Here is a 72,089-nt window from a genome sequence, read left to right as displayed (position 1 = left end):
TGGTCGCGGCGAGCACGTGAGTGGCACCGTACTCCGGATAAGGCAATGGTCCGAGGAGCCCAGAGGGGCGCCAACGGATAGCTGATAGCCATCCGGATGGGAAGTCAGCAGAAGGTCTAACAGTGAAGGTTCTTGGCTCTCTACATCTGGGATTCGCGTGGGCGTAGTAACCAGTTGTGTCAAGCCATATGCGAAGGCGAAGTCGTGAACAGATCTCCCTGCATGATCGGTTTTGCTCGATCCGAGCCATTCGGTGTGATGGGCGTTAAAATCGCCAAGTATCACGATCTCTGCAGAGGGGATCTGCTGCTGCACTGATTCTGCAGCCATTTGGACGTGCTCAATGAGTCGGTCAGTTTCGGCATCACCGCTATGGGACCTATAGAGGCAGGCGTAGACGCGGGGGTGGTCATCGCTGTCTACGCGGAGCCATAAGGTGGAGAGGTCCCTGCTTTCGAGGTGGCTGAGGCGTCGAGAACTGATATTGCCCCCTACGTACACGCACACCCCGGCCCTAGGCACAAAGGCATGTTCCAGTTTATACCCAGAGTAGGAGAGATAAGATGTGTCCGCAGGAGACGATATCTGAGTCTCGGTTAAGAAAAGCAAGGCCGGCTTTGCTGTCTCAAGGTGGTGGTGAACAGCATTGAGGTTAGAGTGTAAGCCCCTGATATTGCAAAAGTCCACGGCCAGCGTGGCAGGGGGTGCCATGGTAAATTTGCTCTTGCCCCAGGTGTTGAGCGCGGTTTTGCCCTCCCCAGAGTACGAGGGGCGGCCTGGGCATCCACGCTCAGGTGTGTTGTGTCCTGAGCATGGATGTCCAGGGAGGGATTCTCCAACGCTAACGCAGCTGGTACCCTCCTGGGGTAAAATAGTTTTTAACTGCGCTATCATTAGGAGGTGGGGAGGGGGGGGGGGGGGGGGGGGGGTTGGGCCTCAATGATGCCCAACTGGGTCTGGGTGGGGGTTGGGCCTCTGATGCAACCCAGTCTAAACATCTTGAAGGCAATGCATTGGCAGTCTGCGTCACACTATAAATTTGAGTCATACATGTATGTTATTTTACGCCTACAGAGCCTTTAGCGTTCTCCACAAAAATCTGCTCAGTTAAATACTTTTTATCTAATAAATAAAACCAAAAATATTAGTAGACATATATAAAACTTTAATACTATTATTGTTCCATTTTAAAATAACATTCGACAACTTAAATGCACAAACTTGTGAAGATAAGACGAGACACGTGTGACCGTATAAATAACAGAAAGTTAAATAAACTAAACCTTAATACATGGAAATAAGAAGTTCCGCGGAACAAACCATCACGGTATAAGGCAACGTTAGCACTTTAAAGTTATTCAAAGCTTAATCGAGCCGAGAAAATCGGAAACTTAAGACATTTGAAGCCAATTTAATCCTTCAAGGCCCGCGAATCTAGACACAATAGATAATCAATTGTTATGACATTAATGAATGCCGTCTGGGACTCAAGCGGTTAATACATTGAAAAAATAAATCTTTAATTTGTGAGCCCTTTAGCAACATCCACGTCAATTTACTTGGATATTGCTAAACAACGTCAGAACTAGAATAATTTATTATTCAGTCATGTCTTCAGCGCAAATATCTAACGATTTTCATAGAAGGCTCTGTAATACAAACAAAATCACGGGCAAAATTCTCATTTCTATCGTTAATACAGTGATGTTTCACAATTGACACTAATATCGAAATTATAACGGTATAAATTTCATCACACCAAACATGTGATCAAAAAACTTTATACGGTGTCTTTGGTTAGTATTTTTTACGATGATTTTACGTTAACAATGAGCAACAAACTTCCCTAATTATATTCATAACATACCACATAAGTTGCATTAAATTTAAAATTTATACAATCATAGTAAGAAAGTTTAAAAATATTTCGTACCGAAACGTACGTAATATGAATTGCGTCGCGTTACTTACGCGCAGACGCTTTTGTCGCGTCTTTAGTGTCAATAATAAGTATAGCTGGGCACCGTTAGTCAAACTCTGTTAATCGACAAATTATTACAGTTAAAAACTTAACTTTAACCGTCTTGAAACTGCATTTAATAAGCTATGGAAGTTAAAGCAGGACTTGAAATGTTAATAAGTAAACTATAAAGTGGGTCACAGACAGAAATAGGTCAAACAGAGTGCTTAGTGCAAGTTTACACGAAACATCATCGCTAAGATTGTACAGCGCCCCTTGCGGATACTTTCAAGAACTAAAATCTTCATAGATTTTTTAACGCACTCACTAGCGAAAACGTTCAATGCAAACTGAAACTTTATGCAATCCTTTTGCATACTGCAAAGATACAGTATTTCCAATATCTGCGTACTTTCTATCTTCCAATATAAGAAAGTTGAATCTTTTTGCCAAACTTTTAAGCCTGGTTATGAAGTCCGTAATGAAGTCTTCAATAATATCAGCATGTGTCTTCACTGAGCACACATGTCATGTCGTCGCTTGCCTCTTTAACTGACGTAACTGACATTTTTCAAAATTTTCAGGCGATTAGACAGATCGATTCGTCTTCTAAAACTGATTAAGATGGTTTAGATAACTCAGTTTCGAAAAAAATTTCAGATACCTCAGTTAGAGAGGCAAGCGACGATGTTACTCAAAATACCCACTTTACCGATTAACAGATAAACTTGTGCCCAGTAAGTGTGAGTATCAGCCCGTGATAAGCTAGCGTGAGTTATCGAGAACACTATGTATGTATGTAAGCGCCTATTCCTGCATCATTGCTTGCTGCGCAGGCGCGGCGGGCTCGTTGCCGCCTCTCTTCTTGGAGCCCGAGACGATGTCGTCGATTCGGAGGAGCAGGATGGCTGTCTCCACTGCTGTCTTGTACACCTGGAATGGGAGTAGATGGTGTTAGAGCGAGACAGCGATACAGCGGGTGATGGGGGAAGAGTGAGAGATAACTTATCCATCATCATAAATCTAGTCGCCTAACGCGCAGGAACCCGTGGCTGTGGCCTCGTGGGTGTATTTCACGGTGTGTCGAGGTATGTCTTACGTTAGAACTAATCTACAGTTCGATAGCTAGCAATACCCGGATACCAGTCTTGGACTTGATCGCAGTTGCCGTCAATCTAACACGTAGGTGCAGCCTGGCGAGTGTACGCCATACATCCATGCCATAAGTCAGAGAATGTCACGCTATGTCAGGGATGTCACGCTATGTCAGGGATGTCACGCTATACGCTATGACAGGGTATATCACACTATGTCACTCTAACGCGCGACCCATGACAGTTCACGCGACCTATGACAGTTGACGCGACCTGTCATTGGCCTTTGATCGCGCCGTGATCGCGCCGGCGATGGCGATTTGCACGCGTTGGTGTGGTTGAAGCGTAAGTCAAAGAGTGTCACGCTATGTCAGGATATTTCACGCTATGTCCCTCTACGGCTGAGTTGCACCACCTAAGTAACGGTAACTATAACGATAACCGGTGCTTTCTGTATGGAGTTTGACAGATTTTTGACGTTTGTCAAAGTTAAAATAAGATGGTGCAACTCAGCCTAAGTCAGAGAATGTCAGGGTATGTCACGCGTCCGAGTGTGTCTATGTCACGCTATGTTGTAATAGATTCCGTGGAGGGTAGTTGAACGGGAAGCATGGTCGATCTGTTTTAATGGTTTCAATTTATTATTTAATGGACTTTAGTGTACAAAGGACAATGACCAAAAATGTATGGAGTGTGGTCCAAATGTCCACCACTAACGAGACCTATGTAGTAAAATAGCCTATTAAATACTGATTCATTATAACCAAACCGCAATCAAAAATATGCTGTCAGTAAAAAGTTATTACTGAATGAAAAGTCCGCTTTTCACCTTTTCATCCGAAAAATGTTCTTGATATCATTCTATCCATTGCACATTTTGGACTAATCTACGCATGTTATGTCAAGTCGCATGTGGCGCGGGGTTATAGATGAATTTTATTAAATATTATACTAGCTGTGCCTACGACTTTGTACGCGTGAAAATAGTTTGAATAATATTTCCCATTTTTGCAACATTTGTCTTTACTGCTCCACCCCTACCTATTGGTTGTAGGGTGATGTTATTTATCCTAAAACCATCCTTGATGGGCTATCCATAACAAAAATAATTTTTCAAATCAAACCAGTAGTTCCTGAGATTAGCACGGAAACTACTATAATTTTTCAAACAATCATAACTTTTTACTGACAGCTTATTTTTTTTCGTCCCATACTGAAAGTTAATCACTATTTAATATACTATAAGCCAATATAGGTCTCATTAGTGGTGGACATTTGGACCACTTTTGGTCATTGTCCTTTGGTGTTATTTTGTGTTCTAAAGTGCAGTGAAGTGATAAATTATAAAAAACATTGAAATACTTCGAATTTGAGCGCGCATCGAGTGTCGAGTGGGTTGTCGTATGAACAACCCGCTTTGGACCCCAGTGGCGTCTCGAAACCTGCTTACTTAACTCCACGGAATCCATGAAAAATCAATAGAACTGAAACACCCACGTTCTATTGATAACTATGTCAATTATTATTTTTCACTCGACATTGGCAGAAATAAACCTCCCAGAGAGGTTTATTTGCCACTAAAAAAAAATATTTAATAGATGTTTCTTTCTTTTTTATGTCCTGTTATGTTATAATAATAATTTATGTTATGATAAATACTGTTAGTTGTGAAAAATCTAAACGTTAAAATATCGGTATCTTTAAAATCAATGAGCTGCTGCCAGGGTGACATTGACGTAAGTAATGTAAATGTCATCCTAGAAACGTCAGATGCGAGAAACGCGCGCGTATCCTTCCGCCCGCTTTTATGCTAAGTGATTAATTGTATTTAAAATGAGGCAATATAATGTGCAAGTTATGTATCCAGTGTTTTGTTTATTAAAAAAATACACTGATCATCATAAAAATCGACCCTCCCGCGACAAGCACTTTCAAACGTATGCATCCCCACTTCTCACCAATATTACTATACTATATTACCATTTAAAAGCCTAGTTCTAAACTTCATTTCATTAAAGGAAAGGTTTTTACCCCAAAAATGTGTCTGTAGAAGAATCCAGAGTCACTTCTTCAAAAAATAGGTAGTTACGCTTGAGCCAACTTTTATGGCTATAAAATTGTTAAGTTGGGATTAATCGTTATCCATCTGTTAAAGAGGACACGTGAGATCATTATTTGGTTTTATAACCATAAAAATTGGTCTAATTGATCCCAGAGGTGAGCCCAAAGTGAGGTCTTTTTTCAAGTTTTTCAAGTCACATTTATTTAAAAAAAAAAATGTGTTTTTCTTTAAGGATATTTATTGGGCTTTCAAATAACACCAATATTGTTGGGGCACCATGATTGTCAGTAGAAACGAGTTTTCCTGTAAAACGTAGGTGGGCCGATTTTTGTGATGACCAGTGTAGATCTACCGGCTACTTAGTACAGACCTGCAGCTTGACGGCGAGCGGCTCCCAGATGCCGATTTTGGCCATGTCGACGATCTGCCCGGAGTCGCCGTCGATGCCGAAGGAGCAGGCGCCGCCGGCCGCGTGCTTGGCGCGGAGCGCTGTGAGCGTGCGGATCGTGTTGGCGCCGCAGTTTTGAGCCAGTGTGCGGGGGATTATCTCTGTAATGACATTATTATTATTCTCTTTATTAACTTTGATTCTTAATTTTAAATATTTTTTTACAATGTAAATTATCAAAAAAAAATAAAAATACATTATAAAAAAAGACTTAAAAATAGTTATTCCGCTGGCAGCGGAGCAGGGCCCAAGCTACCGGTGGTCAGGGTCACAGGCTGAGGAACCTCCGGACAATGCGTGCCGTGCTGAGGATCACCGCCTTTTGCATCTGACCCTTGAGCCAACCATCCAGCGAGAGCTTCTTTAGATGTGTTTATTATTATTATTATACGGGAGACTTCTATAGTGATGTATAATACTGTGTCAAATTGCGCACGTAAATAATTACAACGTTCTATCGGTCTCAATAAACGATCGATATGAATCTGCTTTTCTCTACGAGCTATGTGCCCCGCCCACTGCCACTTGATTTTAGCAATTCTGCGAGCTATGTCGGTCACTTTGGTTCTCCTGCGGATCTCCTCATTTCTGATTCGATCACGCAGGGAAACTCCAAGCATAGCCCGCCCCGAGACGATGGCCGTTGGGGCAGAAAAGTTCTCGAGTGGCGACCACGGGCTGGAAGACGTAGCGTGGGCAGGCCTCCCACTACGTGGACCGACGATCTTGTGATGGTCGCGGGAAGAGCCTGGATGAGGGCAGCGCAGGACCGTTCATTGTGGAAAACCTTGGAGGAGGCCTTTGTCCAGCAGTGGACGTCATTCGGCTGAAACGAACGATGAATTTGCTTTTAAAATAATTACACGGTTTACATTTGCAGCCATATCTACTTCACTCGCTGGCTCTTCCGACATCATCAAATTTAGTTTCCACTGCAGTAAGATAAACAGATTATTTACCAGAGGCAAGAGAGGAGTTCACCTGCACTCTCCGAGTTAGTAAGGTACCTGATGTTCGCATTTTTATCCTCAATCGCCTCTCACGACATCCATCCATGGGAAGAGTGGATGTTTTCCTACTCAACTCTGCCGACGCCACACATTATTTTGAGTCTTATCAACAACTAACTTTTCTGCCCCAACGGCCATCGTCTCTACGAGCTATGTGCCCCGCCCACTGCCACTTGGTTGTAGCAATTCTGCGAGCTATGTCGGTCACTTTGGTTCTCCTGCGGATCTCCTCATTTCTGATTCGATCACGCAGGGAAACTCCAAGCATGGCCCGCTCCATCGCCCTTTGGGTGACCTTGAGCCTTCTTATGAGGCCCATAGTAAGCGACCACGTTTCAGATCCATAAATCAACACTGGCAGCTGGCACTGGCAACTTCTCGAGTGGCGACCACGGGCTGGAAGACGTAGCGTGGGCAGGCCTCCTACTAGGTGGACCGACGATCTCGTAAAGGTCGCGGGAAGAGCCTGGATGCGGGCAGCGCAGGACCGTGCATTGTGGAAAACCTTGGAGGAGGCCTTTGTCCAGCAGTGGACGTCATTCGGCTGAAACGAACGATGAATCTGCTTTTAAAATAATTACACGGTTTACACTTGCAGCCATATCTACTTCACTCGCTGGCTCTTCCGACATCATCAAATTTAGTTTCCACTGCAGTAAGATAAACAGATTATTTACAAGGCAAGAGAAGATTTCACCTGCACTCTCCGAGTTAGTAAGGTACCTGATGTTCGCATTTTTATCTTCGATTGCCTCTCACGACATCCATCCATGGGAAGAGTGGATGTTTTCCTACTCAACTCTGCCGATACCACACACTATTTTGAGTCTTATCAACAACTAAATAAGCAATATTATCTAAAGCCCGGTCCGTGAGCACGGAGAATCCCGTCCAATGACCCCAAGCTGCCCATCCTTGTCGCTCGCAGGTAATTATGTTGCTGTCGCGCTCGCACACTCACTGCGGGCCGCGCGTCGCGGCAGCAATATAATTACGCGCGAGCGATAAGGATGGGTAGCTTGGGGTCATTGGACGGGATTCTACGTGCTCACGGACCAGGCTTTATACGTTAACTTACCTAGCGCCTGCGCAACAGCGCGGTAGGGCGTGTTGTGCGCGCTGTTAGCCGTGAGCGCCTGCGACACCGCCATCTCCACCGCTCCGCCGCCCGACACCAGGCGCGGACTCAGCACCTGAAGAGGATACACATAGATATAATGGTGGCACAACGACTAGACGAATGAGCATACTCAAGGGTAAAGGAAAAAATCGAAGTGAATAAACCGCGCAGACACGGTGCAATGAGGGCTATCGTTTTAGCGCTCACCAGTTAGCGCCACTGTAGAGTAAGGTCCTATCACTTGCTAGTAGCGAAGACAGTGGCACCAACTGGTTAGCGCTAAAGTGGTAGGAGGACTATCGCATTTGCACTCATCAAGATGGCGCCACTGAGAGTAAGGTCCTGTCAATCGCCAGGGGTGCCAACTGTTAAGTATAAAAACGATAGCGATCATTGGGACGCAATGACTAGGCGCATGGGCATACTTAGGGAGATAGGGAGAGAAGTTGCCTCCCCTTGCCAGTCCTGACATTTTAATATTGATTCGATACCATAAAATATTTGTATGCCAGTGATGGTAAATGTGTTTGTGCTTTATCCATATTCTCTGTCATCATTTTTACCCACATTTATACAAATAAAGTGATTTGATTTGAATCCTCAAGGAATATAAATATAACTGTCTCTGTAAACTACTGGCAAAACCACGTGTTTAAACTGGGTTCGTCTGGAGGTCTCAGGTTCGATTCTCAATGATGGCAACATTTTCTACTCGATTTACGACTAAAACGAGCTTGTTTTAAGTCCATCTTGCTAGCTACCACCATCTCTCATCAGACACTGATAAAACTTTTGACTGCAGTAAAAATACTTCATTCTTCGACTGCTTCCACAATAGTAAAATTATTAATACGAAGTAATTTAAACTCACCAGATTTTTCGCGACGTGTAGAGCATCTTGGAGATTCCTTTCGATCTCATTGAGAACATCCTTTGAAGCACCACGGAGCAAAATTGTGCAGGCCTGAAACAAACATGACATAATATAATTGGATATTAATTAATCCATTAGGCTGGTAGGGCCCAAAAGATAAGGAGACATGTGAAGTGCCCCATAAGGGCTACCTTTTCTTTTTTTCTTTTTTGACGTTCATAAGTGCCACTTGTGGTCTAAACTGAATAAATGATTTTGATTAAAAAGGCACAGCCTTCATTCCAGTTGCGATGGCGTGGCATGGGATGGCGGATAATTTGTGGAAGGGTGGTGTTAAATGGCCAACCTAACATTCGGATTAAGATTAAATATAATAAGATGGAGAATGAATTAAAAAAGATGTTATGGAAAATGGAAGCATTTCACAAGGAGGAATGATTTAAATAGAGCTTACTTGCCAACTCATTTTTATTCGTACATTGTTGAAGAGGCACAATGCCACAATGAGGCATTATCGCATTCAAGAAGTGCCAAATAAACGTACAGAAGACTACAATGCACATCAAGCTTCAGCTTTAGTTCGTTTAGTATCTGATTTATTGCACTATGGTATCTAAAGTAGTTAAAATAACCCAGTATTGATAGTAACGCCCTCCTGTCCAAGTCATAACTGGGAAGTTTCAGAATCATTCAACTACATTTTGAATAGTTTGATATGCCGTGTTTTGTACCAAATGACAGTTGCAATGACCGCTAATAAAACTGACCGCATCTATACCGATTTTATTTTACCTTGGGGTTCTTGCACTCGGTGACGAAGGTGAAGTACTCGTCGCCGATCTTCTTGACCTCGAAGCGGCCGGCGAGCGTGCCCACATCGGATTCCTTCAGCTCCTCAGTACGGTTCACAACCGTGGCACCGCAAGCACGGGCCAAGCGGTTGTTGTCGGTCTTACGCAGTCTGTGAAGAACACAAGATTTAAAATGTTATTGCTAACTAGCTGTGCCCGCGACTTCGTACGCGTGAAAACCCGTTTTCGCAACATTTTTCATTATTGCTCTGCTCCTATTGATCGTAGCGTGATGTTGTATAGCCTATAGCCTTCCTCGATAAATGGGCTATCTAACACTGAAATAATTTTTCAAATCGGACCAGTAGTTCCGGAGATTAGCGCGTTAAAGTAAACAAACAAACAAACTCTTTAGCTTTATAATATTATAAGTATAGATTAAAAAATCGAGCAGTCTGTATAGGAAACGAGCAGTAAATAATACTATTAACATATTGAAAATTCGACTGCCTTAAATGGGATTTAGAATCAAGGCGATCCATTGACCAGTCTCTATGTGTGGTGAAGCTGTCGGACTGGCCGATTGGTCGATCCGCTCGACTATTGTGGTGAACGCACTCGTAATCCCAGCACTTTTAGCGAGTTTATCATGAGAGGTTCATCATCATCATTTCAGCCATAGGACGTCTACTGCTGAACATAGGCCTCCCCCAATGTTTTCCATGTTGATAGATTGCTAGCGGCCTGCGTCCAGCGCTTTCCTGCTACCTTTATGATGTCATCGGTCCACCTTGTGGGTGGACGTCCCACGCTGCGTTTTCCGGTACGCGACCTCCATTTCAGAACTTTGCTGCCCCATCGGCCGTCAGTTCTGCGCACTATGTGCCCTGGCCCATTGCCACTTCAGCTTGCTAATCCGTCGGGCTATGTCAGCGACTTAATTTCGTTTACGGATTTCCTCATTTCTGATTCGATCTCGCAAAGAAACACCAAGCATAGCCCTCTCCATAGCACGCTGTGCAACTTTAAACTAATACTGACTGCGCGACCTATAAATAAGTAAAGCTTCAACGCTCGCGACCAACGCGCCTATGATCGCGCCGGCGATGGCGATCTGCAAGCGTCGGTGTAGTTAATTAAAGTTTAAATTACTAATATTCTCTTTTTAAAAAAACCACTGACCTGCGGATGGCAGTGATGCCGGCCTTGACGAGGTAGTGCTGCGCGAGGTCGGACACGCCCTTCTCCGTGAACACGATGTCGGGCTTCAGCGCGATGATGTCCTCGCACTGTCTCCGTGCTCCTCCTCCAGCTAACAATGATGTCTGACCTGCGGATGGCAGTGATGCCGGCCTTGACGAGGTAGTGCTGCGCGAGGTCGGACACGCCTTTCTCTGTGAATACGATGTCGGGCTTCAGCGCGATGATGTCCTCGCATTGTCTCTGCACGTGCTCCTCCTCCAGCTGCAGCAGCTTGGTGAAGTCCTGGGAAGAAGACGATGTGAGAAATGAAATGTCTTAATTCAATTTTGACCACGATTTGGCAATAACCGCCAAAAAAATCTAGAAAATGAATCGCAAAATGTGTTGGTAAGCGCATAACTCAACAACGCATGGACCAATTTTACTAATTATTTTTTATTTGTTGAAGTCCAAGGATGGTTTTTACGGCGAGATTTGCAAAATTTAACCCCGTTAGGGGTCCACGCGTACAAAGTCGGGAGCGGCCGCTAGTTATTTATATAAAAGGGCGCAAAAGTCCATATGGCATTATCTTTCATTCAGTCTTTAGCCAAGCAAAAATAAGAGCAGGAAGTGCTTAATGGTTAATCTTTTCTCATGTTCATCTCCTAGATAGGAGATGGGTTTTAGGTAAATCCACAATATTTGATTTGAAATCACTATTCATAATCTAAAAATTATCTTATCAGGAAATATAAGATTATTTTGTGAAATAGGGTCATCAACAAGCTCTTTGCTAAGTTCTTTGGTAACTTGACACTTTTATGTTTTAAATTGGTCCTACACTGCGGCATCCAGGCACTTCCCTCGACCTTTACTAGATTGTCAGTTGCTTGCCGGTAGCCAAGTGAATATTCAAAACAATGTAATTCTTGTCTATTTCTGTAATTAACAGTTGCCAAGGACTTAGAACTTGCCCAAACAAATGTTTCGACAACTCAGGACAGACTGTCCTGGCACCGCAGTATGAGGATACCCCAAATAATGACAAATGTCTAGGACAAAGAACAATTAATTACCTGGTCACCCAGAATCTCAATGTTGGTCTGGCTCTCTCCCTTCTTGTACTCCAAAGGACAGTCAAGCAGTACGATGCGAGGGTTCTCGATGTAGCGCCGCATCTTGGGATGCGTGACGTCCTTGTTGATCATCACACCACTCAGCACCTTCGACTCTTCCACCGACCCACCGGGGATCTTCTCGATTTTAGCGTAGCTGGAGATGAAGATGTTAGTTACGTTAAGAGTTTAAACAGGAAAAATAACTGCTTGAGGTATAAATTGAAGCCACAACCTTCCACTTGACCAGTAAGTGAATAGGCACTTACAGGGCAGATATTATTATGTACCATCCTAGACTGCATCCCACTTAACAGTAGGTGCAATTGTGGTCAAATACCTGCCATGTTATGCATAAAAAAAAGTGCTCCAACAGTCTAGTTGAAATTTTTCATTTTTCAAAAAGTGAGTAACAAAGATTCCCACAATGATTATAGCTCTGCTTCTAGGAATCTAGAGTCAACAATTCAAATCCTATTCTGAAGATTTTTTCCATTAAATAAATCAATAGCTGATTTATTGCTGAACTTTTGTTTCACTTATACATGTTTATCTTACACTCATCTTTTACTCACATAACTTTCATCACAACAAAAGCTAATAGTAAAATAATTGTCTTGGCTAGTCTCCAAAAGCCATGCAGGTCAGGTATCACTCTACACTACTTTAATACAAGGAAGGAAACACCCCACTGTACACATTTTGGACTACATCATAATAATAAGAAGCTTTGTCTCATCAGCTTAACACAATAAACCCGATTTCTTTTTTCAGCCTTCTTATGAAACATGCCTAATTAACCAATTAAATGATATTAGCTGTTATTTAGTAGCTTTATATCTGAAAATTGGGTGGTCTTTGCTAGAATTGCATTAATTTTACTTACTTTTTGATATCAACTTCAACTCGGCCATTTTCATTGATTGTGACAGTGTTGACAGCGTCCAAAGCAATGTCCACTGCTAAGTCTGCCCAGCGGCCAATGTACTTAGTGCCTACACATGAACGGATCTGAAAAAAACAACAAATCAGATATATTCCAGCAATTACAGCTTATGCACAATTTTATGGCCAGTAGAAATTATTAACCATTAACATTCTAATTAATATTTGAGGATTTAGTTAAAAAATTAGGATCTTTTTAGTTATAAAGTTGCATGTCTGTCAAAAATTTTTTTAGCTTTCTCAATGTAACTTGTTACAAATAATTAACATTCTATCACAAGTTAAACTATTACAAATGAAAATTAAATTTAGATAAACCACAAATATGAAACATAAAGTAAGATGAAAGTATAAGATACTCACAACTTCTCTCAATTTCTCTCTGTCATTTAGATCAATCGGGACAGATATTTTGTCCTGCAACAGCTTCACCGCGTCCTCGAGGGCCTGTCTGTACTCGCGGATGATCACTGTGGGGTGGATGTTCTGTACCAGGAACTGCTCGGCCACCGCCAACATCTCGCCAGCGAGAACTATTACTGATGTGGTTCCATCGCCAACCTTGCAGAAAAAGTTGATACTTTTGAGTGTTTTTAATAGCAAGATTGTAATGTTATAAATTCAGAAGATTGAAGTTTGTGTATAAAATGCGTTGTTAATAAAAAAGCGTAATTTTCTGAATAATCATAGGGTAAACCACCCAATTATTGGCACTTTAAGCAGCTACTTCACAAAACCGGTAAAATTTGCATGTAAAAATATGTTTTATCAAAGAAAGAAACATTTATATTCGTCTTTTAATCTTTGGAGAATATTATAAAGTACTTATCATTAATAAATTAAATCATTTATTCAATATAGTGTACCTTTTAAAAAAACACCTCAAAATACCAGTTCCTGGCATAGCCAAACCTTTTATTGGCAGTGATAATTACCTATTATTGGCACTGTGCTCGCAAGACTGAAAAATAGCTGCTAGGTCTTAGGTAGAGGTTTTAAAGAGTATTCTACATCATCTATCATCTATTTAAAGATAATTCATGATAGAAATAAACAAAATAAAATCCTTTTTTAAAAGAAAAGTAACATTTATTTGTATACGAACATACCATATCAGTTCAAACGCTTTTAAACTTTCCATAAACACTTTTATCAAATCTTCTTTTCTCTTCGAAAATCCTTTTATGCTACTGATTTTTATTTTATCCAGTCAACAAAAAGCTGTTCTTCCTCGTCAGTTAAAATTGTGAACGGACCGGGTTTAGAGCGATGATCAGGATGTTTCAATCTGAATTATTGTATAGTAGACCGTGGTACCACTTTTAAAGCCTTTCAAAGGCTTATTCCACTAATCCCGGGGATTAGTGAACTTTTTATTCATTGATCCCCGCTAACGCCAATGGAACTTTTTAGTTCATTAATCCCCATTACTTTATTTTATTTTTCTTTATTCAGAAAACTACGTTAAAAAATAAAATACTAAAGTAAGAATCATGCACCTTCAATTTATTATTGAATAAGAACTCACTTATTGATTATTTTTATAATCAAATTAAATTAAATTTAAGTCTCATTACAAAGCTATTAATTTACACCATTTTTATCTTGTTACATCTTGGCCCAAATTAGTATGTAATCGTTTCCATCTTCTTTTAAATGATGAATGGGGAATAACGATTCAATATCCATAGTGCTTTTGGTTAATCAGGTAAGTGTTAATTTTTTTAAAGTATTGTAATCAATCTTAAATTTAATTTAATTTGATAATAAAAATAATAGGTGAGTTCTTATTCAATAATAAATAGAAGGTACCTGATTCTTACATTAGTATTTTATTTTTAACGTACTGGGGATTAATTAACTTTTTAGTTCATTAATCCCCATTATAAACTCCATTGGCGTTAACGGGGATTAATGAATAAAAAGTTCACTAATCCCCGTTGACGGGGATTGTCAACGGGGATTAGTGGAATAAGACTTTGAAAGGCTTTGAAAGTGGCTGAAAAGAAAATATTTTTTATTGGCACCTTTTTAACCAATGTTTGACACCCGTGCCAATAAATGGATTTTATATAATTGGCAGTGGGCCAACATTTGGATTGGTGTATCCAAAACGTTAGAAAATATTTTAAATGCAATTTAAACTCAATTTTGAGACAAACAAGGTACAATTTTTAATAAACTCAAATTATTTTAAATACCCTTTTATTGGCATGTGTGCCAATAAAATGGATAAACAGATTTTACGCATACCAAATGTTGGCACACCATAAATAATTAAAAGTTGGCGGTTAAATTATAAAATAATGTTTTAAAAAGGCAGTTAATATATTCAATAATAAGACAAAATGATTATGTATAAGAACAACAAAATAGATTTGCATTTTTTAAAAAGATTATGATAGCTCTTACCTTAGTAAAAAACGAATATTTCGATTGTTTTTTCCGCACAGGTTCCGGTTTGTCAAACAAATGGTTGAAGCGCCGCGATGTTTGAAAAAATAAAAAATGTGTGTAGCCAGTTGAGTAATAAATGATATTACTCTACAATTTCTACTAAAAAATATAAGGTTTGGCTACAAACAATCTTAATTATCTTAAAAAACTGGAGCATGCCAATAAATTGGTACAGTGCCAATGATTGGGTGGTTTACCCTATTTCTTTTTATTATGACTAATCCCAAGCTGTCAGAAGTTATAACAAGAAAGCGAAATTCTAACCTCTTCATCTTGTGTTCTGGCGATTTCGATCATTGATTTGGCCGCTGGGTGCTGCACTGTGATCTCCCTGAGGATAGCATTGCCATCGTTGGTCATCACGATGCCTCCCATCGGGTCCATGAGCATTTTCAACATAGCCTGCGGTCCGAGGCATGTTCGTATAACGTCGGCTATTGTCTAAAATACAAAAACAAACGACATGAGATCTTTTGAAACATGTTATTTACAGCGTAAATTTACTGAAAATCGTTAAATATCCCAGGATATACCTTCCCAGCATTGATATTTTCGAGCTGAACCTTCCGGCCGGACTCACGTTTTGTGTTTTGGCCTGTAAAGAAAGATGAGTAATGAATGAAATTTCCTACTCCCACAACTGCCAAGGGAAACCATATATCCAGCACTTACTCAGAACTAAAATAGGCTGTTGTCCACCACCAAACATTTTTAAATATTTTTAGGATTCACTCGTGAAAATAATTTCCTTCAGAAAATTCACTGTTTCACGAAAAATCGCGTGGTGTAACTAATGTTGCCATACGAAAAAAAATACCATCAAAGACAGTTTTCTGTAATGATTGGCAGTGGTGCCAGATTAGGCGAATTATCGCCATTTAGGCTACCTCTGGGGGTCAAATGGCGACCAAAAAATGCAAACGGCTACCGGTAGCCATTTAGGCTACCTAGAAAATAAGATCGGGCTATTTAGGCTACTTCAGGATTACCTTGGAAAAATAAACCCTTACCTAGTATTCTGTAATTCAGTTAGATTTTTACAATGACCCCTACCCCCTTTACTACTCTAAAAAGTCCAAACTCCTTACTAAATCCGTCAATTTTTTTCGAAGTATCAGCTCCATACAAATTACGTTTGAAAATTCGGTTATTCGGCTAAGTCCTGCACCCCCTTTGCTACACCCTAACCGTATTTATGTACATAAATAATAATGATCAAAATCTGTTTACTTTACACATTACCGGTGGGCCAGCTGGTATTCTATACAATGGTAAAATATTAATTGACCAATAATATTTTATACATTGATTACGCGCCCCAGGCATTGATTTTACACATTGACTAGGGATTGTATAGAATTCCTAAATTATACAAATTGCCGCTAACACATACATTACGCACACACTTACACGCAATACAAATACACGATTTAAGAAAACAACATGGCCGCAATATAGGAAATGACAGGTTTTGTGTGTGTGTGTGTGCGTGTGCGTGCGTGTGTGTGTGCGTGTGTGTGTGTGTGTATGTGTAGTTGTCAGCTGATTGCCTATATTGCAGCCATGTTGATTTCTTAAATCTTGTATGTACTCGGCACGAGTCAGGTAGTTAGTGACGTCACATAAAAATGTTGCCAGAATGAGTAGGCTGACCAAACATTATCTACTTATCTCTTTTTTCATACTTCACCATGGGTAAGTTAGAAAGAGATAAACAGCTGTTTGTCATTAATGTGTCGATTTGACATGTATTTTTGTATACTTACCTCAAAATGTTAGGCGAATTAGGCTACTTCAGGAAAAAAAATATATTAGGCGATTTAGGCTACTCGGTAGGAAAAATTAGGCGATTTGAGTTAGCTGATATCTGGCAACCCTGATGATTGGATTAGGTAATAATCCTGAGCCCCGATTACGGTAACTTTTATAACGTCTACAATCCAGACGCGTTTCTGATTCTGCGATACGATTGGTCAAAACAGCTGACGTACGCTGTTGAACGACCAATCGTATCGCAGAATCGAGAAGCGTGTCTGGATTGTTGACGTTAAAAGTTACCGTAATCGGGGCTCTGTATTTACTTGTATTTTCACGTCGATTTGGTTGATTTGTAACTTGTTCGATAAGGAAAACTTATAAATGATGAATTACAAAAACTATTATGAATTTGATTGAATAATCATTGTAAGAAAAATTACCCAACTTTTTTTAATAGTAGTTTTTTATTTCTTAAAATGGCAACATTGCTGAACGCAAATGTCAAAATATTTTTTTAATAGTAACCGGGCAAAAGAATGAAAATTATACAATTTAGTGTTTAAATTATAAATCTCATTTGATACTTATCATTTACAAATAATTTTTAGTAGTAAAAATATATATAAATTGGCAGTGATGAGCTATTTAAAAAAACTTCACAAAACGTATTTTATATTTTATTCATTTAAGTATTAAGATTTCTTTCATTCAAGCATTCAAGCTCTATGATTCAAGTCATGTATGAGTAACAGAGAGGGCGCTACGCTAGTGCAATGTTTAAAACGGTGAAAAAAATTGGCGCGAATCAGTTTTAGTTATAAAGTTTTTTATTTTATTTAGTTAGTTAATTAGCTACTTAAATTATTATTGCCTGATCTCATTGTCTGTAGCGCTGTAAGTACAACATACCTTTTCTTTCTTTTAAATGTAATTTTTCAATTTTGAAAAGTTTTTTATAACTTTATTTATAGCCTTAAATTCATCCTATACATTAGTGCCTAAATATTTTCATACCGGTATGATATTTTTTTTGCAACGCGTAAATGATAACATTATGAGACTTCGTTTCCAGTTGCTTTTTCGAATGTGTGAACCGAGTGCTGTCTGATGATGGAGAAATGGCTCCAACCACACAGATGGCGCTTGAAGACTCAAGACAGAAGAGACCTTCGGGTTTGGGATTCACGTTTTCCAAGATCTAAGTAAGACCTTACCACATTAGACCTACCTTACCTACCTTCACGTGAGAGACGGCATTGCATTTTTATATTCGGATGGTTCAAGCTGGCAATGGGAATCGAATCCGGGACCTCCGAATAGTAAAAGTTCAACTCGGTAACCAATTAGACTATGGCGACCAGAAATACTTAACATAATCTTTCGCATTCACTTCTTATTTACAGAGTAGTTAAAATATAAATATTACCTAATAAATGTTTGCTTGTTTTATCTCCTCAGAGTAACAAACAGAATGATAATTTAGGTACTTCGTGTAGGTCATTGCACCTCATAGTAAGTAGTACCACTACTTAGTTAGAGCTTTATACAGCGTGTAACAAATAAAAAAACGTATCCTGAAGACTGAAACCATGCGTTTTGTACACCCAACCAAATAATATTACTTACAAAATATTATTCATTAATGTTATTTCAAATTTCAATACTATAAAAATGGTTCATCACAGAAGATTGGTTTCCCAACATCATACAAACAAACTTTATGTTGATTACAAAACATTACATTTTAATAAGTGATATCTCGATAAGATAGTAGAGACTCGTGCAAATACGCACTAGATAGCATCGCTACATTTAATCACGGAATACTTACGTATCAATCTCAGTAATGCTCAAATGCATTTCATTGAGTGTTGTGTTTCGTGTAGATTTTTATTATGGATTCAGTGTACGAAAGAGCGCTAAATGAAGTAGGTCAGAATGGAAAATTCCAGAAACGTTTCGACATAGTTTACAATTTAGTATTCACAGCGTTATGGGCTACGGCCTACAACAGCATATTGTTAGCGCTAGTTATTATACCTCATTCGTGTGAACTTCCAAACAGACCTGAAAATGTAAGTGCACTTGACTGGAAATCAAAATACATACCCATGTAAGTTTTTCACTTTATTACCTACTAAGTATTAGTATAAATAAACAAACACAATTTTCCTTGAAATTGACTTTCATTGATTTCACTGCAGCTACTAAAGATTTGATATTTTCAGTTCATTGATTAACTTATTCAGTCGAATTGAAACTGTACAAAAAATAAGAAGTTCATACGAATTAAAATTTAAGCTCTATCGTTTTTATGTATCTTTCAGGGTGAATGATACTACTGGGAAAACAGTATTCAGTAGTTGCCAAATATACGTAAACCCAGATGAAAACAATGTAACAAAATGTAAGTAAAAATTAAACTAACATAGATTTACATTTAGGTACACTGCCCGAGAAATTAATTATTAAATTCATTTAGGGAATCGGTAGTCAATGCGAAAAATCGCTCAACGGTTGGAATGTGCAGGTGTCAAAATGTCCATATGGACCGGCTGTTAGTGTGGCAAAAAGTATAAACGTCAAAATGTCCCAGTGTCAAAATGTACATTATCACCATGGTTACAATGGTTTTATATGGTATAAAACTAAATCCTGTAAGCTGGACATTTTGACACATGCACGTGGTGTCGCTTATACCCGTCGACTCTTCAACATTTTTACCTTGATGCATTTAAACATGTGTTCATGTTAGCTATTATACAATAAAACGCTTTTTCGAATAAACCCGAATACATTTCAACTTCAGATCATTTTAACCATTGCTCATTTCGACGTTCATACTTTTTGCCACACTAACAGCCGGTCCCTATGGACATTTTGACACCTGCACATTCCAACCGTTGAGCGACTTTTCGCATTGACTACCGACTCCCTAAATGAAATAATTCAATGACACTCTATATTGACTTTTTTAAAGCTAACAAAAGTAAGTAAATGACAACTACGATCGTGTTCGTGATATTGTTATTGCACAAATTAATGTGTACCTTCTTCACCAACACATGCCACTCACTGTTGTTGCAAAATTACACGAATGAAAACTAAAGACATATGACACAGTGCTTAATTTTTATATTGTCTTCTGATATTATTGTTTTTCAGCTTGCGATGTTTACTCCTACAACAGAACTTGGTACGAATCGACCGTTTCTTCTGAAAACAATTGGGTGTGCGACGATCAGATTTATGTAGCAAATGTATTCGCCTATAGCAAAATAGGCGAAGCCGTAGGATCGGTCTTATTTGGTTGGTTCGGTGACATGTATGTAGAGTTATGTCCTCGCCAACGTTCTTTGGCAATTTTGTACAAAAAATATCATAAAAATCGTCTGAAATAGAGACTAAACTGCTTCACCTTAATAAAACTTTACTTTGAAACCAATGTATTAGTACCTACTTACAATAGCAATAGGGCCATGGAAAGTTCTGTGTAAATGTTACGGCACAGAATAATAATGTACTACGTTACGGCCTTCGTCTTCGTCGTCGTCGTTTTAGCCGAATGACGTCCACTGCTGGACAAAGGTCTTATTAGCCTTAAAACTGTCAAAGTCCATTGGTGCGGACTATTTATTAAATAGAATGGAATACTTAATATGATTACCTTTTAAACATTCATTTGTTTATTCCAGATACGGCAGACGTTTATCATACATTGTGTCCTTAGGCTTGTTAGTTCTTGGGAGAGTGGTATCAGTATTTAGTAGCCATTTGTACATTATCTTCGTTATTGGCTGTATCATCGCGTCGTTTCCATCATGGACTGTCGTGCAGAGTGCGACAGTGATATCTATGGAAATATCGGCGCCCGATCGTCGGTCCACCATAGCGACGCTGCGTACGATCGGGTATAGCGCGGGCATGTGTCTGATGCCGCTGCTGTATTGGTGGCTACGGGACTGGAAGACTTTCATGATCGTCACCACGGCAACGCAAGTGCCGTTTTTAATCCTCTCGTGGTAAGCTTGAACACAAGCCTGCTTCTACGAACCCTATTGCTTGAGTGTAAGTAGAACCAACTCAGAATAGGCATCCATGAAAATAAGTTTTATATTTCAGGAAAATTCTAGAATCTCCTAGGTGGCTGTGGGTAGAAGGAAAAACTGAATCTTGTCTCAAAGAGTTGAATAAAATTGCTAAAGTAAACCACACAAAGCTAGAAGACGAGACTAAGGAGGAAATATTTATATCAAAAGCGACAAGTGTTCAAGCCATTGGACCACTGTCTTTGTTCTCTGGTTGGCGATTGGCAATCAACACAATTTTACAATTATACCTGTGGTAAGATATCTTTCTTAGATAAAATTCCTTAGGTGATGCTAATCAGCGAAGATCATAGGTTGTTATGTGATCTTAACTATATTCAAGTTTTAAAGCGTCACTCTACCGTTTTCTGGTCTATTTCACTTTGATCGCCTGGATTTCTAGCGACACTTAGTAGACTCCAAGCGACACTTTGGTGTCCTTTGATCACTCATGGATAAGATCACCTAGGTGTTTTATTTTTTATGTGACAGGAGGCAAACGAGCCGACGGATCACCTGATGGTAAGTGATTACCGTTGCCCATAGACACTTCGTAGTCCCAGGGGCGTTACAGGTCAAAGTGGAGTGGACTTCCTTTCCATGGGTGATCAAAGGACATCAAAGTGTCGCTTGGAGAGAATAGGCCCATTTTCTTGTGACAAAATCTCCTGTAAATACTACTACACATAAAATTGTAATGCCAAACTTCCCAATGTGCAGATTATCATAAACTTATCAAATCAAATCAACTATACAATCATAATAAAAGACAATTACGAGCATTAGAAGTTTGATGATTTACATACTAGATAATTGCTTTTTGCGCGCAAGTTTTGTAAGAAATTGCAACAAAATAGTGACATTGTATGTGTAAACAAACAATACAATCCATTATAGGCTCCAGATATCAGTGTGGAGTAGAATCAGCGCAATACTTAGTAATTATATTGTTGTAATTAGTCTAAGGATGTTTGGACTAAATAAAAATATTTTTCTGTCTTTCTTTCTTTCTTTCAATAAAAAAATAGTGCAATATTGTTGCAATTTCTTACAAAACTTGCGCGCCCGAAAAAAAAAAGACGCCACCTTCCATACAAAATCTGGCATTGCCATTTAGTTGCATCATAACCATAGCTGGGCATTAACTCGTTAATCCGTTAATCGTTAATTAACGAAGTTAACATTTCTATTAACGGATTAACTTTTAAGTTAACTTTAAAAAATGTTAACGGACTCGTTAACTTCCGTTAAATTATCCTAAGTCCGTTAATCGTTAATCCAGTACCTACTATTCACCAAAAAGATACAGCAGGCACGCTGAACAACGCGTTCTGACAAGTACGTTCGGACTTCCAGAACTTCCAGCAGAACCCAAAACAACAGTTTTTGTAACCATAACGAAACGATATAAAAATGCTGTTTTTTTATTTATTTACAAGCTTTATATTGACTTCACTTGTTAGTATGTGTGGGACAAATCTTGCAACTGAATTTAAAACCAGTTGTAGAAACCAGTACGATGAAAATGCAATGTTATGGTACCATTAAGCTGGTCTGATGATGGAGTCAGGAGGTGGCCATAGGAACTCCTAAATGAAACGGCGAATTTGGGTTCGTTGGATTTGTCTTTTCGAGCACTTTAATACTAGATGATGTCCAGGTAGGGTTGCCAGATGTCCGGCTTTAGCCATGTTTGGCTTTTTACGGTCTTGTCCGGCCAAATATTGCCTTGTCCGGCCTGTCCGGCTTTTGTTAGGCCTTTTATTTGGCTGCCGCGCCAGGCGAAAGTCGAGCAACAGAATAATATGGAGCGCACACATCAGGATGGTTGGGCAACCGATGATGATAGTACTCACTCGTGAGCTTTGCACCCCCCTCACATGTCCAGCATTTAGGGTGAAATGTCCGGCCAAATGAAGCACAAAGTCCGGCTTTTGTGTCTTTGGACCTGGCAACCCTATGTCCAGGGTCCTGATTATGGAGTCAGGAGGTGGCCATAGGAATTCCTAAACGAAACGGTGGAAACTTATCGACTTTGGATTTGTTGGATTTGTCTTTTCGAGCACTTTAGTGCTAAATTGTATTGTAATTAAACCAAGGCTCTGAGATTGAGATACTATAGACTAAGAGCTGGTGAACGCCGTAGGTCTGGCGTTCATGCATCATTTTCTAAAAGCTGAAAGTTTGTCAGCGTATGCTCCCAATATAGGTTAGAATGTTGGTGGATTATGAAGTTTGGGTCATCGTTGCTTTGGCAGCTATCCTAAAAAAACTGTCTGGCAAGGAGTTGGAACTGTCAAAACTGTGTGGCTGATGTCGAAACAACTTCTAATCATTGCCCAAATCCATACCATAAAAGCTGATTTTTATATAAAATATTAGGGCAATAGAAGTAGTTTCCTCATCAGTCAGACAGTTTTGACAGTTCCAACTCCTTGCCAGACAGTTTTTTTAGGATAGCTGCTAAAGCCACGATGACCCAAACTTCATGATTCACCAACATTCTATCCTATATTGGGAGCATACGCTGACAAACTTTCAGCTTGTATAAAATGACGTAGGTCTGGCGTTCACTAGCTCGGCCGAGCTAATATTAAAAAGTGTAAAATAAAATTATAATAATAAAATACTTTTTTAAAAACAAGCTTTTATTCTGAAATGCAGTTGTTACTAAAACGAAAAAAATAATTGTATGCTAAGTTCAAATAATATCGAAAGCTTGTAGCGCAAACATAAAGGAGGAATAAATTCCGTGAGCGATACAAGCTTTCGAAATTATTTGAACCTTGCATACAATTACTTTTTTCGTTTTATTATCATGTGTTAACGGATTAACGATTAACGTTAACTTGCGTTAAATCTTGCTAAATGTAACGTTTTAACGTTTAACGAAGTTAACTTTTTTATTAACGGTTTAACGATTAACGAAGTTAACTATTTGATTAACGGTGCCCAGCTATGATCATAACACACATCATAATATAATTTCAATTTACGCCTGCTCAATGTCATTTAGATAAGCACCTTGAATGAAACCGATTTTGAATGATTGCGATGTAATGACGCCGGAATTTATACCGTTCTCCAGGTACACCTCTACTATTGTAATTAGTTTCAGGATTTAGTTACTGAATAATTTCGTAGTTAGTATTTAGGTAGGCTTCATAACATGACAATGCTAATTAACTTTTTGCCTTTCAACAGTTCTTCAGGTAAGGGTAGATTAGCTGAAGAACTGTTGGAAGTAGGTCTATTTATTAAGGTACTACTATTTTTTCCAGGGTTTCCGTAAGCTTAAGCTACATAGTGCTCCTACTAAGTTCCGGGGAAAAGACCGACGCAAACCCATTCCTAGAGTTCGCTTGGCAGTCCATGGTGGAGCTACCAGCTACATTCGCGGGCGCGTGGCTTGCTGATAATTTGGGGCGGCGATATGCGGGTGCCACGGCGTATAGCGTCAGCGCCCTGATGTGGATCTTGATGTCTTTCAGATTATACGGTGAGTAATAATAATTGCGAGGAACGTGCGGTGAAGCAAGTGTACTTGGGAGGACCGAGTGACCAACGGTCAGTCGTCAATAGGGTTTCTGATTTCTCGACCTATTTTTTTTCTCGAGTTTCGAGAATTCTCGAGGCCAAAGTCTCGAGTTTTCTCGGGTCTCGAGTCTTTTAATTAAAACTGTCGAAATCGGTTGAAATTTAATAAAAACATAGGTTTTTTAATCTAATATACCTACTTTTATTGCACAACAATCAATATTAGAATTTAGTACCACTTATTTTGGTAAGGAAAGAAACAAAAAAATAAAATCTTCTTTCATAATTAATATTAACAAATAATCATTTTAACAAAAGTCATAAAGTCGCGTGTACTTTATGGATAAATAATAATAAAAATCTGGAGCTACAATTGAATCGCTTGTTTTCCAAAGAACACAAGTCCAAATAGCAAAATTACGATAAATAGTTTTTTTTATAAACATTTATTTATTTTATTCATGAATAGAACGGTAGTACTAATTACACTATTCAAACAAGACGTAACAAAGTTCATAATAACGTTTAAGTACTTATAAACAATTTAACTTAATAAAAAAACAAAAAACTTTTCGATAATTTTTTAAATTACTTGATAAATTTTTAAATTTCTTAAAGAAAACGACTTCAATAAACTTTACGAGGAGGCACGAGTACCTAACCTAACAGACAGTTAACAAATTTTTCAGTCTTTTTAAATCAGTCAGAGTTAAACATACATAATAAATATAGCATACTCGTAGGTGAACATTAATACTTAGTTACGATTGAGATCATTACTTGCAATACAAATCAGTTAAAAAAGGAAAGACTAGGCCAGTCTAAAAGCAACGTTAACCTATTAAATATTTAAAATCTTAATTTTATCTAAGAAAACAGGTTTTCAAGAATATTAAAGCTTCAAAATCGAAACTCGAGATTTCTCGAGCTCCGGTAATTTTTTTCTCGTCTCGAATGAAGCCAAATTTCTCGAGTTTTCTCGAGTTCGAGAAAGCTCGAGCAGAAACCCTAGTCGTCAAAGGTACCGCTGGGGAGACGATGTTGCGAGGAACCTGTACGATCTCCACATCGATGACTAGTAAGAGGTAGCCCCGAAATGACTAGAGTAGAGATACTTATGGTCTGATCCGTGCCTGGAGTTCGCTTGGCAGTCGATGGTGGAGCTACCAGCTACATTTGCCGGCGCGTGGCTTGCTGACAACCAACCGAACCAAATCCGAAAAATGATGATCACGAGTTTTTATGATGACATAAAAGCTCTATTGTAAAAGACACCTTTTTAATTAGAAAAGAACACCATTTTAATTAGTAAAAAAAACTTTCATGACTAAATACCAAAGTACCTTCTCATAAATTAAAACCAAAGGAAATTTGCAAAAATTAATGCCTTCATCGCTCTTGCGATTATTGATATTTTCAATTATTTCAGTTCTTTAATGTAAATTGAATTTCATGCAGGTTTTTCACCAGCGTGCAGTGTTGATTGACACACCTGCACACTAACAAAAAACAGAGATCAGAAAAAGTGCGTCATGGTGTGAAAAATCTAAAGAAAATACATACCTACTTATACTCGTACTCTATACTGAAATTACTAATCGCAATACTTTTCAGGAACAAACACATGGCTGCAAGAATGGTGGGTGGGGTCCACGCTTATAGTTGTTAACAGATTTGCCAGTACGGTGTCATATTACGTCATCTACCTGTTCAATATGGAGCTGTACCCAACTTGTCTGCGCCAGTCAGGGATGTCTCTTGGAAACGTATTCTCGAGCGGAGGCAGCGCTATGGGAGCGTATTTGATGCACCTTGTAAGTTTGACTCTACTTATTTAAAATTATAGAGACAGCTTTTTTTCTTGTCGTGTCGACAACAAACCTAAACAGTGTCAGCACTGTCGCCCAAAACTTTGCTACAAGAGTGGCGTTGTCAGTAGCACTCATTACATCTTCCTGCGTGCAATTTGTTTGGGCACGCAGGGCACATGATATGGTAGAGACAGTATTTTGTTAATTCAAATACACACTTCAATAAGTGTCCACAGGTAAAATGAAACACTTAGAGGATTTAGAATCAACATTAACATTGAGACAATAATTCAGATGGATTACATTGTTATCGCCAAGCTTAAGTTGTGATTTGTATGCCAAGGTGATTAAATAAATAATAAATAATAAATAATAAATCTTTATTAAGATTTTATATGATTGTAGTAATATTTGCGAATTAAATTATCAACTCATACATCACACAATTGTTGGCAGACCAATAAAATAAATAAATAAATAAACACACTAATTTATTAGCAACAAATACCGCGTGACCACATTTGTGAAAAATCTTATCACCAAAATTTCAAATAGCACTAATTTTAACAAGATTAGACGCCAAAGTGCTTACCTTATGTGACGTAATACTGGTATCTTTTTATTTAGAAATAAGAACGTTTACTTACGTGAGTACTGTTTTAGGGTCGTCTAGATGCCCGCATTCCAGGAGCAGTTCTGTTCGTGGTCGCCTTACTAGGAACAGGGTCCACGCTCCTTCTCCCAGAGACCCTGAACGCCACGTTGCCAGAAACTATACAAGATGCCCGGGAGTTTGGACGAAGGAATAGAACTAAATATGGCGCTATCAAACTGAAGACTGAACCAACAAGACAGAGTCCATCGGAGAAATAACAAATGAGTGATATGTTATCTGTAGAGTTAATTAAATAATAAATAATTATAATTTAAGCCTGCTTACATTCGAGTCTTTTCGCGCAAACGTCCATTCGCGCTTAATGATTCTTATTACCCAACTGATCAAAATCATATTTTGTAATGTAGTATACAAACTTACATTTTCAGACAGAATTATGTACCAAGCCAAATAGCACTTTTTGGAATAAAATTAAGCAAAAACAATCAAATGGAACTTTAATTAGCGTATTACATTTCTTGCTGAGTAAGTACATTATTTAGTAAACATCATTGGAATTTCAGGACAAAAGGTACATATAATTTTCTCATTATGACTAGGATTGACTAGAAATATTTCTACAAGACTTATATTTTTGAGTATTTACAACATACGATACATTTTGAGTAATAATACAATACATACAACCGCTATTTTACAAGGTTTCAATATTTATGTTCTAGAACATACTCGTAGACTTAGTCCATGATGTCATCATCAACGTCAGATGACTCTTCTTTCGTATCTTCTTCCTTGCTAACCTTTGCATCGTCTCTGCCTGCATGGAGGTCTTCGTAAACACGTTTCAAATTCCTCATAATATAAGAAGTACCGTTAACTTGCCCGGAATTCGAACGATGCTCGAAATACTTATCTGGTCCATCCACATTGATGGTTCCCGAACGAACAGGAACAGAAAATGCCGACATGTGTCGTGGTCTATGCCCGAAATCTCTACCCAGCCGCTTCTCCAAGCTCGCCTCTTCTGGACGAACCTCTTGAGAGATATTCGTATCGATACCTTCAGCCAGAGCTCTTTTTCTGTCATAAATGTGTCCAGAAACGCGCAAGTCGATGAAGAAATTGAGGGGATCTACTCCAAACTGAGGGTTGTAGAGCGGAGGGTACCACATTGGAGGTGGCGGAGGGAGAATCAAGTTCGAAGGTGGCACCGCAGCAGATTCTGCAGGGTTCCTGCCAATACAAGGGGAAGGCTTAGGCAACTCTTCAGTGCCAACGTCCACGAACGAGGACTGTCTTCCAGGGGGACCAGGACTACCACTCGGTTTATTAGGTTCTGCCTTTGGAGAGAGCCTTCGCGGCGAAAGATCGCGCATCCTCGGATGTTTATCGACAGTTAATTCCAATGGAACTTCTGGTCGTGTCTCTGGTTCCTTCTTTTCCTCCTCTTGCTTGTGCCAGTCTCGTCGAAACTCGGTTTCGTTTTCAGCAAAATATTTGTGAGCGCGGCGTTTAAACCGGCGATGGTAATGCGGGGGGCGACAGCCGTGTCGTGCGTTGACGAAGGATCTGAGCATTTCGCTGAAGAAGAATGCATGAGGCTGCAGGGGTAACGCACTGTATAGATATGGTGGAGTAGCAGCAAGTAGACGAGAGACCAGCTCGGTGTTCCTTATATCTCGCACATGGGTCTTTGTAGGGCCCTCTGGAGGCGGCTTCTCCTCCTGCACGGAACTCATTTCCTGCAACAAAGTATTCGCACAGTTACAATTTGATTCAATTCGCAAATGACAGAGATCTGTAGAGATTTGAAAGGAATGAGATGCGAGGCGTCGAGTGTATGAGGGTGAATAGGATGCTTTGACTGTAACGGCGTTTACACCCTCCGACTCTATATCGGGGTATTATTTGTTTATTTCACCCGTGGTGTTTTATATTTACTCATTATACTGGTAAGTAATATCATACCTACATACGTTTAACGTCAGTTTAACCATTTGCAAGAAATACCTGCTACTAAATTCGTAGCAGCTTTTTTTCGTAGCATTATGTAATGTAAACGGATGTTATGATCTCTAACATAAAAGTTTCCTAATTCATTAATTTTGTTTCATTTTGATTATATTCCACATAAATTCTGAAAAAGTAGTCACTATAATTTCCCGTGAAAATATTACTGCTGAGTTTTTAAACGTAAGGTTACCAAATCGTGTAGATTATAATTCTATGTTTAAATAATAATAAAAAAACAAAACACGATCGCAATCGTAACATGTAAACCGGCTCCATTTCCGAGACAGTCCAGTGATTATCGCGCGAACAATGCGCCGCCCATTACCTCGCGCTCGTACAGCTACAGATCGTCCTCCATCGCGAGATGACTCCCGAGGATTGCTCTCCAAATTGATTAAAAGTGCATTCACTCCCCATAGTAACGTAGGATATTTTTTAAAGACAGATCTGTGGCTAAAATCAACTATGAAGAAAAGTATGACCCTTTTTCTTTCGTGTAAATCTGTGATATGAAAAGTAATACGAGTATCACAGATAATAATAATATAATACTGTAATATAGTTAGCAATCGGGGTGGCAGTTAGTAGTCGATACATACTCGTACCTATTCTGGAAAAAGTTAGTGAAAAAACTAGCTTTGTTTCAGCTTAATGAGCTGATACTGTGAGGGTTTTATGTAGGCACTATTTACAGGCCTACTTACTGACTTACAAGAAACAAATAAAACTTATATCAAATAGAGACATCTAGATAACCTATTTCAACAAATATAGTTACCTGAAAGAAAACAGTTTTTAATTCCGAATGCAAATTGACTTTCACGACGTTATCTTATGTTGACTAGAAAATGTATTATTCTGATCTGGCAAAGAGTTATTGAAATATTCATGGCGTCATTAGGTTCTGTGAAAATGCTAATAAAACGAAGTAGGTATAGGTATGTACCAGTATATCAATATAGAATTACCAAAGATTCGGTTGCTTCTAAATATTGTATAACCAAATCAAATACAAACCAACTTGTAAGTCTAATACGGTCACGTATGCAATCCGTTCGTCTGTCGACATCGATTTTTCAGCTCACCGCAGTTTTATTGCCAATATCGGAATGAAGCCGATACGCGGATCCCTCGTATGACAGACTTGCCTCCATTTTGCGGGTAAATTAAAAAGGCATTTGCTGACGTCCGCGTCAGCCAGGGCTGTGTATACAGAGTTTGGTACCGAATTCTTGAGCGGATTATTATTCGTTATCCTGATATTACGTAACGTTATCTCAATTGAATAACAATTACAGATCTTGCAGTTTGATTGTCAATTATCGTAAAGGAAATGCGACGCGATAGCATATAGATAAATTTTAATGAATCGCAATATGAAAATAAAAACTATTGATATGAATAATATCAGGCATCATTCTAATCAAGATCCTATTACATAGTAATTAATATCACGCAAAAGTTCGTGGTGGTCTAATATCATAGCATTTTAATCTCATATTTTGTTGCTTTTACAGAGCTAAAAAATAAATATGAGCCATCAACTTGAACACACCTTACTTAGAATTCAACACGAAATCTCTACATGCAAATTACATTCAATTTAATGTATAGTTAAAAGAGAATTGTTAATTTACATCACTATTAAATATCCCCATAACTTACTATCCCATTTCTAAAGTACTCTTCAAGCCCGATGGCTGAATAGAATCAACTACCGCAAAGTTAAATCTCAATAATCTGGGGTGTAGGGGTGGCACTAATAAGACGTCGCTCGATCGCGAATTAAACGTCACATTACCATGCGAACGAGGAAAGCGATACGATACGAGTACATCGGATTTGTATGACAATGGTGACAATACAGCGTGGGGTGTGTAGGGCTTTCGATACGCTGTTTCTGGAATTATGCCAGTTCCTTTTGCTTTCCATTTTGAAATGTAATTTTTTTTTCGTTATTAATAACTTTTGGTTAGGGTTAATAAGTTTGGATTTAGCTACAGACAATGATGCTTTATTATTATATCGTATTCAAATAAAATAATAATGTGTTTTTTAATATTTTTTTTATATTTCTATGTTTGTAAAGCATGTAAAAACGCGGCAATAAAGTATTATCTTATCTTCTCCTAAAAACATCTAAAACTTTTGAAAAAGCTCTGAAGCTGATGCTCTCATGATGACGTTTATTTAAGTTTTACAGTGTTATATACCAATATTACCTAGCATAGTTTAGTGTAAAATATTTTTCTTTGCGTATAAAAGAAGGTATCGTTAACAGCTACTCCTGAAATAATGTATACGGTTCGAGCTTTTTCTACTTCTTTGCGACTACTACAGAATTCTTGTTTCTCCTTCTTTCACAATAAGCCAGACCAGCAAAAAAATGTATATTACCTACTTTTAATTATTTTATTTCTGTATACGGCGCGGCGGTTATATACATGTCTGTGTGGTTCAACCCTACCGTGCAGGGAGCTCACAATAAATTCCGAGCGTATCTCTATTCAAACAGTTGATACGCGCGAGGGAATCTTACGCCAAACATGACGGCTGTCCCCCGCCTCCCGTCTGCTCAAACGCCGGCTAAGCCTTGTTCGCATTAGTCGAGTGGTGAGTAATTTAGTAGCTAAACAAGTCCGATCACCAAAAATTTTGTTGAGTAGGTTAAATCGTTTAGTCGAGCCAAATACATTTTGTTCTATTTTGACAGGCGAATCGTAAGCACCACGAGTCCCTGCTCACTCGCTCACCGACTAAATGATTTCGAAGTGGGCGGTTTAATTCCGAGTTTATATAAAAACCTCAATTACTTTATAATCTGTACTCGACCAAAGTGCGAACAGTTTTTTGCTCAGTAGCGAGAGTTAGTTAAGTACCTACTTTTAAGACGTACTCTACTAAATGACTTTACGAGTGTGAACAAGGCTTTAATCACAGAACGGGAGATACGCCAAATTGGAATCGCTTTTATTTGGTATTGATAAATCTGTTACATATCTCCAAGATTGCGGATGCCTTGAAATAGATTCCGTTCTTTGGAATCATCTTTACGATGTAGAAATGTCATTTGTGATATAATGATCGATTTATTTATAATGGATTTTTGTCTTCGGATATCAAGCAAAACCATGTTCAGTCAATGATGAAACTAAACGTCATGATAATAAAAATAATGAGTTAATTTAATCATACACCAAAATGCGCATTAGAGTCTAATAATTACGTCATTGAAACGTGACAATGGTCGAAGTTGTTATTACAGAACGAAGCTAAACTCGATTCAATTTATTAATTGTAATCATACTTATTGTATACTAGCTGACACGGCACGGTAATACGGACCCGGCGAACTCTGTTCCGCCTTAAAGGCAATAAATAAGCAAATCTTTCCTTATGGTGTTTGGTGTAGGCCGTTTGGTGTAGTGGTTCAGAACGGACTACTATGCCGAGAGGGCCCGGGTTCGATTCCCGGCCGGGCAGAAATTGAAATGATGAATTTTAATTTCTGTGACGGGTCTGGGTGTTTTCTATGTATAATATGTATGTATTTACAAAAAAAAAGTATTTAAGTATGTTTATCCCGTCGTCTAGTACCCATAGTACAAGCTTTGCTTAGTTTGGGACTAGAGGCGCGGTGTAAAATGTCCAAGGATATTTATTTATTTATTTGCTCACCGTTTAGACCTACCCTGGACTACGACAAACATTTTAACACCAAAATCAGCTCAATCGGCCCAGCCGTTCTCGAGTTTTAATCAGACTAACGAACATCAATTCATTTTTATCTTTATAGATTTATTTATTTATTTGCTCACCGTTTAGACCTACCCTGGACTACGACAAACATTTTAACACCAAAATCAGCTCAATCGGCCCAGCCGTTCTTGAGTTTTAATCAGACTAACGAACATCAATTCATTTTTATTTATATAAATAGATTTATTTATTTATTTGCTCACCGTTTAGACCTACCCTGGACTACGACAAACATTTTAACACCAAAATCAGCTCAATCGGCCCAGCCGTTCTCAAGTTTTAATCAGACTAACGAACATCAATTCATTTTTATTTATACAGTGTGAGTCACGTTAAAGTGTACATAATATGAAAATAGATGAAACTAGACCTATTTTTATCGACAAAAAAGAGGTCAAAAAATTTTTGAGATTTTTTTTAATTTTTTATAGAATTTTTTTTCTTCAAATTACTTATTGTAAAGAAAACGTAATAACTTTTAAACTAAGCGGTATATCCTGATAAAATAAAAACAGTAATGATGCTAAATAACAGGCGATACTAAAAAAATACATAAAATACACAAAAAAGTCCAACAAATAATAAAAAATGATACTTTTTGAAAAAAATCTGCTTAAAAATTCGTGTTTTTTTGGTTATTTTATAAATTTCTCCAAAAAATTCCCCTATAACCGGTGGTTTTTACTACTTTGTATTATTTTCTATCGTATTATCTTTGTAAAACCAAAAATCGCATGTCTCTATCCCTATCACAACATTTGCTATGATCGTTTGAACAAAGGCCTGCCACAACATTTTTCTCCGCTACAGGTAGAGACAATTTTAATTTTAACTAAAATGCTTATTTTACTTCGAAATCTTTTGTTTTTATTTGAAATGTAACTTGTCTTTATCAAAATTACAAATCTAGAGCCATTTTCAGTTTTGTTGTTAACGAAGCGTTGAATGGCGCGCCCGGAGAGGCTTAGTTCAAACGATCATTGCAAACGTTGTGATAGGGATAGAGACATGCGATTTTTCGTTTTACGAAGGTAATACGATAGAGAATAATACAAAGTAATAAAAACTACCTGTTATAGGGGCATTTTTTGGAGAAATTTATCAAATAACCAAAAAAACACGAATTTTTAAGCGGATTTTTTTCAAAAAGTATAATTTTTTTATTATTTGTTGGCCTTTTTTGTGTATTTTATGTATTTTTTTAGTATTGCCTGTTATTTAGGATTATTACTGTTTTTATTTTATCAAGATATACCGCTTAGTTTAAAAGTTATTATGATTTCTTTACAATAAGTAATTGGAAGAAAAAAAAATCTATAAAAAAATAAAAAAAAATCTCAAAAATTTTTTGACCTCTTTTTTGTCGATAAAAATAGGTCTAGTTTCATCTATTTTCATATGTAGGGTGCATCGTTGAACAGTGAACCGGCCTTTTTTCTAAATGCTCTAATTAGCTGGAAAATGAAGCTAGAAATGTCATTATGGTCTTATCAGTCAGGTAATTTAATAAGGTTTCTAATTTTTAGGCTTAAAATTAGCCTCAGCAATAAAAAGGTAACTTAAATTAGGTTTTAAAAAAAAAATGAAATTTGGCTCACTGTGTACTACGGGTAGTTTTCACTGAACCACCCATATTTCAACAGTGAACCATAAAGTTCATTACGAGTAAAAATTATGATTTTGGAAAATAAACAACATAATTTTAGATAATCAGCTTTTATTTTTACAACACAAAAATCAAATGTACTATAAATCCACTATAAATCTTTTTGGACAAATAAATCTTTTGGACAATTTCACACAGCGCCAGCTAGCCCCAAAGTAAGCAACTTAATGCTTGTGTTATGGGTGCTAGCTTAACGGATATACTACTTATATACTTTTTTTTTTTTTTAAATACATAAATATTATACATAGTCACACCCAGACCCGTCACAGAAATTAAAATTCATCATTTCAATTTCTGCCCGGCCGGGAATCGAACCCGGGACCTCTCGGCATAGTAGTCCGTTCTGAACCACTACACCAAACGGCCGACAACTAAAATGGAAATAAAAATGATTATTTCAACAAACAGTCTTCATAAAAAATCACAGAATCCAAAAATAACAACGAAACTCACACAAAACCCAAATGAAAAGAAAAATGCTTCTTATAACAAAAATAACTAAACATTGTCTAATAAAGCCTTCAAGTAATCAATAATCAACCTTTTTGGTGGTAAACAAACAGTCTTCATTTAAAAAATCACAGAAAACAAAAATAACACAAGACACAATTGAAAAGAAAAATCCTTCTTTAAACAAAAATAACTGAAAATTGCCTCTTAAAGCCTTTAGGTAATTAATCAACCGTTTGGTGGTTAAATAAAAAAACAGTCAACCGGTTCACTGTGTACTTTGAAAACCTGGTTCACTGTTCAAAACATACACTATTCAACTTATGAGTTCACAAATAATAAGAAGTACGCGGAATGGTCATCACGGAATGTGCTCATTATACAGATAAAACTACAATAATTTTGATACCAAATAGATTTCGTACTTAATATAAATAGCAAAATATACAAAAATCGTAAAGCATAACTAAAAAAACTATCTTTTGTCGTCAAGAAACAAAGAATTCGCAGCCACACTTCACACCTTAGCCACAGTCGCCGGCGCACTACGGGAGAGGGTAAGGGCATCCACGAGACACGTAGTGACTCGTTCGGTGGAACTGGCAACGTCATACTTTTTGAAATATGGCGGTGGTTCAGCGTATCTGGTTGGTTCACTGTTCGACTACCCACCCTACACTTTAACGTGACTCACACTGTATAGATAGATATAGATAGATTACTTTCCCAAAAGACACAGCTGAGTATAGCAATATAGAACGCAATCAATTCAAATCATTACTCAAAAGAGTTCCCGAATCCTACCAAATATTTCCCATAAATAAAAATTCTTGTACACAAATGAAAGGGACCGAAAATTCAGAATCTCAGTCCCGCTCTCGTGTTTCGACTATTGAGGTGAAAAGTGACAAAAAAGCGGCGCGAGCTGGTAAATTAAAACCCGGAGTGGATACGATGGATGGCTGCACAAATGCACTCGGCCGTAAAATAAATTTCCGTTGGACCGTCATATTTTTTGCATCCTACAGTCCAGAGGGTAGACTACGTGAAGGCAAGGAAACCAGTGTGTAGATACTATCGAAGTTAAAGCGATTCTAATGAAAACTAGTAACTTAATCTATTTTCTTCTCATTTTTATTGACACACAAAAGTCATAATTTCATCAGTGAATCATTTACTATGAAATAATTTGAAAAAGTAACAGGTAGGCAACATAGTACAAACATTCAACAAAACGTGAGTGCAATTTAACGCAGCAAAATAATAACTACAAATATGTACAATCGCCTTCGTGCTGAAAGAGTTTGTGTATTTTATAGCGACCAGTCGTCATAGAGCTTATGTAGTGGACACCCCGATAGTTTCACGGCGTGTTTGGTGGCTTTCATTCGAAAATTGTGACAAATCACTTGTGGTTTTCCAAATAAATCAATTTTCAGTACACTCCCAAGTAACACAAAACACAATTATAAGAAGCGTACAACAGCATGAACCTACGTGCAGAGCAGTATATGAGCAGCATATGTAGCACTATATCAGCCGTATAAAAGTCTATAAGTGTCTTGTAAGCGCAATTTGGGCCCCAAATAATACGGCTTTGAGCATTATTAAATATTATTAGTGCTGCTAACCAGCGCTTATAATGTTATTGAAGACAGACATTAGTAAAGTTGTTAGACAGCATATTCTAATGTAAAAAGCATTTTATTAGATGTTAGTACAGCTTTGAAACAGCTTTCAGAATTACAATGCCAAAGTTACGTTTTATTCTAAGGCTGAACGTTTTATTTTGTTTGTTTGAAAGTATTCGAAAAAACTTATCGCATTTTATTGTCCGATTTGATTATTTTTCGTTTAGAGTATTGCAGTGCAATGGTGTTGTGAGGAGATGTTTTAATGTCTTTATTTAAAATAATTTATCATAAGGTAAGTATCTTTTTTTTGTTTCAAGAATGAAAATGAGCTGGGAGTATTAGTCTTATGTGAAAATATATATATGTTTGTGGTTTATAATTCACGCGCCCTCACAGAAATCCTTTTTTTAATAAAATAGGGACAAATTTAGAATCGACATATGACACTTTTTGTGATTTTTTTAACGATTTGATTAATTTTAACTTATAAAATTGCTTCTATCGATACTCCGCTTGTAAGAAAAGGATAATAAGTAGTATTTCATGCATATGTGTATTATAATTTTATTTTCTATGTTAGAGAAAACAGAAAGCAAATGGCGTCAGATAATATTAATGTTTTAAACTTTCAACTAGTGTCTTTTAATGTTGTCAGTCTTATTATAGTAAAAAGAAAATGGTTAAGTCATTCAACCTACATATAAAATATCTAAGTGATATTTTTAGCATTACTATAACACTTTTTAGGTATGTTATAATGTTCATTAGGTTTAAACGTCATAAAAATGGATTGCTTTAGTGTTAATCAGGGTACCGAAACAATAATTTAGAATCCTTTAATCACGTCATGATCCCCTACTCCACGTCTTTCAATTTTATCTGTCTCCAATTAGGTAGGTACCTAGTTTGACAAGTGTTAAGTATAAAATCATTATCACTACAAATGTAATTTGTAATGAAACACGATATAGCTACCTATCTTATTTTTCGCTCATTGTAATAGTAATAATTTAAAGGAACTTTTTGTAACTAGTTAGTAGTGTTGCTGTAGTCGTTTTTTTAAGGGTATGCGTTATACGGGTAATTATTTAGTTTTCAGGTAACTACTTCTCTATTAAGTCATAAATAAAGCTTATTTGTTTTTTTTTTCAGATGCCTTTTAAAATAGTGCAAACGACCGAAAGGGATGAAGGAATGTTCTACGGAACTTCTTGACTCACACAACAACCGATTGTACTGTATTTTGTGTATGAGGTGTATCATTTTTTGGAACACGTTTTGCATTTCTTAAACCAAATATAAAGTTTGAATATTCCGTCTTTATCTTTCTCTTTACTCCACCTGTTCTCTTAGGCTGAGTTGCACCACCTAACTTTGACCGTAACTATGACGATAACCGATGTTTTTTGTATGGGTTTTGACAGATTTTTGACGTTTGTTAAAGTAAGTTGGTGCAACCCGGCCTTAAGTCTTTTTCCACTGTTTATTCATGTCAATAACGTGACACGTTCGACATAAATTTTCTAATGAATATACAGGACCTACTAACGCACAAATGAATATAATCATACGGCTCGTGGTTTTATGGCCAAATTATGACCTAAAGTAATAAAATATTTTTTTAATTTATCTAAATAGTGCTAAAAGCTTTAAATAAGAAGATATTAAATATTAAATAATAAAATAAGAAGATAACAGAGCTAAAACTTTAGTAAATGTTTGGCTAATGCTGAGCAGTAAATAAGCATAAGAAAAGATCATAAAAATGCGTTCAATCTGTAAAATGTGTTAATATATCTGAATGCACTATAGAATATTTCGTCAACGTTTATTTAATGCATTAGGTTTTCTTATTTACTAATATACGGTTTTAACCTTTGTGTTAGTGTAAATGCTGTTAAAGGTGCTGTATATTAAAAGTAATTAATGTTTTAGTATGATTATAAGCCAATTAACTTAATTTTTTTAGACCATATAATAGCTTCATGCATTGTAAATTTTACCGCATTCTACTCAAAAGCATTTAAACTAAGTCAAAACTGATTTAAAGTGATAGTCTGACTTTAAAACGTAAATCAATCTTAACTTCAGTGAATTACAGATTGCGTGTTACTTGGGCTCATTGTCAAGAAAAATAATTAAGTAAAGAAAGATTTGTTTAATCTTAAAGCGTTAAACAAGGAAAAGTCCAGAAATTACAACTTTCATCAATATGCATTAGTACCCAACCCACAAATATAGAACAAATATTGGAAAAACCATTATGATGCGATGAGAATACTTATACAAAACTCTCACAAATAGGTGTATTGTCGCATCTTTTGAATCCAACAAGGCTTAAAACACATTTACAGCTTGCGGGATAAATTATGTATTCCAGAAAAAAACAATTAGGAATCGCAATCCCGGCGGGCTCGCTGAATTTTAGCGACAAATTCGCTTCGACAAATACTTTCAGTGTTAAACCTTGCGTTTGTTGAATCTAGTCCTTATTAGACCGGGATATGGTTCACAAGGATTATGAAGTGGTATCAAACGGTAAATAATACTTTTGTCGAGGTGTGAGCCGTCACACGGCAGCGAACGTTAATTTCCATATTAAAACCGTCACAAAGGAAGCAGATTTCAAAAACCGCAGAGATGGGTGGCGAGCGCGGGCGGAGCGGCAGAGGAGGGAAGATACCATGCAAATTGGATGCGGCATAAATTAATAGTGTAGAGAATTTGATAGACTTTTTTATTCATTAGGAAGGACTAATATAACTACTTGACGATGACGATTCTTCATTGAAATGAGAACAATTAGGTAATCTCGTAATAATTGAGCCATACTAAGACCTATATCATAATTCTCAAAAAAAATTGACGTACGTGCGTACGTAATTTTTTTAAGACAACAATATTTCTATTAAAAATACTGTTTTTTTTTTGATAATTTGAACTTTCCTTTCTTGGGTAAAGTTGTTGCATTTGAGCCGTAAGTAGAATCAATCCCTGTTAAAATAAGTTAAGAGCATAATTAATAACTCCTATCCTTCTCAAATACCACACTATTTATTACTTATTCCGTGATACCACGTCCAAATTGAATCATTCCTGGTTCCAAGCGCACAATATTGCGCTCAGATACGACGGGGTATGATAATCGCGTCAAAACGCACGTGAAGTGGGGAGGGAGGGGACTAAGCCGGGCTTTAAAACCTACCCGATTATCTGACTGAGTGTACTCTTCAAGAGAAGGTATGATTTATTACGGTCTGCTGGTTGGGCGATTTTTTCGAAAGCGGTTCGGGATTAATTAAATCGATTGACATTTTATATGGGTACGGTATTTAGTCCAGAAATAATCATACACATCTCATCAAATGTGGACGAATTAAAATAAGCTTTTATTTACCAGAGCTACTTTAAATAGGGGTAAGTATAGCTAATATAGGTACTTACAGGTAATTTATTTACAATACCGAATAAATTTTATAATATTACATTAACTTAAAATGACTAAAAACTTACAGGTAATTATTTAATTACTATCCTAGACCGCATCTACTTACACATTCTACAGTTAACATCAAGTGTGATTGCTAAATATAGGTCTGGGTAACTGGTAACCGCCTTTTTCTACGTAAAAATCCCGCCTTAGGCAGTTTGATTTTTTCAAGTTATTTATAATTTTAAAAAAATACATTTATCTAGATTCTGCTTCCTAAACTAAAATGAATTTAATCGTTTCACTATCTTGCCCAAACTCATCGTAGCTCACTAATCAACGAGCTCATTCGATCAGAAAGCTGAATGGAACCAATTTCCTAAAGAGATCTATCCGTGATAATGGCTATCCGCCCAAAGCGAGCGAGAACGAATGAGCGAATGTAATGACGCTCGAAAGAACGATCGCTTTATGTTTTCCTATTCGGCTAAAAATATTACATAGTCGTTGAGATTTCTTTGTACTTATCAGATTTAAAGGCACAACCAGCACAACTGTTTATTGATCTGTAATATTGTATTGCACAATAAGTCACATAGTCAGTTAGCTTTTAAACAGCATACTCGTTACAACGGCAGTAATTGTTAAAACAATTTTTCGAATAATTAAATATCTGTCAATCAAAACGTTATGTTAATGAAATTATAAGTGGGTCAATTTCCCAAACACATTTTTTGAGCGGCGTAGCTGAAAATCATATGTTTTTTATGACATAGAACTTTGATTTTTTTTTACACGAAAATATACAGAGGTTCCATTTTGAGGACAACATTATTAATGAGTATTTTCTTTTACAAATTCGACAAAAAATAATTGAACTAAGCGTTTCTAATTTTGGTGCAGTGTCCACATCCTTAATTTCTTACAATGTGTATTTTTTTAGCTGAAGATCAAAACAGAACTTAGGGAAAAAGTATATTTTTGGATTATACAATCTATCTATTATCTAAGATTACCAAATTAAGCAAGTTTCCCAAATAACTGTGATTAAGTCACGTCCTTAAGTTTTGTCCGCGAAAAATTTATGATTTTGGTGTCAATAATGAAATAGCTCGTCAGTTTCTTTAAAGATCAAACAGGATTTAAACACTCCCATCATTCGTTAGGTTTAGTACCGCCCCCGCGAGCAGTGACGGCAGACGGGTGCAAGACCTCTGCGTCTTCCCGCCAAAAACGTAAATGTGTTGTTTTTTTTTAAACGGACAACAATTCTGCAATTTTGGTGTCTTTTTGTATAAGATTTCTAAGCTATTCTTTTTAGTTGAATTCCTCGTATAATGTAAAGGAACTGTTTTCATACCATGTGTTAAAATGTTATTGTTATATTTAAAACAGATTTCATATAATTTAGCTTTTTCAACGAGAATCTAATTTTGGTGAGTCAATTTTGGTGTTTTTGGTGGTGCACCAAAGCATTTTTAACCGACTTAACTCCGTCAATTGTGAACTGATTTTCAAAATTCTTTTTTTGTTCTATAGGGTACACTTATGTGGTGGTCCCATTGTCATCAAGTCAGGATCTGATAATGGGATCCTAGGGAAATCGAGAGTAAACCTCAAATTTTGTAGGAATGCAATACGTTTTCTAAAGTTATTCAAGTAGTCATCATCTAATGTTGATGAGGTGATGATGGAAGGTAAAACTCCTTAACGCTTAGGAGTTGGAGGATAATTCTTTAAATATTTTAGGTAGGTATGTACATACAGTTGTATTATTTCAGGTATTTAAGATGAGCTGATGATGAAAGGTCAAACAACATAAGATAGGAGTTAGATGATACTCAATACTCATTTGTTGATACATACATTGACACATGATACATTGATACTTTTTAGTTGCCGATATTTAAAGTAGGGAGCCTGTATTTTGCTAGGAAGATTATTTACACTTGGATTGTGATTAAGACTACAATTTTCCATTACAAAATGGAAAATTAAAGTCTTAATCACATTAAACATAGGTACTGTCCCTCTTCAGTGACAATAACAAGGACTAATCAACTAAAAAGCATGAAAAAAAATAATTTTAACAAAAAAATTAAAACCGACGCCAACAATCACTTAAAAGTAGAAAATAAGTACGTTTTTGGAGTCGGTGCTGGTAAATTTAAAACCATTTCTTGAGCTTGGCACTAAGATATGACCGACTGACAGCATATTTTCTAATTTTGGTGCTTTAATATAAATTTTGGTGTTCTCTTAATTTTGGTGTAAGGAAAATCTAAAAAACTACTGGACAAAATTTAATGTCTTAATCATTTTAGAAACAGTATAGGTTTCCAATAAATTTGATCTATAATTAAAGAATAAAAATACACAAATAACAATTTCCACCAAAATTAGGCAAAAATATGCACTTGTTGAAATTCACCCAAGTACATAATCTAACATCTCTTTCACAAATGTAACTAATATTTAATTCAGGCAATAAAAATGCAAAAATAAAAAAACAGTTAAAAAACTGTTTTATGTAGGTAGTTCTCAACTATGTCAAATACAGAGACACAAATAAAATACCCACGAAAAATAGTACACTTTCTGTGCATTTAAGTAAAAATACCTTCCATTACCAGCTCAACAGTTTTAATCCCTAATAAATCTGGGCTTAAACGACGTCTTTCATTACAGCCTGATTAATTGACGAGCGTGTATTAATTATCACACACTCCCCTCGGAAATCTCCTAATTGTGTACTTAGAGCTACATTCGGAAGTTTTAATCAAAGATACGTTAGCGCGAGTCAGTTTAATTAGTCAACATTGGCAACAAGCGTATTATTATCACAATCTACTAACGTCTTGACGTCATTTTATTAATTAAAACATGTCATTATTTTGTTAGTTTATACAGCTACATTTTCAATAGTATACTTATGCTCCGTATATTGTAATAATAATAATAACTATCGCAACTTAATCTTAATTCAATAATACATTAAATAGAGCTCCCTGCATTGTGTCGCTAAAGGAGTAGTTAAATAAAATCAGAGGGCTGAGCGTAAGTTTACAAAAATGACATTAAATGTATGACGGATTATTCAGCGCACGTAGCGGAAACTTTCAAGAACTAAAATTTTCATACATTTTTTAAACGCGGTCACGTAAACTCACACTATTTATACCATAGACTGAAAGTTTCAACAAATATGTGTTCAGCATTCATCCACCGGTTCCGTTCAATATTATAAGTAAAAATTGTTTTCGAATGATAAACGAAATACGACACTGACGAACATGCATAACAAAAAAGATGGAATAAATGAAAAAATCCCCAGCAAAATGCCTTCATTAAATACAAATGGAAGTGTATGTGAAACGTCTGCGCTGTTCAGCTGAGGGCTCTTTTTATTTTATTTCCTCCCTCTGGCCTAATAATAATAAAAGCGTTATCGTATCGCCACACAATGCCGCGCTGTCGTTTACATTCCGTCAAAGCACGCGTCGCAGATGTACTAAGGAAAGCAAAGGCTTATTTAATAGACCTGTAACATTATCAAACTTAATACTAGTCTTCAAAACTATTAAAATTATTTTTCCACGATAAAACTGTTTGATTAAATATTTATAATTATGCTGTTAAAAGCATAGTTTAAAAACATTTCCCCGTTTCAAACACAATTTATGATTCTTCTAAGAGACATCTTCAAAATGTGCAATTTATATCTTCCGTACTTCTTAATCATAATAAACATTTGAAATAGTCACTTTCATTCTAACAATTAAAAAAAATCAGAATGTATTTTCATTTAAATATGCCACCTCCATCTGCATTCACACTCGAAGTTTCGCAATTCAGCGCGGTATGACGCGGTTTCTTTGTCGTCAGGCAATAAAGGTGCGCTACAGTGCTACGGGAGTGCTACACCGTAACGGCGTAGCTACAGCCATAGCATCTCGTAGACGACTTGCTACGAATAACTTTTCTTAGGGATGTGCATTATTTCGAACGCATTTTTCGTTTAGTGTTTTTTACTCAAGTACAGAAATCGGAAATAATAATTAATTATGGTATGAATAGTATTGTGAAATCGACAACGATACAAATACAAATAGTAATGGCTGTCATGTTTTATTTGAAACAGCACAGAGTTTTAATATTTTTCCCTTTACGTAACGTAAAAGTATATATTATTATTGAAGGTAACTGTAACCGTAAAAACAAGTCGCCCAAAAAATATTTTCAGCAATCGGGACTCACAAAAAACGAGCTGAAATCTCGACCGAATGATGCTATCTATCGAAATGAACGCTGCCATATTTAAATTCACGTGAGTGAGTTTGCGTGTACCGGTCCATCACGGCAACACGATATTCCCGCAGCGCTAAAAAGTAAAAAGCCGTGTACTATCACGCTCGGATGTTGTGAAACTCCGCTCGCTGAAAATGCATTCATATCTAGCGCACGCTTGGAATTTATGAATATTGCGCGCCTAATCAAATGATGTACTATACTCTATATCTATTTTACTCAGATACATGATGCATGTTAGTCAACATAGTCATGCAGAAACATTTTTAGAACGCGAATGTTAACGTTTTTTTGCTAAAACTCATGTGATACTACTTACAAATCGGTATCACTGTAATTTTATGAATAACCTTAGATTGATAAAACTGAATAACAAAGCCAAAACTAATAGCCAGTTAAAACATATTACTTTAAAATAAACAATATCCAATGGACTGTTTTCTCTGAAGGGTGGGACAAAAGAGATGTAGGGAGTCGAATGAGTACACCATTAGCGCGCGAGTCCACTTGAATTGCTGTCAATACCTTGTTCGTTTATCAAAACGTTTTTCTGTCGATAGATAGAATTTGTATCCTTCTTTGGTAAGTATCTTTCAAAATATTCACGATCAAATCAAATTACCCGCAGACAAAGCGTCCCCAGTGTAATCCACAGTACCTACTAACGAGTGAGGTAGTCTTGTGTTTGCTTTGGGGATACCTGTCTGCGGCTCTGCGTAGATTAAATTTAATCTTTAATGCTAATATTGCGGGAGAAAAGCATTATTTTTATCAAAACAGGGCTTTACAAAAAAAAATCTGATAATACAAAATCTTCAAATGAAATTACCCAAATATAATTTAATTATTGTTATTCAGTAATCAGTAGCGTCACTAGTAGTTTCCTAGTCATAACTTTAATATTTCAGTATTAACTCATAGTACAAGCTTTACTTCATTTGGGACTAGGGGCGTAAAATAAAAAGTGTAAAAATAAAAGGCGTAGTGTAAAATGTCCTGAGGACATAATTATTTATGTATGTATTTATTTATTTTATTAATAAAAACACGTGGCTATGCCATTCGTATGTATCTACGGCCTACTTTAAATAAAAGTAATGGCCATCACTGAAAATCCGTCATGCTTGCTCCATCGCATAATGTCGCACTAGCTGCACGACAATGCCGTCTGCGTTCCGGACAAAACGTATTGTCCGAGTGCCGGACGCGGCGGCGTGTGGACAGGCCTAACAATCCCCTGCCGAGGGTATTGTTTTTGTAAAATGATAGTAACAGACTATTTTACGTACCCCTGGCTACTGGCCGAATAGGAAAATTGAAACAAATGTAATAAATATTCGGATATTCCTATATCACTTCACTCATCAGCAACTTTAAACGCAGGCCAATATGATACAATATGACACATTTTATATCCACGTAAAAGGTACGTGTTTTTTTTCGGTCTGCATAGTACGTGTAAGGTAGATTCTATTTACAAGTATATTTTTGCATAATCAAGAGTAGGTACATTGATTGTTATAAGTGCCTAAGTACCATAGCTGGGCATTAACTCGTTAATCCGTTAATCGTTAATTAACGAAGTTAACATTTCTATTAACGGATTAACTTTTAAGTTAACTTTAAAAAATGTTAACGGACTCGTTAACTTCCGTTAAATTATCCTAAGTCCGTTAATCCGTTAATCCAGTACCTACTATTTACCAAAAGCAAGCTGAAAAACGCTAGAAAAACGCGTTCTGACAAGTACGTTCGGGCTTCCAGAACTTCCAGAACCCAAAACAACAGTTTTTGTAACCAGATCACTAACCACTGCAGACCCACGATACCCCTGGCGATACCCCTGGTGGTATCGTGGGTCTCGTTAAAGAACTACACTTCAGACCCACGATACCCCTGGGAGTAAAGTTGACAAACGAGGACCGGCGCGGGCGCGGGCGGGCGGGGAGGGGGGGACGCACAGTGCACACGGCCAGTGCACAGTGTTGTGGAATACCTCTATGAATTCTAAATTGCTTTCATTGAACATGCAATAAAATGGATATCGTTAAAAATAAAAATAAAATAACAACAATTTATATCTACATAGGTACTCGTATAATGATTAATTAGTATCAGGTAAAGTACCATAACCATTGTGATAGGAACATATTTATTTCTCGGGTCAACTAAGAAGAATTTGATAATAGCTCCCATAAGGTTATGTTACCCTGGTACCTTTTATCTACCGCAGTAAATTCCTTTTTTCCCCACTGCTCAACTGCTCTACTGGAGAAGTTTTGTAATGTTTAATTTTTTTTTTATTTTTACTACATAAAATTAAAATATAGCCTAAAATTAATATTATGTGAATATTTTTTTTTCCAAGGGCAAACTACTCATTTAAATCATTGTCACACACAACGTGGTAGATGAAATTATCTTAAATAACATAGATTAAAGTACCAGGACAAAAATAAATAATTAAAGTCAAAAAGTTATTTTATAAGGGCTATTAATTAATTTTTTCGTTGTATGTAGGTATGAATTGTTGTTATTTTATTTTTATTTTTAACGATATCCATTTTATTGCATGTTCAATGAAAGCAATTTAGAATTCATAGAGGTATTCCACAACACTGTGCACTGGCCTTGTGCACTGTGCGTCCCCCCTCCCCGCCCGCCCGCGCCCGCGCCGGTCTTCGTTTGTCAACTTTACTCCCAGGGATATCGTGGGTCTGAAGTGTAGTTCTTTAACGAGACCCACGATACCACCAGGGGTATCGCCAGGGGTATCGTGGGTCTGCAGTGATCACTCACGACACTTGTAAGTATGTGTGGGACAACTCTTGCAACTGAATTTAAGACCAGTTTTCCTCAACCGATTGAGCTGAAATTTGGTATACTTATGTAAGTACGATGACAATGCAATGTTATGGTACCATTGAGCTGGTCTGATGATGGAGTCATGAGGTGGCCATAGGAACTCCTAAATGAAACGGCGGCATCGCACCGAATTTGGGTTCGTTGGATTTGTCTTTTCGAGCACTTTAGTACTAGATGATGTTCAGGGTCCTGATGATGGAGTCAGGAGGTGGCCATAGGAATTCCTAAACGAAACGGTGGAAACTTATCGAGTTTGGGTTTGCTGGATTTGTCTTTTCGAGCACTTTGGTGCTAAATTGTATTGCAATTGAACCAAGGCTCTGAGATTGAGATACTACTAAAAAGTGTAAAATAAAATTATAATAATTAAAAAACTTTTATAAAAACAAGCTTTTATTCTGAAATGCAGTTGTACTAAAACGAAAAAAAAATTGTACTTAAGCAAGTTTCAAATAATTTCGAAAGCTTGTAGCGCAAACAAAAAAACCGGCCAAGTGCGTGTCGGATTTTTTTTTTAAATTTAAGTTATTTGTATGAAAGATTACGCGGTAGTAAGCGGTTTACGATTTACAAGGTATTAAAAAAAACTACTTACTAGATCTAGTTCAAAACAATTTTCGTTGGTAGTTTTTATAGTAATGTACATCATGTTTTTTTTTAGATTTTTCATTTTCTTATTTTAGAAGTTAGAGAGAGGGGGACCAACTTTTTTCCACTTTGGCAGCGTCTGTCACGCAAACTATTCGATTTAGAAAAAAAATATTTTAGAAACCTCGATATCATTTTTGAAGACCTATCCATAGATACCCCACACGTGTGTTTGATGAAAAAAAAATTTTGAGTTTCAGTTCTAAGTATGGGGAGCCCCCAATATTTTTTTATTCACAGAATACATCTACCTACCAAGTACATACAGTATAGCTCTTATAGTTTCGGAAAAAAATGGCTGTGACATACGGACGGACAGACAGACATGACGAATCTATAAGGGTTCCGTTTTTTGCCATTTGGCTACGGAACCCTAAAAAAGAGGAATAAATTCCATGCGCGATACAAGCTTTCGAAATTATTTGAACCTTGCATGCAATTATTTTTGTCGTTTTATTATCATGTGTTAACGGATTAACGATTAACGTTAACTTGCGTTAAATCTTGTGAAATGTAACGTTTTAACGTTTAACGAAGTTAATTTTTTTATTAACGGTTTAACGATTAACGAAGTTAACTATTTGATTAACGGTGCCCAGCTATGCTAAGTACCCAACAACATGAGAACGTGTTTGACTCCAATTCATTATAATACAATAAATGAAACGGATAAAATATGTAATTAAGCTTGATCATAAGTAATGTTGATTCCAATAAACATATCGATTCCTTAATGATACATCAACACGTACTCGTTTTATTGTTAAAGTGTTGCGTCCGGACAACACTCTGAGATAGTGTGAAAGCGCTTTATCCGCCCTACCTGGAGTTATATCGTGTGTACATCGCTTTGAGCGAGGGCGCTTTGTTCTGAGTGGGCTATGACATCTTGTGATTGTGACTTGTGACGCAAACCTCCATTTCAGAAGCTTCCCATCCACTTCAGTCTCTAAAGGAGGGAAAACGCCACACTTTTTACAACCAGCGCTCGCAGTGACCGAAAATAGGGCATACTTAATAATCCTACAAGAAAGAAAACAATTGCATACAAGAAGGTACATTCGGGACAAAATTGACCTCACTTTTAGCGGTAAGCTAAAGATCCTGGCTACACAGGAGTTGCAGCGTCCAGTTTTCCAGTGAGAAGTTACATTTGAGAACATTAAATGGTTCACAATTATGTCCAAATTCTAACATTATATTTTATTCCTCTGCTACTTAGGGCACGATATACTAACAAATAAAGTAAGGTATCGTATCTAAGATATTTCTGAAATTCACAATAGGTACGTCAAACTCTTGGAAAATTAGTCGCGTATTCAAACAATGGTGGGTACATTCAAATCTCATCCCCAAATATCTCGGGTAAATCTTAATCCGTCCCTCTGTTATTAACGCGATTGCCAGTCACTCGCAGACGTCCCACAAATTAGGGTAATGCGCGCAAAGACAATCCAAGGAGCCGCGGGCAGTCTACACTGCTCTATGATTTATGGTGACACGTCAAGAATGGGCTATAGCGTCTGCTTACATTTGTAATATTAATTTAATTAAAGACGGCACGAACCGCTTGGAAATTATTTCGTCATTTTATCAGAGCGTAGCTGCCCCAAGTAACATTTTACTCCATTTAAGAGTTCACATTTAGTTCCAATGTGTACTTAAAGCATTAGTACAGTTCACTCGTGATGTATAAGCTGTATGATTGCAATTAATTACACCTATACCTGTCTAAGGGACTTATAGGAGTGTAGACTAGTGTAGAGTTATACTTTTATACGATTGTTGGTGTTATAATACTCTAACAACTATCCTTTAGTCAGCCATCTGACTAAGAGCATTATAGGAGGGTAGAGATACGGCAACCGCTGTTTAACGGCCTACTTGTACGATGTTATAGAGCTAGCATTTTAATAGAACACACGTGGTCATTTATAAAGCCAAAGGCTGTTATGTTTACTTGTTTTAGACTGTTATACAGCTAGTAGCTGTAGTAGGACTTGTTTTTGATAATTAAAATAACCTTTTTTTACTATCTGTACAAAAGTGTTTCAATGGTTCGCATGTACACTGTAGGCTGTTAAAAGGACTATATGTGTTGTCCATTAACATCAATAGCAGTTTATTTGTCCACAAGTACTACTCTTATTTGCTTTAAGCTGAACACGAATGTGAATGTGATATTCTATTACACATTTCCCCAAGCCTGTTTTTAGTTGTTCATGGTGGTTCTGTACATGATGCAGAGGAAAATATTATGCCTGAACCTGAAATTTCCCTTCAAAATATACCAGATATCAGAGTGTGATGATTGCAGTTCTTGTGATAGTGAATACCATTTTGATTTGGACAATTATTTAACCTTTCGCAAAAAAAAATAAGAACATGGGCTATTGAAAATCGTATTCCTCATTCCGCTTTGAATAAATGGTCAAGCATAATAAACGAATTTAAACCGGGAACACTACCGTCTGATGCTTTAGGTATTCATACTTGACTATTAGTACCTGGGCTAGGCGATTTAACGGACATTAATAATTTTTATTGCGGATCTCTAAAATTTCAGTATTTGAAAGAATTAAAGATACACAATTGACCTGAACTAGGTACATCTTAAAGCTGTACATAAGTTCACATTAGAATAAATTTATAGACATTAGCGCTGTAGTGGTACAAATGTGGAACTTCATATAGATAACAGCATTCTAACAGAACACATGTGAACCTAATATACGCTCACCGCATTAAATTGGAGTTATAACAGTTCACATAGCCGTATTTCATTTCCACCATTTTGTTCTACATAACCTAAAATATTTACCAAATAAATCTCCAAAATTAATGCAGATTTATCACAAAATTCGCAGATAGAGCGATTGAGTTTTGGTTTCATGTTATAATTAATTACCGTAATATAATTATAATGCCAATCCAATATCAAAAACTGAAAATTGTAGATTTCCTCTCAGCCAGTTTTAAATATTTTAAAATGAATATCGCGTTTTTACAGAGGCGCGTAAATATTTTAGCTGTAAATATGTATACATTTCACGATAAAGTTGCATTCCCAATGGCATTAACATTATTAAGTATTTAAAACCCGTGTTATTATTTGCATAAATTATTATCCGCCCGAGTTGTTTCCCTCTTGGCACTCACGTACAAATACCAAACTAATATTAAAATGTGGAAATAATTTAAGACACACGTGAACTTTAGGTAGCATTGGAGTACTTTTGTCGGACTTTATAACTTTGAAAGCTGTGCATTTAGCCACTTGTTACTCTTTATTGTCCTCACGTACGTTGTATGGTTCACACTGCGTCCCATATAGTGCCGTAAGTCAGCCTTAAGTACGATGTTACTACTTAAACTGCTATTATAATGCTATTATACTGCTAATGTACAGCCATAGTGAACTTAAAGCTGTCTAATTTGTGCCCAAACTGGTTCTATAAAAGCATTATAGCAAGCTATACAGCTCGTATACAGCTGACATACACAGCTTGTGGAGTACATGTGAACGACTATTGAACTCTTAAATGGAGTAAAATGTTACTTGGGGCGTACCTGAATATTTAAAAAACTATATAAACCAATTTAAACTTTACTTTTATTAAGTTAACTATTATGAATCTATCTAGACTAGAATTTCAATTAATTAGATCATTCTTCTTCCTCTTCTTTTCACATTTAAACCACTGAATCGGTTTTGATGAAAGATAGAGACTAGTTTCAGGCTCAGGGAAAAATTAGGATACTTTACATTCCGTTTTGAGCATAAATCTTTCTGTGACAGAGCAAAGTAACTAATCCCGTCGTAATTTATAATGCCCACCACTTATAACAGGTATTTAGATGATACACAGGAAAACCCTAAAAAACTTGGTTAGAAAACGAACATTATTTCATGTAATTGAAAACTTATTGCGCTGAATGGAACGCAGAATGAAAAGAAGCAATTAAAAGACGTTTAAAATTCGCAAAATGTTTCACAATCCAAAGCCGTATAGCAACGAATGAAAAAGCAATAATCCTACTTGTTGATGCCTCCCCTACAAGGAAATAATCAACCCTTCCCAACTCGTCGCCAAGAAATTTATTGCGTGGCCATAAATATTAAAAAGTTGGACGCATAAATCTCCGTTTTATTAATAAAGAAGGTGGGTAAGCTGTAAGACGTCATGTGCGGAGGCAATATACCGCTTCTTTGCGCGCTTTGATAAATCAAACGGAATTTATGGATGTACGAAACATACCTTTAAAGGAAAAGTTTGCGGGGCCTTTATTTAAAAAGCACGCAAAGACTCGAGTCTTTGATTACATTCTTTACATAAGTAAAGGCTTATAAAATAAGTACCCACTTTAAGTATCATTTTCATAAAACTTCAGTATTCTTCAGTAAGTATTTAAGTACTAAGTAATCTCAGTGATCAATGAGTCACGTTGTTAGGGATTTTCCATTTATTACAAATACTTAGTTTGACATAATATTCTTGCAACTACAAATCATTAGCAGCAAGCTTTGAGTCGCATAAAGGTGATAATGAATTAAAATAACCATGATTTAAAAGCGTAAAACAGTTTAAAGGAAATCGCTGTAAAACCAAAAACCAAGTCAGAACAAATAGCAATTACCAAGGGATTAAAGTAAACGGGGGAGACCGCTAATAAACGAAATGCGAGCCGCAAACAAAAATCCAATCCCTGAATGATTGTGGTCGCACAAAAGAACCTTTATAGCCAACTCTTCGGGAGGTCCGAAGTATGAAGTTTGTGCCACAGTGCATTTAGAGTAAAAAGTCAGGGTAAACATACACAAAACTGTGTAGTCTAAAGTGCTGTCGACTGTATCAATGTTCTCTACATGGGACTTTTGGTTCCATACCAATCATACCCTAAATCGCATGAACGCGTGTGCTTTCAGTGCACTTCAATACATTGCGATCTTTGTGTCTACCCTGTTACGTCGTCCGTTTTTTGATAAAAGTTATTAAATTGAGATATGATGTTTCATCTCTCGAGTGCGTGAGTAGAGCGAGTGCATGAGAGTAGAGTGAGAATATCACTAAAAATGTGTGGGGAACAATTTCATTAAAATCTCGTTACGCTTTTGTTTTTGTTTTTCTCTATAAAACTACGAGTACGGATTTGTATTAAGGAGATTTAAAGAAGTATATTTACTACAGCTTCCTATACACTGTGACCAAGAGAAATCTCCATGGAAATCAGCAGGAGACGACTTTTGATTAATTAGCGCCATTCTTTGCTCGAGACGACAGGAAACGTCGCCATTAATTCGCGAAAACAATATGGCGGACACTGCCATTTTATATTAGGACATATCCGGTTGCGCGGTTGAGGGGCCAAATCTGTCTGGATTATTTTTGATTGGAATTAATTTTGTGTGGAGTCAACAGTTTTTTTTACGCAGAAATTTGGCAAAATAGCCCCCTAATTCACTTATTTCAACTTACTTAAGAGACGCAGTGTTACGCTTGATGTGCAGTAAGTAGGTATACGCCATTTATACAGGGTGAAACGTTGGTATTAGGTGAACTCAAACAAAAAGGATTGATTCTGCTTTTCGAATGCTACAACTTTCCTACAGAAATAAAATACCCTAAAATCAATAAAAACAATTAGGACGGCATTGTTGTGTTTTGGCAGTTGGAGTTAAAGATACTTCCTCTATGATTGAGGATTTCATTTCCACCTTCAGCCTCATTATCAGCTTATATCAGGTGAGCGGCCAAGAGCTTCCTCGTTGTGTTGTTATTATCATATTTTTGAAGTTACAAAAAAAATTGGGAAATTATTTTTCTATTACTGGACTCCCTGGCCAATAATCCATGTGTTACAAACCTTTTTTATGAAAATCATTCCTTTTTTAGGAAACATGTTTTCCGTGTAAAATAAACAACTCAGAAATATGAACGTGATAAGCAAAATCTAACAACATCTGCCAGCGAAATCTTAGGCTCAGTTGCACCATCTTACTTTAACTTTTGACAAACGTCAAAAATCTGTCAAACTCCATACAAAAAGTACCGGTTATTATTAATATTACGGTTAAAATAAGGTGGTGCAACTCAGCCTTAGTGCTTATTTATAACCAACTAGCTTTCCGCCCGCGGCTTCGCCCGCGTGGAATTTTGTCTGTCACAGAAAAACTTTATCGCGCGCGTCCCTGTTTCAAAAACCGGGATAAAAACTATCCTATGTTCTTTCCCGGGACTCAAACTATCTCTATGCCAAATTTCATCAAAATCGGTTGCGAGGTTTAAGCGGGAAAGCGTAACAGACAGACAGACAGACAGAGTTACTTTCGCATTTATAATATTAGTTGGGATAGTTGGGATTCCGTAGCAGACGGTTATTAAATTTCGCAGAAATCAACGTCTCACGGAATGACGTAGATTATCGCTCCACCGCAAGTTTTATTTGTTCAAAAAGACATTCGGGGAGCTCGACACTCAAAGGGGGACATTCGGGGAGCTCGAAGGGGGCGCTCGTGTCTCGCCGCTAATTAATACCCGTCACGGATCCGATTCGTTAACGATTTTAAAACCGACTCTTGTTCATAATTCTTTTCTTAAAGTTTGAAGACGGTTTTGATTTCGAAGAGGTTTGATTTGTATAAAATCTGAAAAGGGAATTTGATAGAAGAAAAGACTGGTAAAAGTTTTGAAGACAATGCATGACTAAAATAGTTATCTTTTTAGATATAAAGTCATCAATATTGGACTCTAAGTAGTTATGTGAATCTACTATTAAATAAATAAATAATACACTTTATTTTCATTTTTTTCTTTTTGTTTAATAAATGAATAATGAAATAAATATTTTTCATTTGTCTTATGAGCTGTTTTAAAATTCTCTTCCACCAAATAGGTATCGCAACATAACAGTTAATGAGTTTTTTAACGTTCTGTGATTCTGTGGGCATCACGTATCAATCCAGTACTCATAACTCATGTAACTACCTACATAGTACATACTCAATTACAACAGTTCGTTCGTTCGTTCGTTTCAGCCGAAAGACGTCCACTGCTGGACATAGGTACTTTAAACTAATGTGAAATTAACCTGCCCTTTCGTCTTGTCAAAGTCTGAACCAAATAATTACGCTGTCAATGCAGTTGCACAGTGCGGTATGTTGCAGCGCATTACCGAATCAAATTACACCGAACAAAGCGCTAAACAGCTGGGGCCGGACCCCGGTAATGGTATTAACACGTAACCTCGTATTAACCGACGTGTGGGGTGAAAACTGGACGTGCTAGGGTTGTGGAGACATGCCGGGTTTTGATGTAGAGGCCTTGACATTGTGGTTAATAGTTTATACACTGTATTGTTTTCCTTGTAAAATAAAATAAATAAATACTTGCTAAGAACAGCTGATGCTGGATGTTTAAGTTCTAAACGATATCGATAGAGTAAACGTAAAAGTTTGGAAGAATGGGTATTATGAGACTTATTTGCAGTTAGGCAAAAAAAGTTAAGATTATTTTTTTACAATTTAAAATTAATTATTTATTACGTACGCGAATTAAGTCCTGGGGTGGTCTATAATATTTTTTTGGCCAATTAGTCACACCGAGCATTAAAGCTGATATGAAATAAAATATTTTTTAAATTTTTCTTATAACATTCTTGCTATGACAACTTAGGCCAGTAGAATTAAACACAAAAATTGATTGAATCGGAAATAATTCCTACAAAAGATTTTTTTGCTTTAATGGCTTCATTGGTTGCCCATTAAGACTATTCTAAGTTTTCGACTTCGACGGAGTTGTGCTTAAGTGGTGGGGGCCCCCGAAAGGGGCGTTTTTTCGGTTTTCCGGTTATACCGCGTAAAGGACTTACCCTATCGAAAAGTGGTCTTCATGACGGTTAAAGGGCACTTAATCCTGCATTGAATAAGATCAAATTCATATGTTTTGGACAAACCGTTCTCGCGCTAAAGTTCGGCAAAGTAGAAAATATACGTATAATTAGTGACCCTCTCCACGTCCAATGGCTTGTTACCCACATGCTTCCAAGCCTTGTAAAGGGTCGCCTTAACCAGTGTAACCCTAACAAGGCTCACGAGTTTGATTCGCTTATCCTTGTTCGTCCCAGCCGTTCCTTAACTGCGGTTGCTGCACCTCTTCCTGGCACTCTCCTGAACGACTTTGTGTTACCTAATGTGGCTGCCCCTCTTCCTTGTACCCTCCTGTACGATTTCATTGCTTAGCCATATGCCTGGTCCAAGGTTCGACGCCACAAAATCAACTTCGTACGAGTGAAAATAGTTTAAATACTATTTCCCGTGCTTGCAACATTTTTCTTTACTGCTTCGCCTCTATTAGTCGTAGAGTGATTGTATATATCCTATAGCCTTCCTCAATGTATGAGCTATTCAACACAAAAATAATGATTTCAATCAAACTAGTAATTCTTAAGATTAGCGCGTTCAAACAAACAAACAAAAAACTCTTCAGCGTTTTAATATGAACTTGTTGTTGTTGATTTTTGGCGTCGAACCTTAGACCAGGCATACGGCTAGGCAACGTAGACATGCAGGAGGATACAAGGAAGAGGGGCAGCCACAGTAGGTAACACAGAGTCGTTCAGGTGAGTGCCAGGAAGAGGTGCAGCAACCGCAGTTAAGGAACGGCTGGGACGAACAAGGATAGGCGCATCAAGCTCGTAAGCCTTGATAAGGTTACACTGGTTAAGGTGGCCCTTTTCAAGACTTGGAAGCCTGTGGGTAACAAACCATTGGACGTGGAGAGGGTCATTAATTATACGTATATTTTCTACTTTGCCGAACTTTAGCGCGAGAACGGTTTGTCCAAAACATATGAATTTGGCCTTATTCAATGCAGGATTAAGTGCCCTTCAACCGTCATGAAGACCACTTTTTGATAGGGTAAGTCCTTTACGCAGTATAACCGGAAAACCGAAAAAATGCCCCTTTCGGGGGCCCCCACCACTTAAGCACATCTCCGTCGAAGTCGAAAACTTAGGAGAGTCTTAATGGGCAACCAATGAAGCCATTAAAACAATAAAATCTTTTGTAGGAATTATTTCCGATTTAAAAGCTAATTCTACTGGACAGCTACGGCTATGCGTTACGAGACTACGACGACTACGATGCTACGTAAGACTTGTTCCGTAGTCTTGCGTAGACGCATCGTAGCAATAAATATTTCATTATTTAATATTAAGTAATGAAAATGTGCAACTTACCATAATAAAGATATTGACGAATAAACTATATCCATTAACTACGAATAATTTAAGTAGGTACCGAATAATTACATTGTATAATATGTATTGACGGACACTATTACGAACTACGGACATAAATGTTTAACTGTAATTCTTTAAACTCTTACATCTAACTTTGTTTTAAAAGGTTTGGTGTAGAACTGGTATTCTTGATTGACTGGCCGTACAGTGCTTTTTATGCTGTAAAACTTAATGAAGATATTAACACATTTTTACCAAATCTAACGATACTACTGTTTAACCTTACAAAACAAATTATTTAACAGGGGCTTATCCTGATTAACCTACCGCCAGCCGGTGCTGCCACCACAGAGGGACAATCACGCGACCGCTAAATGTCACAGTCGTCGTGATTCCCACAACGCCCGCGATTCGTCGCGCTCAGCCGCTAACGCGACAAAACGGCAAATGCCAAACGCCCCACTGTTATTACCAATAATCCCCTTGTTATATCCTTAAATCAGTTATAGAAAAACCACTGGACGTTGATTGGGAAATATCACCTGCACTACATAAGATATAGTTTCGCTCAACATGCATGCTTGCATTGTTGAAATTTTTTCAACTTTCAACCGATTTATATTTTTCAATACAGTTGAGGTCACTTTCCATGTCGTAAAAAAAATTGCCCAATATTATATTTTTTGAAAGGAAATGGGAACTATGACGTCATCAAGTCATGAACTTGAGAAGTAAAGTAACTGACAATTTATTGATGTTAAAGCTTCTAAAAAGCTACAACGTTGAAATCTAACTCTATTTTCAGGGATAAAATCAGTTTTTTGTCAGCAATCACGTCTTAGCATTGGTTAGTGCCAACAAGGCCTTAGGCAAGTAATTATGTGTTCATGCGTTGCTCATCACGCGTTAGTGATCTGATCCACAAATTGCGATATCCAGCGGAGCGGATCGCACACGCTAATAATTCCACGAATCCACCGTCACTACCGAACAATAGTGCGCGGACAAAGCTTGTCACAGGCATCTGCATGCGATATTCTGTTACAACCTCGCACAAACCACAAATGCATCTTCTCTCCACTCTAACAGCATATAAACAAGGTTTCAAATCGCTCATTCTATGTGCAAACTCCCAAGTAGAGTAACACGCAATGATTGACGCATCAACAATGACAGGGTCGCGGGCGGGGGAGGGACGAAATACAGGGTGCATTCATTACAGTTCACTCGAGAGGGCAAATAGGATTATACGCTTTTTTATAATACACTTAACAGGTATTATGCTGCGTTATTGATTTTTTTGGTAGCGTAGTAGAAAATAAAATCAAAATTTGGAAGGGGTTGAAATAGTAAGTTAGACCAAACTACATAATTGAATTTAGTATTGTGGCCCTTGGATTTGGAAGTGTCAATATGTTTCACAATGTCTTGAAAACTAAATGCATTCAAAAACGAGAAAGAGTAAAGTCAAGCATACATATAACAATGTTTAACAATAATTTGATAATTTTGAGGTCCATTTCGAGTATTTTCTGAGACAAAAGTAATTACAAATCATGCTATCAGTAAAAAAGCGCACAAGATGAAACCTACATTATTTTGCTAGCAACTCATCCCCCTCGTCGACAAGATACATCTTAATTTAAAAATGAGCTTTCTTCAATTTACAATATTTTATGGCGAGAGAACAAACTTGGGAAGCTAATGAACGCGGCAAAAAATCGACTCCGAAGCGACCACTCGGGAAAATGGGAAAAATTAAAAAGTAATAAAAACCCAAATGAGGAGCCTTCAATCATCCCTGACAGGGGGGAGGCTGGGGCGACACATGAGATTAAAAAGTTCGATGTCTCCCACGAAAATTAGCATTTCACTCCGGCTCATTTGCATGCGATCTAATTTTTATCTTTGTTATTTTAACGCTCCTGGGATTTCATACGGCTTTAGAATTAATCTGTAAAATAATATGGAAGAGAACGTAGGTAGGTAATCGTTTGTGTCACTTTATTATTTTAACAAAATGGACATACCTAAATGCGAATTTGTCGAGTAGATAGAATAATTTTACAAACCTGAATTAAATTTTTTGTTGTATTTTCTGGAAGCTCTCTTTGGACATAAAGGCAACTTTTCTTAAATAAAAAGAACAAATCGCGAATCACGAGAAAAGTAACAAAAAGCTATTAGGAGCCCATCAAAAATGCATAAGAAGTGGAGACAAAGATTTCCCTGTTCTTTTTAAAGTTTTCTTTACTCAGACTTGGTAGAGATTTGAATTGATAAGTATTCCGAAAAACAAAAATAATATTTTCTGTTAATTTTACAAGGTTCATATTATTAACTTTTAAAAATTGCCCGGCACAATAATACTGACTGTATTATTGTAACCCAAATGCAGGAATAGAACTTTTACTAAGTTAAATTTTAAGTTGTATTATCTTTCTGATAATTTCCAAAATCTTAAAGACATGATGGAACTTATTTGGCGGTCTAGTTAGTTAGACAAGACGGTGAATTTATCCGGTTTTATGAAGTACTTAATAAAATAATGTGCCTGTCCAGTTTTCTATAATAATTTGCAACCCTAAAGCGTTCACGCAAACATTTTTTAAAACCACGGCCGTCCTTTAAAATAAAACACAAAAAGTCCGACACCCGCCGGCGGCAGCTGTCGCTCCATAACTCGATTGTGCATTTCCCCCTTTTACTCTTTTGACTTAATATCATTTTCGCGGTCGCCATTCATAAAAATGTGGAGACTGGTTAATTTTACAAGCCGTAGATTATTTAAAGTCGACTAAATACATATTTTTAGAAAAAAAAAGTAATACCTACTTAGGATTGTACCTAAGTATTACTATAACTGAAAAAAGTTTTGATCTTCAAATGATTGCAAAATATTCCAGAGATTACGTGAAAAAAAAGAGTTTTCGAGTATAAGATTTTATTCAGTGCCTCAGATGCAGGATAATATTATTGATAAAATAATATATGAGTATTGCTTATCATATTTTAACTAACATGGTTCTAATAAATGGCGATGTAAAATAATTAAACGTAATGTTATTTTTAGCAACTTAAGGTAAGTTAGTTAGTTGTTAAGTCAGCTTGCAGTTAGCTTTTTAACTTTGTACACAAGTCTATCAATAAATCCGTCGTACTTAGTTTTCAAAAAAATATAAAAGCATCTAGGATTTGCCCTGTATAATAATTAAAAATTATTTACGCACCTTTTTTCACAGCTCCGGTTCCAAAAAAAAAACTTCGTGGCTATCGAACTAAACTGTGTCACTGGCAACTTCGCAATACATCCTCCACGGAGGTCGACCACAGACTGTTTTCAATTTTGGTTTTCGTCGGTTGGCAAAATGAGGCGAGGGTAGGCGGGGCCTCCGTTGGGCGGGACTCTGGTCCGCAAATCAGCACTTTCATACTTCTTTTCTTGCCTTCCTAAGGAGTGGAGTGGCTAGGAGTAAGTGGGCAAAGCTGGCTAAGCCCACAATAAAAGCTAAACTTATTTATCGGTGCTATGTATAGAACAGTCTGCAAAAGCTCTCGTCTCGCTGGGACACTGTTTGATTCATTATCTTGAGGACAGATACTTGGATAGCAATAACTTACAGGAATATTAAAATAAAATAATTAAAATAGTCTCAAGCTGAAGAACGTTTTTTTTTCAACAATTGGTATCAATTTAGTGATTTCTTTAGTTATCTGTTTTTAACTAACCACTAAATTCATTTTTTTAATTAGCTCCATACGGTAAATATTTGAACCCGCGACTACTGACTTCCAGGGGAAAAAAGAATATTGGTTTTACTATGATGATTGAAGTCTATAAACTTTTTCAAAAGTAAAATAATTAATTACTCTTTATTGCACATCACACACTAACAAATAAAATAGGAACAGCTCAGGAGGGTTTATCGCTAGGAAGCGTCGAGTCCTAGTAGTCTGGGTCCAGTCCTTTGCAGACATTTTTATTCGATAGGGCTTTTAATTTAAATATCTGTGAGTTCTGTCGTGTCGTGTAAATTAAATAACAATTATATTAATAAAGATAAAAGATCTATTTTTGGGTGGATTTTACAAAAGTTAGGACATCCAATCCATACATTATTGGGCCTTTTCTAAAAAGTGCTGACCAACAAAAAAGGTACTATACTTAGCAGTCTATAACATAGTTGTATAAGGCACCCATTTACTAACCATGTGGATCATTGTTATCTTTAAATAAATAATTTTAATTGAAGTTGAATTGAATAACGTACCTACTTCTACTCGAATTGGAGTAATTATTTTATAGACAATATATTATAATATTGTGCCAAAGGAAAGGATCGTTAGGATTACTGGTCTGATGCCTTGCGAGTGGTTATTGGAACCAGCTCGCGCTACAGTCACAATACAGTCACATTATACCTACGCTGCAATTGCTTGAAAATTTGCAGTAGGAAATGTAGGAATCCACGTATATCTGTCTGAGAACGCTTTAAAGGATAAGACCGCCTGGATTGTGCCGAATCTTTTTTATATTTCTTCTTTTCTTGCCTTGTGTGGTATACAATAAAGTGTGTTCTATCTGTCTGCGCCAAACAGTCTACCAACAATAGCAAATTTAATAATAATGAATGAAATAAGTATTTTGTATGTATCTAATAATTAAATAACAATTTTATGCAGCATTTTATTTATTTTTACCAATGGTCCGTGACCCTCACTCGGCATGGGGCACACTGAAAACCAGCGCCGTGGCCTTTGTCACCGTGGGCCACGGCAATGCTGAGTGGGGTCCCGTTGCAGTGGGCATCTTGTTGGTGAATGGGTGGCACTGCTCAGTTTACTCTTGTTTTTATTTTTATTTTTATTTTTCTTCCATTATTATGTGCCACTGTCATGACTCATTGTCTAGTAATTGAGAATGTTACTAGGTATGCAAAATCACTTGAAACCTATGTTACAGTTAATCTTTTACATTTACAAATACATTAGTTTTTATTTCATTCAAAAATACCCAGTAGTTATGATTTTATAGGCATTCAAAGTTCGCTTAAATATTGAGTCCCGCCGACGGTCACGTGACCCCGTGTGACGTACATTCACAGCGTCCGCTCACTAGAAAACGGATATAAACATACTTAAATAATTTTTTTTTGTAAATACAAACTTATTATACATATTAAAACCCAGACCCATCACAGAAATTAAAATTGAACCAAACCCAAACTTGACGCGATTGTGTCGTTTTATTGCGAATTACCTTCCAGCTCCATCATTAGACCCCGATTACTATATAGAATTAAAATACTCATCAATACGAAACGAACGAGCCCAAACTCGATGCATTTAAGTCGTTTTATTATAGAGTTCCTATGGCCACCTTCCAGCTCCATCATCAGATCAGCTCCATGTCATCATAATATTGCATGGTCATCCAAATCACATGTGTTTGCGAAATTTCAGCTTAATCGGTTGCCTGGAAGTGGGTCTTAATTCAGTTTGCAAGATTCCACCCATACAAATATGTATGAGCCAGTCGTTGTAATATGACGTCACGCGCATAAAATGGCGGGCCGGCCGCCGCCCGCACTTTTAAAATTCAATATCTTGGAAACTAATTGACGTATCGAAATAATTCTTTCACGTGTATTTTTTATTTTTAACAGAGAATACAGAAAGCTAAAAAACAAAATCAGTGAACATTCTTCATTGCCTGTATTTGTGTGATGTCCCAATGGACAACTTTCAAATCGATCGATACCACAAAATATACAGGCAGGATGGAATTTTATTACACTACCCGAAGGAAAAGTACTCATAATAGTACCTACTCTAGTAGAAATTTTTACACTAAGAAAACATTCCTTTATATTTAAAAGAAAGAGCGAAAGGAAAAAAATTCGCTTGCCACACCCAGGAATCGAACTGACTAAAATCTGTTAAAAATTACACCCTGTATTTTAATTTTTATTGCACCGATCGTTAATCCATGAAATGAAAGGAAAACCATTAAATCTGAAATATTTACAAAAATTGGTACGGTGGTGAATTTTCGGAAATCTTTCTTTTCAAAATACCAATAATGCTCCATCACAGTCGCTTTATATCGCTTATTTACTATTGATTGTAGGTACTGACTTAATAACTACATAATTATTTTATTTAAAGTATAAGGGGATGAGGTTTCTAGGCTGACAAGCGTATAGGTCCAGGAGTTCAATGAGGGCTATCGTTTTCATACTTAACAGTTGGCACCCCTGGCGATTGACAGGACCTTACTCTACAGTGGCGCTAACTGGTGAGCGCTAAAACGATAGCCCTCATTATGAAGATCGATGCTTAGTAAAAAGACAGCAGGCGTGTTGTAAAAAAAAAAATGTGCTGGCTGTCCGTCCGTCAGCCAATTGAACTTGGAGACAGACGGGGAGGAGTCACTGGCAAAATGGTATTTCGCGTTTGGAAGTCCCAACGTACGATTCCAGTAAGGACGTCGCAGTCGGATGCAACCTTGGCTCAATACTCTAGCTTTGAGGAATTGCTCCTCGAACTAGCATGCTTACATATCGAAGGACGGTCATTAAACAGAAAAATATTTTAACACCGCGATGTAGATTCTACCCTACCGCCATCTAGTGGTGAGCGTTATGACTATTCCGTGAACTATGTTTATTACACAGTGATCTTTGTAGACGTTTGGTAATGCATGTGGGAACCGCGGCATGGCGCTCGCTATTCTATTATTTGTATGTGGTATAGTACGAGAGCCCGCGACCAAAATTTTTGTCTCATAGCAATACGGCCAAAACCGCATCAAATCGATAGATACGATTATCCTGAACTCGAAAATACCAATATCAGACATTTTCCGCGTAGCGTTTGATCTGACCGAATTTTCAAAATTGTCAAAGAATTTTACCGAACTGCATCATAGCAATATGTCTGATTTGCAGACTGTAGTTGAATGATAGTTCTGAGATACCGGAAACATTATTTTCAGACGTTAGTGGTGTAGCGCAAACCCGTAAAATCACTTAAAAAAATTAAAAATGAGACAAAAAAAATGTCTCATAGCAATACGTCTGAAAATCTTTTTTATTAGTAAATTTTGGTTATTTGATGCGAACAAAACAATTTTCAGACGGAAATGTGAACGCATTAAATTTTGAGACCGTTTTGAAAATGTTAACAAATTTTACCGATCGGTATCATAGCAATATGTCTGAAAATTGTTGGACATGATAAAATAAGTTGTCCACATGTGCAAAAAATTTATATCAGACAAATTAAGTGTAGCACCTTCTCTATCATACAACTTTTTGATACACTTAAAGTGTCTGAAAACAGGTTTTTGGTAATCATGGCAGCAATACGAAAAGTTGAAAAAAATAATTATCCGTATTGCTATGATACAGGTCGGCTAAATTTGTTGACATTTTCAAAAATGCGCTCAGGCTATATGCTACGCGCAAAATGTCTGAAAACAAACTTTTTCGTAATACAATTATAAAATCTATGTACATTTTCACTATCAGACGTATTGCTATAATACAGACTGTCTTTTTTTTTTGACACAGCAGAAATGGCCTCCCACGCAGTTGCTACACTTTCGACCGTTACTACACACCTACGCCCGATTCCCATATTCAATCCTTGTCCAAATCCGGATTACAACTGTCAAATTGAATTCAGTTTTAGATTATATTTCCACAATTTTCGATGCATTTACACTTTAATATTGTTTAAATAGTCTTATAAACAATATAAAAATGTAAAAACATCAAAAACCGCAGTTATTTTGGCCAAAAACATATTAAAATTTGACAGTTGACAATCCAAATCCGTATAATTTGGATTAGGATTGAATATAGAAATCCAGCACTAGTCGGGTTCAGAATCATACAATCTAACGATTTTATAGGGTTTTTGCCGTATTGCTATGAGACATGGTTTTGGTCGTGGGGTCTCGTACTAGTATTTATTATTGTTACAAAAGTCGAATGCCTTGTTTTGGTGCCTTTTAACAACATAAATAAATAAAAGAAAGTTTATTCTGTAGTAAGTTAGTCTTCGAAGACCACATTCTATCAGTCCGATCGATCCATTATTTATCAACTATGGATGCAGATGGAACCTGATAAATTCGTATTTTACGGATTTTAGAGCCAGCACATAGTCCTAGGTCCTAGTTTAAACAAGTTCAGAAACTCAATATCCTGTGTCTACCTAGTCGCGAGTGCGCCTGTTTGAAGCTGACTTTTACTTTTTCATTATAATGTTTTTATGAATTTTAGATGATCTAAAACTTTATTAGGTACCTATCTCTGCTCCGCTTGCCTTTAAAAGTAAGTAATTTCAAATTTTGCGCTCTTAATAAATTACCTTACCTACTTACTAATCAAATTAAACCAGTCTTTGTAAGCTAAGCCACGCTAAGCCCACAAACGGCAGTCAGCTGTAGAATAGACCGAATTCCGAAATACAATAAATTATTAAATTTATAATGTGCGTATTTAATACCTACCATTATGTATTTTTTTATGCATAAAATAATTAGCGATTAAAAGTTTTCAACTTTTAAGTGCAAACAGTGCCATCTACTGTCTTTTAATAGCTATTTTGTATTAATAGAACGGTACTATAGTTCCAAAATACTGAACTGTCCTATGCATGACATTGACAGTGGGGCGCCACCGTCAATACCGGATCGCTGGTTCCGATTTTTGCCATGTTGAAAACCATATAGTTGAACGATGGTAGCGCCCCCCTGTCATTGAGTTTGGTGGAACAGTTCAGCGTGGGTCATCTATATTACCGTTTGCATGACGTGATGAGTCACCTTTGCTTGTCCTACACATTTACAAGAACCAAGAGAACGCACCCAATCAATACTAACTTCTATCCCATTTGAGGTAGATGTCAGCACCATCACTAGGCGCAATAGTAATTTTAGTGATAAGAATCTATTTCACTACTGTAAAGAAATCTATTTATATGTTAAAACTTATAAAATTTATCAAGATTTGCCTATACATATTTAACAAAATTTTAAAGCCTCCATTAATTAATTTGGAATTAAAAGTCATGGTATTGACTCGTCAAATACAAAAGCCATCGACCTCAAAGCAAGCCAAAGCGTCGTTCCAAGTTCCAACGTTCCAAAATGGAGCACGCCAATGAACCACCGCAACACCGCCATCTTGCGACTAGTGTCAACTACAGGTTTCATTGGAATTTGATGCAATTTGTGTCTCGTTGAGAGCAACTAAAATAAAATATCAGTGTTAGTAGGTACTTTTATTGGTAAGTTCCTGAAAATAAACACGTACCTACGATGGCGGAAAATTCAAGATATTCATTTTATAGTTGTAATATCCAAAAAAAGTGTTTTTGCAAACGCGTTGTGAATCTACAATCTCTACTAACCAAAAATGTCGAGTGTCACTCATCGATCGTTTACATTTTCTAACTGTTTTTCGTAGTAAAAATGATAAGTAAATTATATATTATGTGTTTTTTCAGGTAGTGCCGTTCAGTTACGAAGATATGTGCAAATTATGATCTAAATTGCATTCACAATGTCGGACGTGAAGCAAGTGAAAGTGGACAACTGGGGGATATATTTCCTCCAGAGATTGAAGCACTTTTTCAACCGCACCGATTACTGTGATCTGACGCTGCAGTTCCAAGATAATGCCCAGCTGAAGGTGCACCGATTGGTCCTCAACGCTTGTACCGAGTACTTCGAGATATTGGAGCGAACATGCGAGATGTACGAAGATTGTTTGGTGATGCCGGACGACTTGCAAGCGGACGTCGTGGTTCCCATTGTCAACTTCATGTACACAGGTCAGTTGGAATTCAGGATGGAAGCATTGGATAAGCTATATCAAACATCATTGGTTATGAATATGCCCGTTCTAAGCAAACTTTTGGAAGCCCACCGAGGCAAAGGAATCTCATTCAAGTCCAAACATTCTAAATCCAGTGAAATTACAAAACAAATACATTCCCCATCATTTTCTTCATCATCAGCAAAGAGATCTTATACAAAGGCATTTGAAAGTAGCAAATCTGTTACTAAAGCCATGGAAGTTGATAAATTACAAGTAAATAAGTTAACGCCTAGAAAAGTTGTTACTAATAATGACAATAGTGTTGTATACAGAGAAAAGAAATACCATCAACCAATAAACAAAACAGCTCAGAGAAAAGATCATCGTGCTCCATCGCCATTACCATTGGATTCATCACTTTATAATAAAAAATTGGTGTTGGGTGATCCTCGTCCTACCAGATATGAATTGCCAGAAGAACTAGACACTGACAATGTTTTTGATAATTCATTCTCTAACATTTCATATACTTCCCAACCTCTCATGGTTCATCCAGAAACAACAAAACAATATTCTGCTAAGAAAAGTAACTTGTTTAACGAACCAACTAGCTCCAAACGGGCCTACGCTGGCTCAACCGTTGACATTGTTGAATGCAAGAAAATTTCCAAAAACGATAACATTTTTGATGACAGTGTCAATCAATCTATCTCCTATGATGATGTATACAGCTCTGCTTTTTTGAGTGTGAAGGATGATCCTCCAAAAGATACAAATCAACTGTTTGATCAAATCTTAGACAACAATGAAGGCACAAAAGTCACCATAGAATCTAAAGATAAATTAGCTGGTAATTTAGATCATGCCAAAATTATTAGTGAAGTCCTCAAGAAATATCCACATTTGGTAAAAAGCAACAAAAACATTAAATTAAAGATTCTTAATACACCTACCAAGACTAAAAAGCCACGTCCAATACCCAATCCACCAGAAGAAAAAGATGTGAAACTCAAGCAAGAAGTTTGTTATACATATGAAACGGATGTACTTGATTCTAAAGAAGCTGCAAAATTAATAGCTATGGGGGCTGAGAATATCAAAGGCCCATGGATTTGTCTCATATGTGGCACACCTGGCAGGGCATTAAACTTCACCTCATATTATAACTTCAGAAGACATTTAGTTGAAGTTCATCAAGAAAAAGCGGTGTCCACTATATGTGAGTACTGTGGACTTAAGTCCCACAAGCGTAATTATTTGCTTCACCACATATACACCAAACATGGCGTCCCTCCACCTCCGCACTATCACTTCCCCAAGTGCAATATGTGTGACTATATTGCACTCACTGAAGGTTTTCTAGTAAAACATAAACTGACGCACACTGATGAGCGCAAGCCAATACGCTGCTCTCTATGCTTTGCGACATTTAGTTCAACCAATCTCTTGATTTGGCATATACAAAAAACGGGTCACAAACAAGATAAAAAGATGAATACGCAATGCAACTATTGCATGAAGGTGTTCATGAGGGACAGTAACTACTTTGCACACATAAAAACTGCTCATAAAGAACAGGCATTAAAAGATGGAATAATAGAAGATTCTGATGATGATAACATAGATGAGAAACCAAGTGAAATCAGAACTACCATAAAATATGAACTGCCAATTGAAACAGATTTTGAAGATCCTGAAATGCGGTATCAAGTTCAAAAAAGAAATGAGGGTAAAAAAGCTAAAATTTCTGTTTCTAATCAAAAAATTCTCAATCCTGGCTTTAGCACTCCTGTGGCTAGTCAAAGTCAGAAAGTTCATGATATGTCTGATGACAATAATGAATACATTCAAGACGATGAGACTCCTGCCAATCCTGCAGATAGTGTGATGGTTTTAAACGAAAATGAGTACATAATGAAGGATAACCAAATTATAGCCAGAAAGTCAACAATGAAGCCCAATGAGTACATTTTATCAGATTACATAGAAACGGAACCTGAACAGAACATAGAAAACTTGAATACTGTTAATCCAACAACATCCATGCAGTTTACAGACCTCCACCCGGCTGAGATTATTCAGCAATCTAAAATGGTTCTTAAAAAATCTGCAAATATATCACAACCCATACAAATTGTAGTTTCAAATGAGGAAGAGTATAAGGCGTTAATGGCTTCTAATCATTCCATTATATTCGATGATGGTGATCCAAACAAAACATTAACTGTTTTAACTGCAGCTCAGAATCCTACATTGAATGCTACCACCATAGATTTGGACAACAATCAATCTAATGATATGATGATTATTCAAGATGAGTATCCCTTGAATGTGTCCGAAGCAGTTGCTGCTGATAATTCGAAATATGTCGTTGTTTATAGTCACGCAATGGAACATGATGACCCCAATAAACAATACCAAATCATAACGTCACAAGAATTAGGTGCGCAGTATGTCCAGTCTTCCGCCGTTATGGCACAAAACTTTGAAACAATAACTACAACTACTCCTGTCGTATCTACTACTGTGATTGATACTCAAATGGATGAAACGTGGCCACAGAGTAGTCACCAAAGTGTTGAAAACCAGGCTCATTTACAAGTAGCATCAGAAAATGAACTACAGAATATTAACGAAACTGTATCCACCAATATGACACAAGTAGATATCGAAACTGGTATAACGGATCTGCCTGAAGTAGAACTTAATAAGATGGTTGGTGTATCAGAACAAATTCAGGACAGTGTTGAACAACCAAACAGCATACATTTAGAAACAGTACCTGCTGATATTCCAGAACCTATATCAGTAATTGAAGAAAATCAATTGGATAATACTGCGGCAATGGATATTCATCCCTCTGAAATGACTCAAATAGAATCTGTGTCAGATAAAGTTCACACAATCACTGAAGAAGCAGAAATGGGAAATGAACATGAAATAACATGTCCCAATGATACTTATGAAAATGTCGATATTGTTCAAGAACAACAGAATCCTCTTCCTATGTCAACAGAAGAACAAAGCTGTGAGGAAATAATTGAAGAATGCAACAGTGTGCCAGAAACTGAAAACACTGACAGCATTGAACATACACTAAATATTGTGGAAGATGTGCCCACTTCAGAAGAAAATACTGTTGCAGAAGAAATGCCTGTGAAAAGCATTATTGCACCAGTAGAAGCCAAAAAACAAATTCAAAACCTAACATCTGAGTGGTCTGAAGATGAATATGATAATGTCCCTAATTCTGTTGCTGAAACTGGCACAGAAGAATCGGAGCTAGAGGAGTCAATTGAAAATATTAACAAAGAAGTTCAAAAGCAAATCACTGACAAGAAAGTGGTTACAACAGAAGAATTTATTGCTACTGAAACAAAAGAACCAGAAATGGTTTTGGAGACTGCAAATGTAGAAGCTACTCAAGAGAAAATATCGTCACTTTTAAATGACTGGGAGGACTCTCAAGAGGAAGCAATTGTAAACAATGATGAGAAACCAACGGAAAGTGTTGAAAGCGACCTCATTGACACCAACGGGACTGATACAAAAGATACACACACTGAGCAAATTACCTCTCTGGAATCAGATGCTAAAGACAACTCAAAAAAAGATGACAAAATTAAGAGTTTAGTCAGTGATTGGGATGATGAAGAGGAAGAGACAAAAGAATAATCAGGTTGATGGACCAAATCAACAAAGCATTACAAAGTGAAAGATAAAATAATGTTACGTCTTAAGCAGGTACTTGATAAAATATAATTTAATTGTTACTATGGATATTGTGCTTTGAATTAGGTTAGGCAAAAGGATCTTGTATTTTTTTTAATTTAGTTTAAGTGGTATATTGGTTTCATAAGTAATGCTAAGTAGATTATGCATAATGTTATCTAAGTTAAATTAATAAATATCAAGATCATGCCTTCATAATTATAAACATGTTTAAAGGATTTCTTTATTAGTAAATTTTGGTACCAATGTTTTTATGCTTTTAAAAGTACTGATTTAAACTGTGTAACTGTATAATACACACCTAATTATTATTACCTATATCATAATGACAAACTATCAATAATGTTAGTTTTGTGTAAATATTTATTTAGTAAAAAACGTTACTTATTTTGGTAAACAAGATGGACATGTTGTTTCATTTGCATTATTTGTAATTTATGGATTTGTTACAACAAAGCAGAATCGATTGTAAACGTACTTAGATGTATGAACAGGAAATATTATATTGTGTAATAATTATTCTTGTTTTATTTAAATTAATAACTTCCATCTCAGGGTTACGATCTGCCCCTCTAATGGCCCTTTATCCACACAATATGTTGCCGGGTTGGCTGGCTGGCCGTGCCCATCTGTGGCCGTGCCGCCCGGCATCTTTTTTTTAATCGCTCCGTAAAGCGAATTGGTTCACGGAGCGAAGTACTGTCGTACAAAAAAACGCTGGAAAATGTGAACGTCAGAATGGCGGGTGTATGGTCACAGAAATGAATAATATAAATATGAATTTTTAATACCTGAGGTGTACCTTTATGTACCTTTAGTTATTAATTTTGTACTTCCCTAATACGGGAACAATTTAAATTACAAAATGAGCCGCCAACCTGATATCAGGTTGGCGGGTGCATGCTGAAATTGGACGAAACAGGTAAGTTATGGTTTTCTTATATTTACCATTATTTAGTACCTCAAATGTACCTCACAAATATATTATGATAAACCAAATGCGACGAATAATTAACGAGAAAATTGATACGAAAAATTTGATGTCCACCATTTTTTTGATGGCCACCATTTCTTTTAACAAGTTAGAAAGTTGACACTGACACAGATAATACATACCATACAGATATTTTTTAAGTCTGTTTTTTATGGCATGCACACTTGTGCATTTGCCAATGCCAATACTTTCCTAAAATCTAAAAGTATTGATAGTAGCGCCCTGCTGTAAATGTCATAAGGTTGTCCAACGTGGCAATAATAGGGATGTTGACTGGGTAATGAAATCGAAATTCTATTCAGTCCGTCAGACAGATAATAAAAATATTTTGGAGACATTTTTTTTTTCATAATCTAATAATTACAGTACACGTCACTTTTGATTAAAAAATCTACTCAAGCGTGACGTAACGCGCCATTTCAACTCGATGAAGGACTGTTATTATTTAATTATGAAAGAAAATAAAAAATATGAGTTTAATATTTTCTAATATCTGTCTGACGGACAAATAATTGAATTTTTGTCATTTAGACTATTGGAACTATTATTCGTGACATCGTATTCGTCTTCTTCTTCTAATTTTATTGTCTTTTCTCCTTCGTCTTCTATTCTTATTCTTTTTCCCATGGTTCTTCTCATTATT

The 72,089-nt window shown here is 36.8% G+C and overlaps 4 protein-coding genes and 1 long non-coding RNA gene across 7 annotated transcripts; 3 read left to right on the top strand and 2 right to left on the bottom strand.

Moving 5' to 3' along the window:
• Positions 1-1,668: 1,668 nt before the first annotated feature.
• On the bottom strand, positions 1,669-15,867 carry LOC135079273 (T-complex protein 1 subunit gamma). The gene is made up of 12 exons (XM_063973888.1): positions 15,734-15,867; positions 15,595-15,656; positions 15,326-15,502; positions 12,968-13,165; positions 12,546-12,670; positions 11,621-11,816; positions 10,690-10,844; positions 9,361-9,529; positions 8,566-8,658; positions 7,653-7,767; positions 5,487-5,665; positions 1,669-2,893 (listed from the first exon to the last, which is right to left on the bottom strand). Exons 1-12 carry the CDS (start codon positions 15,768-15,770, stop codon positions 2,768-2,770), a joined length of 1,632 nt encoding a protein of 543 aa, XP_063829958.1. The 5' UTR covers positions 15,771-15,867; the 3' UTR covers positions 1,669-2,767.
• Positions 15,868-18,637: 2,770 nt separating this feature from the next.
• On the top strand, positions 18,638-27,361 carry LOC135079110 (organic cation/carnitine transporter 2). Of its 2 annotated transcripts, none has more exons than XM_063973708.1 (8): positions 18,638-18,932; positions 19,147-19,226; positions 19,985-20,144; positions 20,515-20,841; positions 20,942-21,163; positions 24,189-24,406; positions 26,059-26,258; positions 26,919-27,361. In XM_063973708.1, the coding sequence occupies exons 1-8, from the start codon at positions 18,715-18,717 to the stop codon at positions 27,126-27,128; spliced, it is 1,635 nt and encodes a 544-aa protein (XP_063829778.1). In that variant the 5' UTR covers positions 18,638-18,714; the 3' UTR covers positions 27,129-27,361. The 2 variants fall into 2 exon arrangements, with proteins under 2 accessions (XP_063829778.1, XP_063829779.1); XM_063973709.1 differs by having other exon boundaries at positions 18,814-18,894.
• Positions 27,362-27,585: 224 nt separating this feature from the next.
• On the bottom strand, positions 27,586-60,201 carry LOC135079109 (uncharacterized). The gene is made up of 2 exons (XM_063973707.1): positions 60,118-60,201; positions 27,586-28,613 (listed from the first exon to the last, which is right to left on the bottom strand). The coding sequence occupies exon 2, from the start codon at positions 28,608-28,610 to the stop codon at positions 27,609-27,611; it is 1,002 nt and encodes a 333-aa protein (XP_063829777.1). The 5' UTR covers positions 28,611-28,613; positions 60,118-60,201; the 3' UTR covers positions 27,586-27,608.
• LOC135079108 (uncharacterized) lies at positions 37,137-37,711 on the top strand. Its single transcript, XR_010258735.1, has 2 exons — positions 37,137-37,476; positions 37,549-37,711. It is a non-coding gene; the product is annotated as an uncharacterized LOC135079108 (long non-coding RNA).
• Positions 60,202-66,045: 5,844 nt separating the features above from the next.
• LOC135079262 (centrosome-associated zinc finger protein Cp190) lies at positions 66,046-70,957 on the top strand. Of its 2 annotated transcripts, none has more exons than XM_063973871.1 (2): positions 66,046-66,187; positions 66,407-70,957. In XM_063973871.1, exon 2 carries the CDS (start codon positions 66,463-66,465, stop codon positions 70,393-70,395), a length of 3,933 nt encoding a protein of 1,310 aa, XP_063829941.1. In that variant the 5' UTR covers positions 66,046-66,187; positions 66,407-66,462; the 3' UTR covers positions 70,396-70,957. The 2 variants fall into 2 exon arrangements, with proteins under 2 accessions (XP_063829941.1, XP_063829942.1); XM_063973872.1 differs by lacking the exon at positions 66,046-66,187 and adding an exon at positions 66,211-66,317.
• Positions 70,958-72,089: the final 1,132 nt, after the last annotated feature.

The sequence above is a fragment of the Ostrinia nubilalis genome, chromosome 16, assembly GCF_963855985.1.
Source record: "Ostrinia nubilalis chromosome 16, ilOstNubi1.1, whole genome shotgun sequence".
Classification (NCBI taxonomy): Eukaryota; Metazoa; Arthropoda; class Insecta; order Lepidoptera; family Crambidae; genus Ostrinia; species Ostrinia nubilalis.
The sequence above is the reverse complement of the archived record's forward strand: the minus strand, read 5'-3'. Positions and strand labels throughout refer to the sequence as shown.

Excerpts from the sequence above, each read along its gene's own strand:
- LOC135079273 (XM_063973888.1), bottom strand. The coding sequence starts at position 15,770 with ATGTTTGGTGGTGGACAACAGCCTATTTTAGTTCTGA. Across the intron at positions 15,657-15,733 it reads ACAGCCTATTTTAGTTCTGA|GCCAAAACACAAAACGTGAG; the intron begins GTAAGTGCTGGA and ends CTTTCTTTACAG. Across the intron at positions 11,817-12,545 it reads GTTGAAGTTGATATCAAAAA|CTACGCTAAAATCGAGAAGA; the intron begins GTAAGTAAAATT and ends CTTCATCTCCAG.
- LOC135079110 (XM_063973708.1), top strand. The coding sequence starts at position 18,715 with ATGGATTCAGTGTACGAAAGAGCGCTAAATGAAGTAGGTCAGAATGGA. Across the intron at positions 19,227-19,984 it reads TGAAAACAATGTAACAAAAT|CTTGCGATGTTTACTCCTAC; the intron begins GTAAGTAAAAAT and ends ATTGTTTTTCAG. Across the intron at positions 24,407-26,058 it reads GATGTCTTTCAGATTATACG|GAACAAACACATGGCTGCAA; the intron begins GTGAGTAATAAT and ends AATACTTTTCAG.
- LOC135079109 (XM_063973707.1), bottom strand. The coding sequence starts at position 28,610 with ATGAGTTCCGTGCAGGAGGAGAAGCCGCCTCCAGAGGGCCCTACAAAG.
- LOC135079262 (XM_063973871.1), top strand. The coding sequence starts at position 66,463 with ATGTCGGACGTGAAGCAAGTGAAAGTGGACAACTGGGGGATATATTTC.